Source organism: Podarcis raffonei, chromosome 9 (assembly GCF_027172205.1).
Source record: "Podarcis raffonei isolate rPodRaf1 chromosome 9, rPodRaf1.pri, whole genome shotgun sequence".
NCBI classification, from domain to species: Eukaryota; Metazoa; Chordata; class Lepidosauria; order Squamata; family Lacertidae; genus Podarcis; species Podarcis raffonei.
This window is the reverse complement of record NC_070610.1, coordinates 67,405,872-67,471,324: the sequence shown is the minus strand read 5'-3', so window position 1 is coordinate 67,471,324 and position 65,453 is coordinate 67,405,872. Positions and strand designations below refer to the sequence as shown.

Here is a 65,453-nt window from a genome sequence, read left to right as displayed (position 1 = left end):
CCTGTAGCCTCACTTCTCGCAATGAGGGAACCGCCAGAAGGCCCTCGGCGCTGGATCTCAGTGTCCGGGCTGAACAATGGGGGTGGAGACGCTCCTTCAGGTATACAGGACCGAGGCCGTTTAGGGCTTTAAAGGTCAGCACCAACACTTTGAATCGTGCTCGGAAACGTACTGGGAGCCAATGCAGATCTCTCAGAACCGGTGTTATGTAGTCCCGGCGGCCACTCCCAGTCACCAGCCTAGCTGCCGCATTCTGGATTAATTGCAGTTTCCGGGTCACCTTCAAAGGTAGCCCCACGTAGAGCGCGTTGCAGTAGTCCAAGCGTGAGATAACTAGAGCATGCACCACTCTGGCGAGACAGTTCGCGGGCAGGTAGGGTCTTAGCCTGCGTACCAGGTGGAGCTGGTAGACAGCTGCCCTGGACACAGAGTTAACCTGCGCCTCCATGGACAGCTGTGAGTCCAAAATGACTCCCAGGCTGCGCACCTGGTCCTTCAGGGGCACAGTTACCCCATCAAGACCAGGGAATCCCCCACACCAACCCGCTCCCTGTCCCCCAAAAACAGTACTTCTGTCTTGTCAGGATTCAACCTCAATCTGTTAGCCGCCATCCATCCTCCAACCGCCTCCAGGCACTCACACAGGACCTTCACCGCCTTCACTGGTTCTGATTTAAAGGAGAGGTAGAGCTGGGTGTCATCTGCATACTGATGAACACCCCGTCCAAACCCCCTGATGATCTCTCCCAGCGGCTTCATATAGATATTAAAAAGCATGGGGGAGAGGACAGAACCCTGAGGCACCGCACAAGTGAGAGCCCAGGGGTCTGAACACTCATCCCCCACCACCACTTTCTGGACACGGCCCAGGAGGAAGGAGCGGAACCACTGTATGACAGTGCCCCCAGCTCCCAGCCCCTCTAGACGGTCCAGAAGGATGTTATAGTCGATGGTGTCAAAGGCCGCTGAGAGATCCAGCAGAAGTAGGAAACAGCTCTCACCTTTGTCCCTAGCCCGCCGGAGATCATCAACCAGCGCGACCAAGGCAGTTTCAGTCCCATGGTGAGGCCTGAATCCCGATTGGAAGGGATCCAAATGGTCCGTGCAAGTAGATAAATAGGTACCACTCTGGTGGGAAGGTAAACGGCGTTTCCGTGCGCTGCTCTGGTTCGCCAGAAGCTGTACTCCGGCTCCCTCAGCCAGTAAAGTGAGATGAGTGCCACAACCCCAGAGCCGGTCACGACTGGACCTAATGGTCAGGGGTCCCTTTACCTTTACTTTAAGGAAAAGTGGGACATTCGGGGATCAAATCAGGGATGGCTTCTCTAAATCAGGGACGTCCCTAGAAAATAGGGAACCTTGGAGGGTCTGATAAGCATCGTGCTCAACATGCAAGCCTGGTAGACCTTCATATTTGGGCAGGCACACAATCCACTTTCAATACTGTTTTTCGGAAGAAGGGGGAAAGAGGTGGAGGGGGGAAAGGTGAGTGGGGGTGGGGTCGGGTGGCGATGTTTCTATTTTACTTAGTATATGTAGGGTTTGGTGTCAGCGTTGCTTGTGCAGGTTCTTTGCTGTTCACTTGTGTTCCTTTGGTGGTGAGAGAGGTTGGGGTTGGCCTAGGGTGTGGTTGTTTGTTTGTGGTTGGCTGTGTTACTGGGAAACTGGAAGGTGGGTAAGAGACCTACCAAATCTAGCAATTCACTGACAAATGTATCTATGTACAGTGGTACCTCTGGATGCGAACAGGATCCGTTCTGGAGCCCCGTTCGCATCCTGAAGTGAATGCAACCCGCGTCTGCGCTTCTGTGTGGGTCACGATTCACCGCTTCCGCGCATGTGCGTGACGGCATTTTGAGCGTCTGCGCATGCGCGAGCGGCGAAACCCAGAAGTAACGCGCTCCGTTACTTCTGAGTCGCCGTGGAGCGCAACTCAAAAAGGCTTAACCTGAAGCGACTTCAACCCAAGGTATGACTGTACTGGCTCAATGGGAAAACTTTAGAAATTCATATAAAATCACTCCAGTGACGGATTTACACCATTCCAACGTTGTTCTACTCAGAAGGAAAATGGCTAGCAGGGGATGAGCTTGGGACATGGGCAGGGGCACCCATAATCCCTGAAGCGGAGACCACATACTCAGCGGCCCCACTGCCTGGGTGATAAAATATAAATACTTACCATTGTTTCACCTAAAGATTGGAAGGTGGAGGTCATGTGAGACAAGCCTGGTGCTCAGGTTTCTGCCAGAAGACCCCTCCCAATTTATGACAAATGTATGATGTCATGGGTAATTTGGAAAATTTATAAAAATGGGAAGCCATCCTTTGTTCGGGGCTTCTCTCTGCTTCTTCTATGTGGCAGTTTGAAGTCTTTTTGCAACAAGAAAGATCAGGCCAACTGGCCGCTGTTTTGCTTCAATCTCCTGGCTGAAGTCTCTTGTTTGTGACCCCCGACCTCAACCTATGGGAGCCAAGGTTACGCATTTGTGGGGTGCTCCAATTACTCCCTTAAACACCATCACACCTGCCCTGTGAAACACCCTCCCATCAGACATCAAGGAGATAAGTAACTATATAACCTTGGGAAGACATCTGAAGGCAGCCCTGTATAGGGAAGTTTTAAATGTTTAATGTTTTATTATGTTTTTGTATATGCTGGAAGCCACCCAGAGTGGCAGGGCAACCCAGATAGATGGGCGGGATACAAATAATAAAATTATCATTGCAGTGGATGCTCGGGTTGCAGTTCGCAACCCGCAGCGTTCGCAACCTGCGTCTGCACACACATGGGTTGCGATTCGGCACTTCTGCGCATGCATGACCGCCGAAACCCGGAAGTAACCTGTTCCGGTACTTCCGGGTTTCGGCGGTCTGTAACCCAAAGAAACGCAACCTGAAGTGTCTGTAACCCAAGGTATGACTGTATTATTTGCTGCTCTGTAGCTGCTCTGTAGTACAGTGGTACCTCGGGTTAAGAACTTAATTTGTTCTGGAAGTCCGTTCTTAACCTGAAACTGTTCTTAACCTGAGGTACCACTTTAGCTAATGGGGCCTCCCGCTGCCACCGTGCGATTTCTGTTCTCATCCTGAAGCAAAGTTCTTAACCTGAGGTACTATTTCTGGGTTAGCGAGTCTGTAACCTGAAGCGTCTGTAACCTGAGGTACCACTGTATGTGATAGCACTGGGGCAGCACTGCAGAAGTCGAATAAAAGCACCCCTAATTCACTATTGTTGTGTCAAGGGTTGCAGAATGCACCCAGAATAAAGTCGCCAGTCTGGAAGGACCACAAGTCTCTAATGCTCCTGGGCCACCTTTTCCTGTTGATGAGGAAAGTTTTATCTGTTGAATTTGCGCATGCCCTGAGGCACAAGAGCCCTGTGGAAACTCAGTGGCTGGGGTTGATGGGAGATGCAGTGCAAAACATCTGGAGGGCACCAGGTTGGTGAAGACTGTCCTACAAGGAAGCAATGCGCTTGTTCACGGCCGTTTGCTCTTCCTTTCCTTGTGTACCTGCAAACATTGCTTGGTTTCTGTTAACTTTATTTGCTCCCTGCCCCCTTTTTTGTGTTCTGCGAAGGAATAGAAAGGGCTTGTCTGTGTATCTTTCACTGATCGTGGCAACCAGGAAAGGCAGGTTAGCAACTACCCTCTGTGGTAGAAGGAAACTGGCACATATTAAAAATCAAAGAAAATTAGGAGGGGATCATGCAAGGCCGAGTGGTTCATTGCAGCTGGTGAGCACATGGCTGCTTTACTCTCCATGAATAATGGGACATAGAGGCACCATCTGAGGGGAGGGGAGAGGAGGGTCCCCCCCAATTTTCAAGGAGGGAGCCAGCCCCCCTCAATATTCCATGGCAGTGTGCACACATTGTGCAGTACCCGCCTGCACAATTGCGGGTGCAACCAGTGCACCTGGTGGGGGGATATTGATGGCCAGGGATGTGGGTGGCACTGTGGTCTAAACCACTGAGCCTCTTGGGCTTGCCGATCAGAAGGTCAGCGGTTCGAATCCCTGTGAGCTCCCGTTGCTCGGTCCCTGCTCCTGCCAACCTAGCAGTTCGAAAGCACGTCAAAGTGCAGGTAGATAAATAGGTACCACTGCAATGGGAAGGTAAACGGCGTTTCCATGTGCTCTGGTTTCCCTCAGAGTGTTCCATTGCACCAGAAGCGGTTTAGTCCTGCTGGCCACATGACCCGGAAAGCTGTCTGTGGACAAACACCGGCTCCCTCGGCCTGAAAGCGAGATGAACGCCGCAACCCCATAGTCACCTTTGACTGGTCCTTTACCATTTACCTTTTATTGATGGCCACCATCTTGGATGGCTTCAAAATAAAATTAGAAAGTTCATGGAGGACAAGGCCATTCCTGGCTACTATCCACTCTTGGCTATGTTCTACATCCACCATCAGAGGCATTGCATCCCTGAACACCAGTTGCTGTGAATCACAAGTGTGGAGAGTGCTGTTGTGTCCAGCTTGCAGGCTTCCCACATGCATCTGGTTGGCCACTGTGAGAATGAGATGCTGGACTAGAGGGGCCATTGGTCTGGTGCAACATGTCTTCTTATGTTCTTGTTTAACTAGGCAGGAGCCCACAGGAGAACTCTGGTGGTCGCCCAATGCTACTCTCCAGAGTGCCCTTGGAGATAGGAGTGGAAGCACTATGAAATGGTACCTCGTCTCCCAAATCCTAAAGGAGGTTCAGGGGCCTAATGTGACCCATGATACTGAAAGCCGCTGAGAGGTCAAAGAGAACCAACAGGGCTGCACTTCCGCCATGACTCTCCCAACAAAAGTCATGGATCAGAGTTGTTATGTATTGAAGTTCTCACCCTGGCCACCGGGGGGGGGATTGTGTATACTGTGGTACCTCAGGTTAAGAACTTAATTCGTTCTGGAGGCCCGTTCTTAACCTGAAACTGTTCTTAACCTGAAGCACCACTTTAGCTAATGTGGTCTCCCACTGCCACTGCGCCGCCGGAACATGATTTCTGTTATCATCCTGAAGCAAAGTTCTTAACCTGAGGTACTATTTCTGGGTTAGCGGAGTCTGTAACCTGAAGCGTCTGTAACCCAAGGTACCAATGTATAGTTTTCACTCAGGTCCACGTAAGTTAATTTAGGCGGGAAACCCTGGGCTGTTGTAGTTACAGTGTTGACAGTTGGCTGCCTATAAAAGCAGGCCAGCTGAGCTGTTTGCTGTTCAGTTCAGTTCCAGCTTTGTTGTTGTTGTTTAGTCGTTTAGTCGTGTCCGATTCTTCGTGACCCCATGAACCAGAGCACGCCAGGCCCTCCTGTCTTCCACTGCCTCCCGCAGTTTGGTCAGACTCATGTTTGTAGCTTCGAGAACACTGTCCAACCATCTCATCCTCTGTCATCCCCTTCTCCTTGTGCCCTCCATCTTTCCCAACATCAGGGTGTTTTCCAGGGAGTCTTCTCTTCTCATGAGGTGGCCAAAGTATTGGAGCCTCAGCTTCACGATCTGTCCTTCCAGTGAACACTCACGGCTGATTTCCTTAAAATGGATAGGTTTGATCTTCTTGCAGTCCATGGGACTCTCAAGAGTCTCCTCCAGCACCATAATTCAAAAGCATCAATTCTTCGGCGATCAGCCTTCTTTATGGTCAGGCTCTCACTTCCATACATCACTACTGGGAAAACCATAGCTTTAACTATACGGACCTTTGTTGGCAAGGTGATGTCTCTGCTTTTTAAGATGCCGTCTAGGTTTGTCATTGCTTTCAGTTCCAGCTTACTTATAAAGAACTACTTGGAGAAATCTCTGTGTCATCTGCTATGTCCACCCACTACCTAATAAAGAGTGGCCAAAGCAATTTTGGTCCCCAAACCAGGCCTGAAGTCAGGTTCAAATGAGTTCCAATGAACATTAAAGTGTAAAGTTCTCAGGGCAATTAAAAGCATTCACAGCCTAAAGCACACTTCCTTGTAACTGAAAAGCAGACACCTTGTGCCACACCCAAAAGAGATATTTTGTCAAGTAACTGGAGAAAGGCAGCTACCCATGCAATTGTTAGACCATGCAATTAGGCTGAAAGAAAATAAAAGCATAATAAATGATTGTGTCCTTGTTCTGGCTATTCTTACTATGTAGTAACAGAGTAGCCCCATATTTTCCCCAACTCCATTTTTTCATTAATCTCTCAGTTAACAAGAAAAGAAAATGTGTTTAGAATCATCAAATGGGAGATAAAAATCCCAGTGATTCTCATGGGTTGGGTGTAGGAATTTTGTTGCCTTTACTTTTGCAATGTTATTGAGAGTTCTGTCTTTCCTATGAGTAAATCCACTCATGCCCTACATCTTCATTCTAAGAAACATTGTGGATGACATACACAGCACAAGGCTCCTTTTTATTAATTCTTAAACAAATTTCCAGTAACAAAATTACCTAAATATTTATGTGTTCTAAAAAGCTATATGCTTTTCCATAATCTTAGGTTCAAGGCATCATCTTTCAGAGATTAGAATATGGGCCAAGCAATGTTTGACTTGATTATGAAGAGTGATGGCAATAAGCAGAAAGGACTTCTGGACCCTCTCTTGTTGAATGTGTGCAAATCTGAAAGAGAAGGAAGAAAACACCAGTCACTCAGAGCAGAGCTGAGAGAAGACATTCCCACGCGTTTCATGGGCAACTGTTTTGTCTTGTGGCAAACCACTCTGAGCACCCTGCAGCAGAAAAAACCACTATAAAAATATAAACGGCCTCAGTCCAGTATACCTGAAGAAGCGTTTCCATCCCCATCGTTCTGCCCGGACACTGAGGTCCAGCTCCGAAGGCCTTCTGGCAGTTCCCTCACCGCGAGAAGTGAAGTTACAGGAAACCAGGCAGAGGGCCTTCTCGGTAGTGGCACCCGCCCTGTGGAACGCCCTCCTACCAGATGTGAAAGAGAAGAACAACTACCAGACTTTTAGAAGACATCTGAAGGCAGCCCTGTTTAGGGAAGCTTTTAATGTTTAACAATACTTTGTTGGAAGCCGCCCAGGGTGGCTGGGGAAACCCAGCCAGATGGGCAGGGTATAAATAATAAATTATTATTATTATAAACAAGCAACTGTTAGGGCCAAATGATATGCACTACTACTAGTAGTAGCAGCAGCAGCAGCAGCTTTGGGTAATGGTTTTCATTGGGACCATGAAGTGGTGTTAAAGGTTTTAAAAAGCCTCTGCCCTTCTTGTGGTCCCAATCTTGATCAGGCTTTCCTGCAGCTGCTTTTTAAAGTGATTTGCTTGGGGAAAGAGGCTAGGCTATGTAATGGCACTGGTAATGCCGCAGGTGGCGCTGTGGTCTAAACCACTGAGCCTCTTGGGCTTGCCGATCAGAATGTTGGCAGTTCGAATCGCTCAATGGTGGTTAGCTCCCGTTGCTCTGTCCCGGCTTCTGCCAACCTAGCAGTTTGAAACCACACCAGTGGAAGTAGATAAATAGGTACCACTGCAGTGGGAAGGTAAATGGCATTTCCATGCACTTTAGTTTCCCTCACGGTGCCCCGTTGCGCCTTGAAGCAGTTTAGTCATGGTGGCCACATGACCCAGAAAGCTGTCTGCAGACAAACGCTGGCTCCCTCGGCCAGAAAGCGAGATGTGCGCTGCAACCCCATAGTTGCCTTTGACTGGACTTCACCGTCCAGGGGTCCTTTACCTTTACCTTTTTACCTACTAACCATTCAAGGAAATTGCATCAAAATCAACACCATTTACATTCGCCATGCAGCTGTCCATAGGTCATGGGTGGAGGACAAGCTTCTTTGTAAGTGATTTGTATATTGCAAGGAACCTGTGTACACCAGTCTTCCTTCTCAATGGCGTACTTGATGGCAGGGTTGTGGAACCTCAAGTCTAGGCCTCTCTACCTGACACTTGGGACTTACCCTAGGTCATGCCCCTTCTCCAGTCCATTCCCACACCTCAGGCCACAATCCAAGCAGCCCTGCCTCTCTCCCACCTTGACTGTTTTTCCCTGGCTGGACTTTGTCTTTGAAGATTAATAATGAACCTTCCTTGCCTGGACAGAGGATAGAGAGAGGTGTCTTGAAATTAGACTACTGGGCAAAGGTAAGATTCGCATTCGCCACTCTAGCCACTTTTGCCTCTGACCAAGCCTGTTTTGATATTTTGCTTCTGGCCCAGCACACCTCTGGCATGTGAGTGTTGCCCAGAGGGGAAATGACCCCTGCACTCAAAAATGTCCCCCATTCCTCCTGTATAGTTAACATTTATCAGTTAGTTACAGCATGGTGCTGACAACACCAAGGTTGCAGGTTTGATCCCTGTAAGGGACACCTTAATTGTGGGGGAGGACGAGGAGGTCCTCAGGATCTTAGCCCAGAAATGGAAGCAAGAAGAAATCACGACAAAAGAAGAATGGCAGACAAAATCAATGGACTACGCAGAATTAGACAAAATGACTGGAAGGATTCGAAACCAGCGGGACCAGAGATTTACAGAAGATTGGAAGAAATAGATGAACTATTTGAAGAGCAACTGTAATCAACAAATTACGCTAGTAGGACTACAAGAAGTTTTGTAAGGAGAAATCTATGAAATATTGCAAAATAGAGAAAGAAGAGAGATTAGTTGTGAGATTTAAAGGTAATAATGAAAGTAAGAAATGTATGCTAAGTGATTAGATTGGAAAATTTCCAGATGTGATTGATGGAAGTCCAAAAATAATTGTATAGGATATAAAAGGATGTTTAATTATTTGAAAATGGTATGTTAAAAAACTAATAACAAATTTATCTACCAAAAAATAATAATAGGAGGTCCTCAGGATCCCTTCCAACTCTATAATTCTATGATTTAACACTGTAAATGAAACCAACCTTCTTAGAAGATCCCCATGTCTTTTCTTTTGTTGATGTCCCTCTTGAGTTGGCAAAGGGCACAATGAGGGCAGAACCACATAGCACAGAAGTCCCCCAGGAGAGATCCCTGTTGAGTAGAAGAGCATTTTCAGGTGCCATTATTGTTGTGGGAAGAGAAACGATACACACAGCAGAAGAAAACTCGCAAGGGGACTTAGGGTTAACCACCCATTAACAGGGGAGGGTGCAACCAATACAGTGGAGTAATCATATTATAATAATAATTTATTATTTATACCCCACCCAACTGGCTAGGTTTCCCCAACCACTCTGGGCAGCTTCCAACAAAAGATTAAAAATACATTAAAACATAAGTCATTAAAAACTTCCCTAAACCTTGGTTCTCAAACTTAATCCGTTCCAGAAGTCAGTTCAACTCCTGAAACCATTTGAAAACCAAGGCGCAGCTTCCAATTGGCTTCAGGAGCTTCCTGCACTCAAGCAAAAGCTGCGTCGGACATTCGGCTTCCAAAAAATGTTCAAAAACCAGAACACTTACCTGCGGGTTTCTAGCATTCAGGAGCCGATTTGTTCGTCAACTAAGCCATTCAAGAACCAAGGTTCCACTGTACATACATTTGCACGTAACTCATTACTGCAAAAACAACACACCCCTCTTTCTTCACTTTTTAAGTGCCCCCCACTCGCTTTTTTAAAGAACGGATTTTTCCACCATGAAAATGTGGTGGCACCAGTCCTCCTTGCATTCCCCTTCATTGCCCCACGATGCATCTGAGGAAGGCCATGGCCTCATGGCATGATCTCCTTCCAGGTGTTGCTGTGGTGATGGGAAACAGAGCTGCTCCCAAGGAACCCTCTGTCCAACACAAAATAATGAATCTGGAAGGACGTTGTGTCAGGGCATCCTCAGATGCATTTTATGTCACACTGGCTCAGAGGAGAGCAGAATCACTGCTGCCACTTTTTCAGGGTGAAAGGACCTCAGGTCAGAGTGAAGTAAAACACCTGCGCTCTACGTGGGGCTACCTTTGAAGGTGACTTGGAAACTACAACTAATCCAGAATGCAGCAGCTAGACTGGTGACTGGGGGCGGCCGCCGAGACCATATAACACCGGTCTTGAAAGACCTACATTGGCTCCCAGTACGTTTCCGAGCACAATTCAAAGTGTTGGTGCTGACCTTTAAAGCCCTAAACGGCCTCGGTCCAGTATACCTGAAGGAGCGTCTCCACCCCCATCATTCTGCCCGGACGCTAAGGTCCAGCGCCGAGGGCCTTCTGGCGGTTCCCTCATTGCGAGAAGCAAAGCTACAGGGAACCAGGCAGAGGGCCTTCTCGGTAGTGGCGCCTGCCCTGTGGAATGCCCTCCCACCCGATGTCAAAGAGATAAACAACTACCTGACATTCAGAAGACATCTTAAGGCAGCCCTGTTCAGGGAAGTTTTTAATGTGTGATATTTTACTGTATTTTTGGTTTTTATGGAAGCCGCCCAGAGTGGCTGGGGAGGCCCAGCCAGATGGGCGGGGTATAAATAATAAATTATTATTATTATTATTATTATTATTATTATTATTATTATTATTATATGCTTTGCATGCAGAAGATTCAATCCTCAGCATCTCCAGGTAGGACTGGGGAAGATTCCCTACCTGAAACCCTGTGAGGGCCACTGTAGATGACACTGAGCCCAGATGGCCCAATGGTCTAATTCAGGCACCCCCAAACTCAGCCCTCCAGCTGTTTTGGAACTACAGTTCCCATCATCCCTGACCACTGGTCCTGTTAGCTAGGGATGATGGGAGTTGTAGTCCCAAAACAGCTGGAGGGCCGAGTTTGGGAGTGAATGGTCTAATCCAAGCACGTCCAACTTCCATTAGGTTGCGATCCACCATCCAGTATCCAAGCTGAGAGTTCCTCTTCCGTACGTGTGCACAGGATTCAAGTTCACACACTTACCGGGATCCCATATTTTGTCCGGTAGACGGACCTCATTGCCATGCTTGAGCCACAGAGGCAGCATTCATCCATAGCCGAAGCTATCTGGCATCCCAAAATGAGGGGGCAAAACAGCCCACAGAGGCCTGGATAGAGACAGAACAGACATTAAATGCCTCTCTAGGAGATCACTTGGGAGAGTGGAAGCAAGGCGAAGGTTAGCCACAACTAGAGTAATGGATAAGCCTTACGAAGCATCACAGGTTCTAGCAAAAGTTCTTAGAGGGCCTGCCCCTTGTGAACATTTGTCTATATTGCCTTACAGAACTACAGTTCTCAGAGTGCTATAACACATAGCTGTCAACGCTTCCCTTTTTTAAGGGAAATTCCCTTATTCCGAATAGGATTCCTCGCAAGAAAAGGAAAAAGTTGACAGGTATCGTATAACAATCCATCTTTCTTCTCAGGGAATTATGGGAACTGTCCAGGGCCGGATTTACGTTTGATGAGGCCCTAAGCTACTGAAGGTAATGGGGCCCTTTATATGTCCAGCTGTCCTTTGTCAACAACAAATTGTCACTGTTTTTTGTGTTGAATATATGCTATATGGTAATTTAAGTACCTAATAGGTATCTAAAACCATTTGCACATGTTGCCATGCAACCAGTCCATGCAGAATGTAGGCACCCTATATATAGAAATGAGCAAACCAGTGATATTTTAGGGAGCAGGCTAGGAGGCAGGGCCCATTACTTACATCATAGGAGCCTACACAACACAATACACTGTTGCTGTATGTAGGTTTTATTTTACTTATTTTTTATCTTCTATTTTGGAAATGTACATCCAGTTTTTTTCCCTTTAATTTTTTTGGGGGCCCCAAGAGAGTGGGGCCCTAAGCTATAGCTTGTTTAGCTTATACAGTACGTAAATCCGGCACTGGAACTGTCGCTCTCTGAGGGGAACAGGAGACCCCTAACTACTCTCAGCACCCTGAACAAACTACAGTTCCCAGGATTCTCTGCAGGAAGCCGTGGCTGTTTGAAGTGGTATGATCCTGCTTTCAATGTACAGTGCAGATGGGGCCTAAGCGATAGCAAGGGTTTCAAGTTTTCTTGTTATCTGAGACAGATTAGCATGGAGAATTTGAGAGAGTGGCAGAAATAATCAAGCAGAGGATAGGTACTTCTTTCCTTTTCTTTGATGGAGTTCCTGTCTTTTTCAGGGATGCACTCCCACCGGGGAAACTTTCTGTGGGTCACATGACAGCGGTGGGCGGGGGTAAAAGTGGGTGGAGCACTGGATGTAAATTTTAACTATGTATAGTAGGTTATGTTCTCCACACAACTCTCTATCCTCCGTCCAGGGAATCAGAGTTGAGGACACATTTTAGTCAGATAAGGGTGTACCACGAGGGTGTGGAGCAAGGCTAGCAAGGGGTGTGATCTGGGGAGGGTGTGTACCCTGGGGAGAGTCCCAAGGGGCAGACAGAGAGGCTGCATTTGCCCCCTGGGCCTGAGATCCCCCATTCCAGTGTTGATTGGGTAGGTCTGGTCCTCATTTGCCCATCTGACGTGAAGCCCGTCTGCAAAACTGCAGCAACACAGAGATAATTTATTACAGTCGGAGATGGGAATCTCCCCATCCAAATTACTAGAGCAGGATATAGTTCCAGCTAAAAGAACAGTAACCTGTAAACTAGAGGAGATGGACTTGCAGCAGAAAATGGTCTTGGGCAATGGTACCTGCTCACCTCTAAACCTTGGTTTATTACCCCTCTTAAGGCTCCTAAACTATTTGAATTCCTTAACTTCTTTGGCTCATAGATATGCCTTTGTAAAGGCAAGATTCAACACCTTCCCATCGAACGTGCTGAGAAATAGATTCTCCAATGGACAGATATCGCTCTTATGTGATTGTAATTGTGGGGCACCGGAATCGTTGCATCACATAATTTTTGATTGTGCTTTTCACTCATCGGCCAGGAGCAAGTTCCTTGCTCAGTATCTAAAGGGAATTGCCGATGATATGAACGAAGCCAAACTGAGATACCTATTAAATGATGATGACCCCCTAAGATCACTCATGGTTGCCAGATTCTTGATCAGCGTCCTATCCCTAAAGAAGAGAAGCGGACTCCTGTGCAGCTCGGATAATCTCTTTAAACTATGATCTATGTTTTAGGATGTAATTAGGTGATTTCACCATTGATGTCTTCTACTAATTTATGAGTAGAGGGCGATGTTTATGTTACAAATTTATTGTAATGTATGATGTTGGTCTTTTGTTTTTGTTTTGCTTTGGTTCTTGTCTGTTTTTTGTAAGTCTTGGCAGTTTTAAATTTGGAGGTTTAAGTACATTATGTTGGTATGGGAAACTGTCGTGTGATGGGCCAATGGCCGTAATAAAGATCAATACAATATTACAGTCGGAGACCAGCTTATAAAACACACTTGGGGATACAATCCCAGAAGGAAAACAAACATTTAAAACAATGTGCAACAATAAATATAAATTTATAAATGCAATAAGCATATAGACACTTAAAACTTTAAGATAAGCTACCGCAGAGAGATGACCCAGAGTCATCCATGGAGCCGAGTTTGGGGATTTTCTTAACGAACTAGTTTGGGTCAGGGGATGGTCTGCGCCTACAGATCTGTACACAGAATCTGGCAACCATCTGGGTCGTCTTATGATCTTTGCCTGACAGGAAAAGGTCAAATTTTTGCTTTTCCGGGAGGTCAGTGAGCCTCACCAGCAGGGGATCAATGGTCTCACTACGTGCCTCTTCATAAAAGGGACATCTAAAGAACAAGTGCTCTGGGCTTCCTATATCACCCAATGAACAGGCGCAAAGTCTCTGAGCATATGGGACTTTTTTAAAGGATCCTTCCAGGACTGGCAAGGGCAGAGCCGAGCTTCTGGAGAGTGTAAAAGCCCTTCTTGTAACAGCAATGCAGTGTCTTCATTGGAGGAGAACTACAGATGGCTGGAGTTAGTTGATAGCAATCAAAGTACAAAGAACAATAAGAATAGCACAACATCTGTGTGGAGTGCATATTTATTCTGCTATGCCCGACCCAGCCCTTGGTAAACAGCTGGAAATGGCAGGAAAGAGTTGCTGTTCTCATCGTAAGAAGTGGCCTGGAAAGGCATTCTGTCAGGCAAAAAACTCATCATGCTCAATGAGGCATCCCCGCCATAGCCACATCTTTGAGCCCCCACTTACACACTCCGCAGTCACCGCAACAGTCCATTAAGTCCGTCTGCCATTGAGGGCTTTGGTGCTGGGCAAGCACAACCTGAGGCTGGTTCATGATCACGGCCTGAGTGTTCATTGCAACGACGGCTGAGAAAAGAAAGAGAACCAAAAAACCAATTGTTAAATGCAAACATGGAAGTGAGAGCTGGACCCTAAAGAAGGCTGATCGCCGAAGAATTGATGCTTTTGAATTATGGTGCTGGAGGAGACTCTTGAGAGTCCTATGGACTGCAAGAAGATCAAACCTATCCCTTCTGAAGGAAATCAGCCCTGAAGGACAGATCCTGAAGCTGAGACTCCAATACTTTGGCCACCTCATGAGAAGAGAAGACTCCCTGGAAAAGACCCTGATGTTGGGAAAGATTGAGGGCACAAGGAGAAGGGGACGACAGAGGACGAGATGGCTGGACAGTGTTCTCGAAACTACCAACATGAGTTTGACCAAACTGCGGGAGGCAGTGGAAGACAGGAGTGCCTGGCGTGCTCTGGTCCATGGAGTCGGACACGACTAAACAACTAAACAACAACAACAAATGCAAACAACCATCATCCTGAATTTTTAATAATAATAATAATAATAATAATAATAATAATAATTTTATTTGATTTTACAAGTGTAGAGTTATAACAATACAAATCACATATCCATATTTAGAGATTTCTCTGAATCTCAAGACTTCCCGCCCTCCCCTCCATGGGTCCTATTGTCAATCTTTTCGACTACGTATTATTTCATAATCCATATTTTGTATCTCTCCACATTGTTCATAATATTTGCTACATTACAAGTGTTATTAGAATCCCGCTAATGTTTCCATCTGCTTACAATGGTCTCCTAAATAAATTATATTTTCCCCCCATTCTTTATTGGCTGCTCCTGCAGGCCAATCAAGTTGCTGATTCACTTCATCCAGGAGCCTGATTGGCTGCTCCTACAGGCCAATCAGTCCCCTGATTCACTTCATCCAGGAGCCTGATTGGCTGCTCCTGCAGGCCAATCAGTTCACTGATTCACTTCCACCTGGAGCTGGATTGGGTGGCTCCTGCGGACCAATCAGGCTGCTGCATTCTGGATCCTATTGATCTAGGATTCAGCTCAGTACGTAACACTGAGCTATATCAAAGTTCAGCAAGTTTTTCCCCTCATTTTGGTGCCAGGTTAAGCTATGCCATTTTGCTTGGACAATTTAAGATCATGAGTGACTTGTCAGATTTTGGCTGGCACACATGCATCTGAGACTATAGAAATGTGTATATAGGTGCATTGTTAAGAAATGAGCAATTAAAAAAAGTTTGTTTATGTTTCCTGTTTTCTTTTCCCAAGCAGAGATAATGTGTAAGCGGGTGTCAGCTCCCTCAAAAAGGTCAACAACTTTGGGGTCCCCCCCTTAAAAAAGGTCACCAACTCTGGGAAACAGGGAGAGAGGCACTTGAGGGATCTTTGCAACACAGCGCCAGATATGCTTAATAGGGCCCTGAGGGCAGTATACAAAACTAGTTACCATATTTTCCCGTGTATAAGACGCCCCCATGCATAAGATGCCCCCTACTTTTGGGGGCTCCAATTTAAGAAAATGGGGGGAGGATTGTCCTGTTTATAAGAGCCCCCTCCCACGATTTCTAACCTTATTTTACAGGGGGGAAATCTAGTCTTATAGACGGGAAAGTATGGTAGTTAGTTAGTTAATTAACAATAGTGTGAATGGGAGTAAAAAAATCAAGTGCTGAGAATTTATGCAACAGACAGATGTATGAAACAGTCCTTAAGAATGTGTCAGCTGAAACAACAACTAGGGAATGTTAAGAATTACCGTATTTTTTGCTCTATAAGACTCACTTTTTCCCTCCTAAAAAGTAAGGGGAAATGTGTGTGCGTGTCATGGAGCGAATGCAGGCTGCACAGCTATCCCGGAAGCCAGAACAGCAAGCGGGATCGCTGCTTTCACTGCGCAGCGATCCCTCTTGCTGTTCTGGCTTCTGGGATTCAGAATATTTTTTTTCTTGTTTTCCTCCTCCAAAAACTAGGTGTGTCTTATGGCCTGGTGCGTCTTATAGAGCGAAAATTATGGTAGTCTGGCGCACGTGTGGCCCAGCATACATGTGTGATGTCACATGGCAGGAGGAGGGGCCCTGGCCCTTTCCATTAACATTTGGGGGGCTTTGCCTCCCCCCCGGGCCCCCAAAGGCACCCCCTGGTCTGGTGAATCAGGTATTAATGCAGGACAGACAAAATCCTCACACATTCTTAGGATAACGTGATCAAAAGGACCGACGGTTCAAAGAGGAGGGGGAACAAATAAAAGATTGAGATTTGAGAAGGATAAGGAGAAACGACAGGTGGGAAAAGAAATCAGGAAAATAAACGGTTGCAGAGGCAATGCAGCTATGGAGCACAGACTGAACTCTCTCCAAGGTTTTGAATGAAAGAAAGAGGTAGGCAAAATGAATGAAGCAATAATCACTCCCAGAGAAGAGGCTGGGCGAAGGAGATTTCAAAAGAAGGGAAATAATGGCCTGCTTTCAGCCTGAAGGCGGGGGTGAGGGTGGGGGACCCAGAAGCTAAACTGAAAATGTGCAGAACCATAGAAAGGAAAATGGCAATGAAGAAACAAGATGAAATAAGCACGCTTCAGCAGAAAGCAGGACTCCTGTATCTTTCATAGCTGTGCCCCAAATGGAAATTTTCGCAGGTGGAACTGGTCATACAGAGGGGGAAACGGTTTCCCCTTGCCCAAAAATTCCCACTAGGAAACTGGACCAGGCAGAGGGCCTTCTTGGTAGTGGCACCCGCCCTGTGGAACGCCCTCCCACCAGATGTCAAAGAGAAAAACAACTACCAGACTTTTAGAAGACATCTGAAGGCAGCCCTGTTTAGGGAAGCTTTTAATGTTTAATAGATTATTGCATTTTAATATTCTGTTGGAAGCCACCCAGAGTGGCTGGGGAAACTCAGCCAGATGGGCGGGGTATAAATAATAAATTATTATTATTATCGAAAGGTCGAAGGATGACTGATTTGTATTTCATTCAGCCAGCCTCACAGCAGCCTAGCGAGTCTTGGAAAACAGTGATCTATGCAGAATAATGTCAACATTTAAGAACAGCAGCGTCTCCCTTTCTTACAACCATGGAGAAAAGTTTAAGAAGGGGGGAAAGCCTGCAAAAAAGTCTGTTGCTTTCTCAGTGTTATTGCATTATTGCCATCTGAAAGGGCCATCTTGAACTGAGAATTATAAAATCATAGAACTGTAGAGTTGGAAGGGACCACTGTGGTCATCTAGTCCAACCCCCTGCGATGCAAGAATCTTTTGCCCAAAGTGGGGCTCGAACGCACAACTCTGAGATGAAGAGTCTCCTGCTCTACTGACTGTGCTACCCCACCTAGGTTTATTCAACGCAATATAAGCAGGACAACATCCCCCCCTCGCAACAAAATATTTGTTGTAAACAAAGTTACAGGATTTCAGCAGAAACTACCGGGCCTGCATATATTGGAAACTAAGCAGCCCAAGACCTTTGCTGAAGCAAACAGCATTGAAAAGGAGATCATGTATTATAAGGCTGCTATATTTCTACAAGTTGGTGAGCTTTTTTTAGGCAATCGACCTCAGAGTAGTTGAGTTTTTGGGGGAAATTGCCTCCCCGCTCAGGATGTATGGCAACCCTAATGTATTATGACTCGGAATACCATTTTGAGCTCAAATCATCATGCTTGCTCGATAGAAAGGACATTTCAAGTAACTCCCCATGTACATGGGAATACTTCTGCCTCAATAAATATTATGCCAGCCCCCCCTGCAAAGTATATACACAAAGTTGCAAACGTGGTGGCAGTAATAATAATACAACAAAACAACAACACCACAAACTGACTTATAAGTATAAAACCAAATTTACCTGGAGATACTGTAAACATGGAGGCTTTGTCTTGCACATGGCACGTTAGTATGTTTGCTGTTTGAAGGGTTACAAGTCTATTTCTGTTCTAGCGATTATTCTAGTAAATTTGGTTTACCCCCTGCAGACATATTCTGTCAGATGTCAATCACAATGAAGCCCCACTAAAATGTGAGGGACAGACTAGGTGGGACTTCAGCCCTATGGGATTGGCAAGCCAGTCTTATCCACACCATTGCCTACGGTACTTTGTCGGCTCTCCTTTCCACAATTCTGAGGTGTCTCACAACCCCTTCCAAATTTACCAAACTCCCCACTTCTGCAACTTGAATATATTACGAAAACCAGGAAAAGGTATAATTCAAATTTGCTTATCTTGTAAAACAAATTGGAGTGCTTTGAGATGGGAGTTTAATACCATAAACGAGTTGTTGAGATATTGTAGAGCTGAAGTTGGCACCAAGCTGGATTTTTAAAAAAACAAGAACAACATTGGGTTTCCCCTGAAAATGGTTAAGTTCTAGTTATATGCAGGGGAAACACAGGCTGGCATTTTGGTGATGACAGACACCCATTCCATAATAAACACCCATCTGGAAGCACACTTGGGACAGCCAATTTGGGACTTTCTGTTAATAAAATTAGCTCGTATACAGTATGTAGATGTCTAAACAGAAATGATTAGAAGCTCTGTTTTTGCCTTCCAAAATTGTATGTTTGTCTTCCAGTAATTTTATTTTTCTCCATTACTTTTATTTTTCCTTCCCTGGAGACAAGAACATTTCCAAGTCAACCCTTAAGAACTTCTAAACAATTGGACAAAATAACCTTGTAGCATTCAATGAGAGATAATGTTGCCCCATGCCACCTACCTGGTGCTTAGAAGGAGACAGGGAACCCTCTTCGCTGAAGTCAAGTGTAACTGCAGAGTTACTCCGCTGTGGCAGGCAACCTTCCAGCTTTCCAAGATCGTCACTGGCTGTTTCCCTACAAGGAAGTCGTGGTCAAAATCATCCAAGCTGATAACTGCTCCTTCTGGACTTAGTCAGTAAGCAGTTTTGCAAGAACATAAAATAGGTCTTTGGGTAATAAAGGAATGGCAAGATTGTACATACAATCGAAAGGTTATTCAAAAGTTTTTTTAAAGCACTAATTAGATTTATGTCTTTTGTATAAACAGGAAGTAGGTGTGTATTGTGTGGAGAAGATCTCATTCAGAAAGTCCTGGTTCTTTGAGATTTTATTTTTAACTAGGGTTCCACCCTGGTCACAGTAGACTGCAATTCTGCGCGTACTAACTTGGGAGTAAATTCCACTGAACACTGAAACTCTGAGCAAGGTGTTTAGGATTGCTCCGCAAAACGTTTTATTTCCCAACAGAACACACAAGACTGAATAATGATAATAAAATGAAGTTTGCCTAATTCCTCCCCTTGTTTTGTACAAGTGTTCCCGACTTTGTGATAGGCAGAAATTCAACAGAAGTTTTCCTGGCGTGGCGTGAAGAGAAATATTCTCCCCTGCACCTTCTTTGTGATTCCTTTGGTGGCAGTGAAAAAGCTTTTTATTTCCCCAGAACTTTTATGCTGTATTATATTCAGAACTTTTTTTCTAGAAAAAGAGGTGCCCTTTTGATCTTTTTTTTAGGGGGAACACCCAGCCAAAGCTATTGTGCAGTCCTGAGTGCCTTGCCATAATGCCACGCAGGTGTCAGAACTCGCCAAAAAGGTGAATTCATGCCCCCCAAAAGCCCTATTATATTGTTTTTCTCATTCTTATAGCGTTCTTATATGTTTTAATTGCTATTTTAAGTGATGCAGATAGCTTTGTTAAAGCATATCAACACTGTTAACAAATAAGTAGAAAAACAAATTACTGGTTTCATGTGCTCAGTGACTACAGCTGACTTTTTTGCTACAAGAGCTACAGGCGATATATCATATCCAGGATGTGAAATGCATCCTTGACTTTATTTATTCTATAAGAAAGTAAAACATGAATTCCTGGACCAGCCCAGGCAGGACAGGTGGGCAGCCGTGCAGAATTGCTTGGATACTCAATAACGTTACTTTATCCCTGATTTATTTGCTTTCTCTCCCTCCCTCTCTTTACTTTTGTGTTTATGGTATGAGTGCACAGCTGCATGGGAACTGTGTGATCCAGACAGTCAGTCAGGTTGTGTTAGAAATAAGAATATGAGTTGGAAGGAAATGAACGCAAGTACTTAAAAGCTGTTGTGGGGAACAGTTCTCTGCCAATGGGCACTGTCTTTTAACTCGCTTTCTCAAATATGGGTGCTCTGAGTTTCTCATTTTTTTTCAGTTCTCCACCTTTCCACATCAGTCTATGATTTATTTATTTTAAAGTCCTCATGTAAATTCATCTGCATTTCAGAGCAAATTTATCCTAATGCAGGAGTCAGCAAACTTTTTCAGCAGGGGGCCGGTCCACTGTCCCTCAGACCTTGTGGGGGGCCGGACTATATTTTGAAGAAGAAAAAAATGAACGAATTCCTATGCCTCACAAATAACCCAGAGATGCATTTTAAATAAAAGGACACATTCTACTCATGTAAAAACACTCTGATTCCCGGACCGCCCATGGGCCGGATTTAGAAGGCGATTGGGCTGGATCCAGCCCCTGAGCCTTAGTTTGCCTACCCATGTCCTAATGGATACATTCTGCAAAGCAATTGTCCCTGATACTGTATGATGCATTTCTGTATGTTATTTTTCACTAACATAAGCATTTTATGCACACTTTATCCCAGTTTGTGCATTTTAAAATACACCGCTTGGCTGCAGAACTGCATTGCAAAATTGGGAGGGCTGTGGATTTCAAAAAGCGGGTGTGATTCAGTTCTTGCATTGTTTCAGAAAGAGCCTATTAGGTATCAGGTTCACCATTAAATTGCAATTTCACACATACCCCCAAATTCAACCAACACCCTAAACACACTCAGTAACCCCACCAGGCACCGAGGGAATCACTTCTGAATAAGTAATTGTATTCTTTGTCAAAGCAACTACAGGGTGGAAAGACAATGGGAGGTTAACTCATTTCAACCATGTCCCTCTTCCGGATCGACTCCACCCTCTAACCCCAGCAGTGCCACAGGACAAAACATACAACCAATTATGAATGGCTTCTGGAGAGGTTGCTTTTCCATGCTTTTTCCAAACTACAAAAGTGGGGGGAGGGAGTTTGCACCTGGGTGACTTTAATTCACTTTAATTGTGCAATCCTAAAGTTCCAGCTTGAATCCTGCCTGTTATAGTCTGGAAGTAAAGGTAAAGGGACCCCTGACCATTAGGTCCAGTTGTGGCCGACTCTGGGGTTGCGGTGCTCATCTCGCTTTATTGGCCGAGGGAGCCAGCGTATAGCTTCCGGGTCATGTGGCCAGCATGACTAAGCTGCTTCTGGCGAACCAGAGCAGCACACGGAAACACCATTTACCTTCCTTCCTTCCTATTTATCTACTTGCACTTTGACGTGCTTTCGAACTGCTAGGTTGGCAGGAGCAGGGACCAAGCAACGGGAGCTCACCCCATCGCGGGGATTCGAACTGCCAACCTTCTGATCGGCAAGTCCTAGGCTCTGTGGTTTAACCCACAGCGCCAACCAGTCTGGAAGTACCTCCCAGGAATTTTCAATGAAACTCTTAAGTCCAAAAGAGACAGCTCCTGCAAATAGAGACTTCTGAACTCCACACTTGTCAATCTGCATGAACTTGTTGGAAAGGAGAAATTGCAGGTGGGACAATTTACCCTTTCACCCATCTACACTCTCCTCCTCAGTGCACAACATCACTTCTTGGGCAATTTTTCTCCCCTTTCCTGTGCTGGAGAAAGAAAACATGCAGGAAATGGCAGGAAGGCAAAGGATACAACACAAAACACATGCACACACCTGCTCATTCACTCTTTAACAATTGTCTGGGAGGATTCCACAAGGCTGCAGCCAAGACATTTGCACTGGCCCCGGAAATCTTTCCCTGCATTTTAAAAGCCCTCATTTACAGGGAAGCGAGGGGCAGAGTACAAAGTTTCTTGGTACAGTGAGAAGGTTGTGTAAGGGAAACAGACTCCAACAATTGCTCCAGGAAGTTCCTTGCAATACTCTTTGAAGAAGCGGGAGGGGGCCTTTTAGGGTTCCGCACAAAGCTGGCTCCTCCATCTCCATATCCTCTTATCCTGCACCAGCTCCTTAGGGCTGGGTTGTCTCTTGCCCCTCAATATTGAGGGGGCAGAGGAGGCTGAGCACCCAGCCAGTTAGAGCACAGCATCAATGGCAGGCACCTTCTGAGCGCGAGAGAGAAGCAGCTGTGTCCATTGGCGCTGCACAACACTGGGCTAAGCACTCGGCCCCCTCACAATGATATGTGTGTATCACATATGTGACATCCCAGATGCATGACGCACGTGTGACCTTGTGTGTGTGATGCTGGGCCCTCCCAATCTTGGGACCAGGGACGCGGGTGGCGCTGTGGTCTAAACCACCAAGGCTCTTGGGCGTGCCAATCAGAAGGTCGGCAGTTCGAATCCCCGCAATGGGGTGAGCTCTGGTTGCTTTGTCCCGGCTTCTGCCAACCTAGCAGTTTGAAAGCACACCAGTGCAAGTAGATAAATAGGTACCACTGCGGCGGGATGGGAAATGCTGTTTCTGTGCGCTCTGGTTTCCGTCATGGTGTCCCGTTGCGCCAGAAGCGGTTTAGTCATGCTGGCCACATGACCCAGAAAGATGTCTGCGGACAAACACCAGCTCCTTCGGCCTGAAAGCGAGATGAGCGCTGCAACCGCATAGTCACCTTTGACTGGACTTAACCGTCCAGGGGTCCTTTACCTTTTTTACTTAATCTTGGGCCCAAGCCGGCACCTCTGCTTTCACCCCTGGCATTGGTGTTAAAATGTATACTTGTGTGTGAGGAAGGACTTTAGATCAGCCCATACACAAGTCAGGCAAACACATACAAGCATCACATACCCTCCAACATTTCTCTGACGAAAATAGGGACCGCCTATTCTATTACAGTGGTACCTTGGGTTAAGAACTTAATTCATTCCGGAGGTACGTTCTTAACCTGAAACTGTTCTTAACCTGAGGTACCACTTTACCTAATGGGGCCTCCTGCTGCTGCCACGCCGCTGGAGCACAATTTCTGTTCTCATCCTGAAGCAAAGTTCTTAACCTGAGGTACTACTTCTGGGTTAGCGGAGTCTGTAACCTGAAGCGTATGTAACCCAAGGTACCACTGTGTTATGATTATACCCCACCCATCTGATTGGCTTCCAACATATATAAAAAACATTACACATTATATGTATAAAAACTTCCCTATACAGGGGGCTGCCTCTTTCAGATGTCTTCTAAAGATTGTATAGTTACTTATCTCCCTGGTTTGGGTGGTCGCATAACTCCATGACCGGTGAAAATAGGGATGTCCTAAGGAAAAGCGGGACATTCGGGAATGAAATCAGAAACTGGGACGGCTTCTGTAAATCCAGGACCGTCCCTGGAAAATAGGGACACTCGGAAGGTATGGGATCATGCATGTATGTGTCTAAGCCACAGCATGGAGGGGAAGAAATCGTCTAAAGGAAAACGCAGTAGAAAGTCACGAAGGCAAAGCCTCAGCCCCAATAGCTCTCCGTCCTGTGGAGCTAAAGTGAGAGGATGGGTTTGCTTCACCTAGTACCCCCGGGTCGTCATTCCAGGAAATATTGCACAGCTTCTCATTATGACAGGTGAGGGTGACGGTTAAGTTGAGAAAATGTACAGGATAGAGGAAATCAAGGTCGAGGCAGCAGTTAAATTGCGAAAAGGCACAGACTGTGAGGCAAATGAAGCATTCTTGTTACATGTATTACCAGTCACCTTTAGTGACTGTCAACGGAATAGGATGTAGAACATTCCCACCTGCATTCAAGATGAAGGTGAAGTGGAAGAGGTTCTGGCTTTTAAAAGGAGCTTGGGGCTGTGTACACACAATACCCTTAAAGCACATTCGAAGCACATTTCCCACTCCAAAGAATTCCAGGCCCTGTAGTTTGCCCCTCAGAGAGTTACAATTCCCAGCAGCCCTTAGCAAATGGCAGTGCCCAGAATTTTTCAGGTAGGTTGGGGAGGGGGGGGAATGTGCTTCAAACGTGCTTTAAAGGTATAGTGAGACCAGTTTGGGCAGTTTAACTATTCTACCTTCATTGTTTGTATGCATATGGTCCTATCACTGACTGGTTGGACGCAGAGGAATTATCGAAGGAACCATTTGGGTAACACCCAAGGGAAGAAGGCTTAGAGGGTAGATAACATAGAAAATTGTATCATATCAGGGGAAACTGCTTGCACAAATGTCAGAGGAAGCTGCACATTCAGCTGTGTAGGTTACGGGAAATTTGCACTAAAATGCTGACTAGTTATCAGGAGGACTCAGCTTTGTGCAACAAAACTTGCAAACCAAAACAGAAATGCTGAAAACTGAACTTAGGACGGGGAAAATAAGAAACTGAGAATTGACAGGCCCTTCTATCACTGTACAGTGCAGGGGCCAGCAAACTTTTTCAGCAGGAGGCCGGTCCACTGTCCCTCAGACCTTGTGGGGGGCCGGACTGAAATATACTCGGAGTCCTGTAGTGATTTCATGCTCTTTATTGCAGCTTGTAAAACAGTGATTGAATTGCCCCCCGAAAATCAGGCTTTTATATACATTATTTACACAATGAGTCCGGTCTGATTGGCTGATTCTGCTTCCCTCCTGGAGCCTGATTGGTCTTCTCCTGCAAGCCAATCAGTTGTTGTATTCTAGGATCCTACTTGCTTATTGTTGTAGGTTCCAAGGTTAGTATACTTTTACCTCGGGATGCAAGCGGGATCCATTCCGGAGCCCCGTTTGCATCCCGAACGGAACGCAAGATGCAACAGTGCGTCTGCACGTGCGTGGGTCGTGTTTCGCCGCTTCTGCGCATGCACGTGACATCATTTTGAGTGTCTGTGCATGCGTGAGCAGCGAAACCCGGAAGTAATGCGCTCCGTTACTTCTGGGTTGCCGCGGAGCGCAACTCGAATGCTCTCAACCCGAAGTGCATTCAACTCAAGGTATGACTGTACATAACACGGACTATATTGGGGGGGGGATGAATGAATTCCTATGTCCCACAAATAACCCAGAGATGCATTTTAGATAAAAGCACACATTCTACTCATGTAAAAACATGCTGATTCCCGGACCGTCCGCAGGCCGGATTTAGAAGGCAATTGGGCCGGATCCTGCCCCTGGGCCTTAGTTTGCCTACCCATGGTACAGTGCTTTAAAGAAAGGTGAAATGTGACCCCAGCACACTGCCTGGCTTTAAAGCTGCATTCGGCGCCAGCTACAGCTCTTGGGCTGTCTTCAAGGGTCGCCCCATGTAAAGCATGCTGCAGTAGTCCAAGCAAGAGGTTATGTGAGGCCAAGCTATTCCAGTCCAAGGACAGCTGCAACTGGTGCAGCAGCTGAAGCTGAGCATAGGTACTGCTTTCCATCAAGACCACCTGGACCTCCAGTGATAGCTTGGAATCAAGGGATACCTCCAAGCTATGAAATTGGTCTGTCAAGGGAAGGGTTAGCCCAGCCAAAGCAGGACACCTACTCAACTGTAATAACAGTAATCAGCAAGAAAAACTGACCATGAGACAAATGCACTCAGCATCTGCAGTCTTCATTTGGAGCACGCTCCTTCTCTTGGACGGACTTGTGACTTCTCGTTTCAGTTTTTAAAAATACAATAGGAAAACAGCCTGTTCCTCCTGCAGTATCGAGATTGCAGGGTTGGTTCCTACCTCAAAGAATAGCACAAAGAAGAACAAACAACTGTGTCTTCTCAGAAACCCATCATAGGGTGGAAAGTGAAGCCAGGGTGCAAAAAGCAAGCAAACAAGTACCACCAGATTTTTCACACATCCTTAAAAAGATAGTATTGAGCTATGTGTAGTTTGGGGGGTCCGTCAGCTGACTGGTCAATCACCAGGTAAAGGTATAACTAGAACTGTGTGGAATGGAAAAGAACCATTTCTCTGGGTCCCCCCAGAATGGATTTTGTTTTGCTTTGCTTTGGCCACATGTCATTGATGCAAAATAATAGGGCATTATTTAGACTGGGGACGCGGGTGGCGCTGTGAGTTAAACCACAGAGCCTAGGACTTGCTGATCAGAAGGTCAGCGGTTCAAATCCCTGCCACGGGGTGAGCTCCCGTTACTTGGTCCCTGCTCCTGCCAACCTAGCAGTTCGAAAGCACGTCAAAGTGCAAGTAGATAAATAGGTACCGCTCCAGTGGGAAGGTAAACGGCGTTTCCGTGTGCTGCTCTGGTTTGTCAGAAGCGGCTTAGTCATGCTGGCCACATGACCCGGAAGCTGTACGCCGGCTCCATCGGCCAATAAAGCGAGATGAGCGCCGCAACCCCAGAGTCGGCCACGACTGGACCTAATAGTCAGGGGTCCCTTTACCTTTACCTTTATTTAGACTGGACTGTCCACACCTCATTCTGCTTTGTAAGTTGTTCTGCAACGCTTTCCCAATGGTGTTGCATGATTGCTGTCTGGAGGGAAACTATAACTGGGGCGCAGGGACAAACCAGAACTTGCCAGTTGCTTATTACAACTTGTTACAACAACAGCTTGAGTGCTAAGGACAGGAACCATCGCCCCATGGGGAGAGAAACCCTAGCAGTTGTGCAGCCCCAAAGCAACACCCACTGTTTTCCATCGGGGAGGAGGTTGTGGCAAGACCAGTCCATTCCTCCCTCCCTGTGGTGGTTAGTCTGGTTTTGAAAAACCCCGAGAGGCAAAGAGCAGCAGTTGAAGAAATTACGAGAGTATGACTTCACCGTCATTCACCTAGGGTGGGTAAAGCATAATAATGCTTGGACCCCTCAAGATATTGTAGGGTTGAGAAAAAGCAACTAAAGCGATCAGGAGATGCAGCAATTGCCCCATGAAGGAAGATTGCAGAGTTTGGGACTTTTTCGTTTGGAGAAAAGGCACGTGAGCAGAGTCACGATAGAAATTTATAAGATTATGCATAGAGAAAGAGGATGAAGTTTTCCTTCCTCTCTCAAAATGTTTACAAGTACTTCCGCCCCCCCAAAAAACCCAGAGTCCTTTCTGTTGGGAATAATTAGACTGAAATTCCCAGGTGTCAAGAAAGGTCATTCATGTATGCTACTATTGCAGCCCGTGTTTTGTTAGCCCCAAAATGGAAAATGAGCGAGGTCCCAACTAAGGAAAAATGGCAACTTAAGCTGGCGGGATATGTGCAGCTTGCAGACCTAACATACAGAATAAGAGAGCAAGAAGAACATACGTTTAGAGAAGATCGGGAAATGTCTATTGAATATGTGGAAGGAAATTGTGCATGCTTGAAAATGTTGGCAGCATTAAGATGAATTCAACAGTGTAAATATGTTTTGATGGATGAAATAATGGAATAGTGAATGGTATAGTTCATGTAAAATATGCAGGGATGTAAGATATTGCCAACAAAGGTCCATATAGTTAAAGCCATGGTTTTCCCAGTAGTGATGTATGGAAGTAAGAACTGGACCATAAAGAAGGCTGATAGCCGAAGAATTGATGCTTTTGATTTATGGTCCTGGAGGAGACTCTTGAGAGCCCCATGGACAGCAAGAAGATCAAACGCATCCATTCTTAAGGAAATCAGCCCTGACTGCTCACTGGAAGGACAGATCATGAAGCTGAGGCTCCAGTACTTTGGCCACCTCATGAGAAGAGAAGACTCCCTGGAAAAGACCCTGATGTTGGGAAAGATGGAGGGCACAAGGAGAAGGGGGCGACAGAGGATGAGATGGTGGGACAGTGTTCTCGAAGCTACAAACATGAGTCTGACCAAACTGCGGGAGGCAGTGGAAGACAGGAGTGCCTGGCATGCTCTGGTCCATGGGGTCACGAAGAGTCGGACACGACTAAACGACTAAACAACAACAACAAAGATATGCAAAATGAACCATGCAAAGAGAAGAAGGGATGTCATTGATATTTTAAGGATGTTTAAATGAGTATTTTAAATTGTAAAACAGAAAATTTAATAAAAATTATATGTATATATATATATATATATATATATATATATATATATATATATAAAAATTCATGGCGATATTCATGGAGAAGAGGGCTACTGATGGCTACAGTGGTACCTCGGGTAACAGACGCTTCAGGTTACAGACTCTGCTAACCCAGAAATAGTACCTCGGGTTAAGAACTTTGCTTCAGGATAAGAACAGAAATCGTGCTCCGGCGGCGCGACGGCAGCGGGAGGCCCCATTAGTTAAAGTAGTGCTTCAGGTTAAGAACAGTTTCAGGGTAAGAACAGACCTCCAGAACAAATTAAGTTCTTAACCTGAAGTACCACTGTACTAGCCATGATGTCTATGCTGTGGAGGCAGTAATGCTTCTATATACCAGCTGCTGGAAACAACAAGAGGAAAGAGTGTTCTTGTGCTCAGATCCTGCTGTGGCATCTGCTTGGCCTTTGTGAGAACAGGATGCTGGACTAGATAGGCCAATGGCCTGATCCAGTAGGTTCTTCTTGTTCTTATCGCCTTGAGTCGCTGGGAAACAAATTCACAAACCCTAGGCAATTGGGGAAACTCTCCTCTCTCAGCATCACTATGAAAGCTCTCTCGTTTCAGAGAGAGAGAGAGAGAGAGAGAGAGAGAGAGAGAGAGAGAGAGGAGGTGTGAAGTTGAAGCATGATTTGCAGCAGATGACTAAAACCACCCAGGAATGCTCTCAAGCCTGGAGTCAACTAGTTGTGTAAGAAAAGCTTAAAAAGGGAAGTGATGGTGGCAGCGTCCTGTCACAAGCTTGAAACTGCTGGACTTTCAGGCCTTGCAAAAGTTCACGGGGGGGGGGGAGTGCCTCTGTGGTTAAGCGGAGGCGAAATGTTGACACCAGGTGCAGAACCATGTGGTTCTTGCATAGCAGAGAATGTCCCCTGGAGGCTAAAGGAGTTCCCAATGCAACACTATAGTGTTGAAACACCAGTGAAGTCTGTTCCTGTGATCGGGGATCTAGCATGAAACAAAGGCAGGCAACCAATACATCTTGGTCACTATGGATTCATCTAGTGGCCAGAGATTACAAAAAAACAGGGGGTGGGATAAGGCTATCAGTTGCTACTGTCTATGGTGTTCTGCCTCCTCCTCTGTGGCTCTGAATACCAGGTCCTTGAAATTGCAAGTCGAGAGAGGTCTGTTGTGTTCAGTTCCTGATTGTGGGTTTCTATCCCATGTACCCTGTTATATTCATTTTTATGTACACTTTGGTCGGAAAATGGCACTGCAATATTCAGGAAAGTGTTGATGTCAAGGGATGGCCATGTTTTGGTTTTCAGGTTGTTTGGGAAATATGAATTAAATCAACCCAGTTTTAAACGTGAACCGGATTGCAATCTCCCCCATCCGTTATGGTAGCTCAGTAGCAAAGCATCAGGTTTGCATGCAAAAAGCCCAGGATTCAGTCCCAAGTATCTCCAGGTAGTCCAGCTGGACCATAAAGAAGGCTGATCACCGAAGAATTGATGCTTTTGAATTCTGGTGCTGGAGGAGACTCTTGAGAGCCCCATGGACTGCAAGAAGATCAAACCTATCCATTGTTAAGGAAATCAGCCCTGAGTGCTCACTGGAAGGACAGATCCTGAAGCTGAGGCTCCAATACTTTGGCCACCTCATGAGAAGAGAAGACTCCCTGGAAAAGACCCTGATGTTGGGAAAGATGGAGGGCACAAGGAGAAGGGGACAGAGGACAAGATGGTTGGACAGTGTTCTTGAAGCTACCAACATGAGTTTGACCAAACTGCGGGAGGCAGTGGAAGACAGGAGTGCCTGGCGTGCTCTGGTCCATGGGGTCACGAAGAGTCGGACGACTAAACGACTAAACAACAACAACATCTCCAGGTGGGTCTGGAAAGGCTGCTTGTTTGAAAATAACCCTCACTTCCTCAGCTGGAGATGGAAGTTTGGTTTACAAGACCAGTTTCCTTGAGGATAAAGTTTTGAAGACTTCTGTTTGTTTGAAAATAACCCTCACTTCCTCAGCTGGAGATGGAAGTTTGGTTTACAAGACCAGTTTCCTTGAGGATAAAGTTTTGAAGACTTCTGATGCTATTGCAGTGTTGGTTTCTTCCCAGCAAGGACAGTGAAGCTGCGCCTCTGGACTCCAGTTCCCATTGGCCAACAGTCACAGATGATGAGAGTTGTAGTCTAACAACATTTGGAGAGCCACAGGTTATCCATTCTTGCTGGACAGCTCAGTTGGTTAGAGCTTGGCGCTGATAACACCAATGTCACAGGTTTGATCCCCATAAGGGACAGCTGTCTATTCCTGCATTACAGGAGTTTGGACTAGATGATCCTAATACAGATACAGTGGTACCTTGGTTCTCAAACGCCTTGGTACTCAAACAACTTGGAACCCAAACATTGCAAACCCAGAAGTAAGTGTTCTGGTTTGTGAACTTTTCCCAGAAGTCAAATGTGCTCCGTTTTGAGTGTTACGCTTCAGTTTTGAGTGTTATGCTGAGGTCTGTTTGTTTTTGCTATTTAATTTGCATTTTTGTTTTTACGGCTCTTTTTGTTTGTGTTTTTGTGACTGTGTGGAACGCAGTTCAGCTACTGATTGATGGATTGATTGTGTGACTGCAGTACATTGTTTATTGCTTTCATTTTACAGATCAATGGTCTCGTTAGATAGTAAAAAAATCATGGTAAATTGCTGTTTTAGGGGTTGTTTTTAAGTCTGAAATGGATGAATCCATTTTGCATTACTTTCTATGGGAAACCGTGCCTTGGTTTTGGAACGCTTTGGTTTTGGAACAGACTTCTGGAATGGATTAAGTTTGAGAACCAAGGTGCCACTGTATTGAATGGTGTGTGTGTATGTGTGTGTGTGTGTGTGTGTGTGTTTACCAGCGTCAGGTGTAGAAGAGGGAAGTTTCACCAGTGACATCATAAGGAGAGTTTATGTTGTATTTGAAATATTTGTTTATTTAAAAGCATAAACACTGAACATGGGGGAGCAGGAAAACTCTGAGACAGATAGTGGTAGTCTATTAAACAGCATCAGTTCAACCCCAGAAATAAACTCATGTCCTCGGATCCTGCCAAGGCTCCTTTCACAGCCAGCTGAAAAGATGCAAAGCTCTCGACTCTTTCACTGGCTAGTAGGTACATTCATGTTTTCTCTCACTCTCTGTAGCTGCTACCCAGCTGAATTGCATTTATTCAACTACCAGCCATCAAAAGCCGTTAATGTTAATTTATAAAGGCATTTGTCCACAAATAATAAACAAAAAACCGAGAGAAAAGTATACATATATACTAAAATTATTACAATTATTACAGATATGAAATTATGTCTAGTAACGTGCATCACCTAGATTGGTGACCATAAGTAAAAGGTATTTTTAAATCAACAACAATGATAATTTATAGGAAGTGGGGGAGGGATAATATACCGTATTTTTTGCTCTATAAGACTCACTTTTTCCCTCCTAAAAAGAAAGGGGAAATGTGTGTGCGTCTTATGGAGCGAATGCCGGCTGCGCAGCTATCCTAGAAGCCAGAACAGCAAGAGGGATTGCTGCTTTCACTGCACAGCAATCCCTCTTGCTGGTCTGGCTTCTGAGATTCAGAATATTTTTTTTCTTGTTTTCCTCCTCCAAAAACTAGGTGCGTCTTGTGGTCTGGTGCGTCTTATAGAGCGAAAAATATGGTATGTACTTCATGAATGCTGGCCTGGCTTCTTTTATGGAAAATTGAGTGGCTTACAAGCTTACAAGTGTGCTTACTTGGGTGCGTAGCAAATGGAATGCAGTCAGTATCTGGTTGTCTCCGATGGATCTGGGAGCTGGCATTTTGCGACTTCTCTTCTCTTAAACAAATTATGCCTTTATTTAAAGTAATTCAGCAATCAGCCCCAAATTCTGGCAATTGGCCCAGAAATCTTCAAACCTCCCCACCCCCTAAAAACGAATAATAACTGTCTCGGCTGGATTTTTTCTGTTTAGATGACTACCAAGTTTTGAACACTGTACTGCAGCAGAGCGGAAATCTCAAACCAGGTTTTGAAATACATCAAGTTCAGGGACACACGAATATGCAGGTTAGTGAATGCAGGAACACCTAAAATAGGGCAAAAGGGATAAGAGTTATTTATAATGCTCCCAGGTAGGTAACCAGTCAAATGGCGCAACATTAAGCACTTAAGCAATTGGACTGAAGCAAGGCTGAGGGACTGGAAGCAGCAACATAGGCCGACACTACCATTCTATGATTCTATGATGCTATCCCAGATCAAGGGAAGTAACAGTCGTCTTCTATTCTGCCTTAGTCAGACTATACTTGGAATACTGTGTCCAGTTCTGGGCACCACAATTGAAGAAGAAGAAGAAGAAGAAGAAGAAGAAGAAGAAGAAGAAGAAGAAGAAGAGGAGGAGGAGGAGGAGGAGTAGTAGTAGTAGTAGTAGTAGTTTGGATTTGATATCCCACCTTTCACTCCCCTTCAGGAGTCTCAAAGCGGCTAACAATCTCCTTTCCCTTCCTCCCCCACAACAAACACTCTGTGAGGTGAGTGGGGCTGAGAGACTTCAAAGAAGTGTGACTGGCCCAAGGTCACCCAGCAGCTGCATGTGGAGGAGCGGGGAAGCGAACCCGGTTCCCCAGATTACTATTGGCAAGAAGGCTATTGGCAAGCTGGAACATGTGCAGAGGAGCAGCAAGAATATTATTGGTACAAAAATGGAAGCAAGAAGAATTACCGACGAAAGAAGAATGGCAAATGAAATTAATGGACTATGCAGAATTAGATAAATTAACAGGAAGGATTCGAAACCTGCGGGATCAGAGATTCTTAGAGGACTGGAGTAAATATTTGAAAAGCAATTGTGATAAACAGATTGCGCTAGCAGGACTGCAAGAAGTTCTATAAGGAGGATTTTGTGAAATATTGCAAGGAAGACTTTGAAAAGAATTATTAGTTAAGGCCAATTAAAAGTAATAGAGAAATTAAGAAATGCAGAACAAGTGATAAAGAATGGAAAAGCTTCAGAGGTTGTTGACGGAAGTCTAAAATATTGTATAAGATAAGAAGTTATATTAAATGATTGTTGGAACGTATATGTTAAAAAACTATACATATAAACATGTGCAGAGGAGGGCAACCAAGATGATCAAGGGTCTGGAAACAAAACCTTAGGATAAACGATTTAAGGAGCTGGGTATGTTTAGCCTGGAAAAAAGGAGACTGAGAGGAGATGTGATAGCCACCTTCAAATATCTCAAGGGCTGTCACATGGAGGATGAAGCAAGCTTGTTTTCTCCTGGTCTGGACGGTAAGACATGACCATGCTTCCCTATGGCTGCCCTATGTGATGGCCTGGGATTCGGACTTGGAGGCTGAACCTGAGGAATCCTAGCCTGCACAGGATTCCCCGCCTCCAGAACCAGCTGAGCCAGGGCTGGGGCTTGAGCCTGAAGGGTCCTCACCTGTGCTGGATCCTCAGGTGCAGGCACCAGCTAGTCTGCTCTGGCCCCTGAGGTGATGGAGGACCCATTGCCTGCAGGTGCTCCACTCTCAGCCCCGTCAGGGGAAGAGGAGGTTGCCTCTGGGTCCGGCAACCCTCCAGCCTCTCCTGAGCTGCAGAGGCTCAGGGCAGAGAGGTGGAGGGAACTAAGTTCCCGCAGGAGGAGTGCTCGCCTCCAGGCCAGGAGAGGCGAGTCACCTGTGGACCGGGGCCGCCCTATGCCTCAGGGCAGATAAAAGCCAGCTAGCCCCAGTCCCAGGTTGCGGGAGCAACGTTGTTGGTAGCCTGTTCCTGCCGGCAACCCTGTCCTGCTCTTCTGCCAGAGTTCCTGATCCTACCCGACTCCCTGCCTTGGACCCAGCTACAGCTTTAACTGACTGCCTCCCTACTGCACCCTCGACCTCGGACTGGACTCGGACCTTGCCTCTCATTAACCCTCGGGACCAGCACACCCTAGGACCTACGTGCTCCTCCTCTGTGGAGGAGCTGTCCATTGCACACTTGCACATACAGAGGCAGGAAGCTGTGGCATGCAAGGTTCTGCCAGGTAGCTATCAGGCCAGTCCTTGACTGAAAGCTACCTCTCATCTTCAGGGCCACACCTGACCACCCTGTTGCCTGTAGCTTAGTGGGAGGGCACCTGGTTCAATCCCTGGAGTCTCCAGGTAGGGCTAGGGATGCTGTCCAACTGGAACCCCAGAGAGCCGCTATCGGTTCTCAGGTAGATAGACCAAAGGTCTGACTTTGTCTAAGGTAGCTTCTGGTGTTTGGGGACCACAACTCCCATGTGGAGGGCCCCGGGCTTGATGTTCCTCACCACCGTCTGCTCATAAGCGTCCCACTGAGTTCAGTGGGGAGACTTATTCCCAGGTGAACAGGTACAGGGTTACAGCCCAAGGCAGTAATATGCCTTAACTGTTTGACACCTCAGCGCCCTTGACCTTAATGTATTGCGTGCTTGATAATATCTAGTAAATGTTTATTGAAAAAAGCAGAAGCGTTTGAAAAGTTCGCTGAGGAGAGGGGTGCGGCCTCACAAGCAGGGTGAAAATCCGCCGCCAGAAAGCTATAAAACTGATGGGAGTGGAACCTGCGTCAGTCTCATGAACCTGCTGAAAGGGAAAAGGTGGCTAAATGGAGTCCTGTCTCCCAGGCCTTCACCTGCTCCCCATGTCCCCTCCGCTCGCTGGCCTTGCTCCAAGCTCTCTTTAATGTTTTGGCCCACCTGCGATGCGCCCTTGAACCCTGATACTGATCTTGCTTGCAAGCATGGAGGATAAGAGAAGGGTGTGTGAGTTCTGGGTAGAAACTAGCCTGCTGGGCAAAGATCAAATGTGCATTAAGGTTACATAACGATAACGGGAATAAGCATAAATTGCACATGGGGTTTGAGAAGCGTGGGCTAACGATGGTGTCAGAGTCATTTTACATAATCTCGCATTCAATACTGTTTGCTCCAGCAAAGGTTTCGGGCTGCTGGTAATTTCTGCTGAAATCCTGTACAACAAATATTTGGGAGGGGCGGGTTGTCCCATTTTTATTGTGCTGAATAAAGCTAATTGGGATAGATAGTTCAGTCAGTAGAGCATGAGACTCTTCCAAGCTCCACATTGGGCCAAAGATTCCTGCATTGCAGGGGGTTGGACTAGATGACCATCGTGGTCCCTTCCAACTCTACAATTCTATGATTCTACAACCAGGCCAGTATCTGGCAATGGGTCACAAGCCGATGTCATGAGTTACATAGCAGGGGACTTTTGTTTTGCAGAATTTCAAGGTGTCAGGGACCGTGCTGAGGAGGGCCGCACTGAGAAGGAATGGTGGGAGCTTCCCCCTCCCCCTGATCCGGATCCTGAATCTTCCCAGGAGCAGGAGGACAGTATAGATTTGGAACAGTGGTTTGCAGAGGGGCATAGTTCGGAAGGCAGAAGCTGGGAAATACTGGATGGGGAACAGCTAGCAGAAGAAACACTGGAAGAGAGAGAGAGAGAGTTAACAGATTCACAGTCTCTGGATAGTATCCACCCACTTCCCCAAAGTCCTGGAGAGCTCAGAAAGTGTCAGAACAGAAAGCACAGAGGTTCCAAACTCAGATTACAAGATTTAGGAGTGATGTAAATTAATAGGGACAGAGTAGGGAGTGAGCTTAATTGGGAGCCCCGCCATTCTGGTTAGATGCTTTCTTTTGTCCTTCACTGTGCTTATTAAAGAAATGAACTCATAAGAATTCTCTTTTGTTTGATCTGCTCATTTATGGAGGAGGAAGCCAATTCCCCAAAGCCTGACACAAGGCAGATATTTTGGGATACTGGGATTGATCCCTCCTTACCTCTTCCCTGCTCCGCCAGTCATATTCTAAGGACAACAGAGAATGCACTGAAGAACAATGTATTTTTACCACGCCTTCCATCCCACACCCCTGCTCCTAGGCTGTAAACCGGGAATCACAAACCTTTCTAGAATATCCCCAGCTGCTTCCTCCTGTTGATATCTCTCTTGAGCTGACAAAGATTGCAGGGAGCACAGAAAGTGGTGGTGAGGCAGTCGCAACAGATGGATCCCTGCAGAGAGTAAAAAAAAAAGCAAAATTTCATAGCAGAAGACTGAATTGTATTTTGATTAGGGATGGATGGAACATTCTGTTTCCAGTCTCTGCTGGTTTTCTTTATTTTATTTATTTAAGATGTTATCTGCATAACACTTAATTGGGGAGTGTTTGTTGAGCAACCTAGAAACGCGAAACGCAAATATGATCCAGTAATTTAAAAGGTTAGGTCCAGTTGCGAACGACTCTAGGGTTGCAGCGCTCATCACGCTTTATTGGCCAAGGGAGCTGGTGTACAGCTTCCGAGTCATGTGGCCAGCATGGCTAAGCCGCTTCTGGCGAAACCAGAGCAGCACACGGAAACGCCGTTTACTTTCCTGCCAGAGCGGTACCTATTTATCTACTTGCACTTTGACGTGCTTTCGAAATGCTAGGTTGGCAGGAGCAGGGACTGAGCAACAGGAGCTCACCCCATCGCAGGGATTCGAACCGCCGACTTTCTGATCGGCAAGCCCTAGGCTCTGTGGTTTAGACCACAGCGCCACCTGTGTCCCTATCCAGTAATTTACCGGTATTCTAAACTGAGTCCGGTAGCGAGTCCTCATGGCGACGCTCGGTCCACAGCAACAGCATTCTTCCATGTCCTTGGCAACTTTGCATCCTAGGCAGAAGAAGCAGAATGTTCCACACAGACCTAGAGAGAGGGGGGAATCAAACACAAAGGTTAGCATTTTCTCATCCTCAAGAATTCACGCAGCCAATGGAATTTCACTGCTTGGTTTCAGAAGCATTTAGAGGCATGGTGTCTTGAGATGAAGAAACACTTTCAAAGAGAAGACCACTTCTCAGTGTTAGAGCATCTATCTTGCATACAAAAGGCCTAAAGTCCAATCTTCAGTATCTCCAGCGCGAGACTGGGAGTGCCCAGTGTCTGAAACCCTGGAAAGTCACTGCCAATCCTTGAAGACAAAAATGACTCAGGATAGGCAGTTCCCTAACTCCCAAATTACTCTCCGTCTCCAATTGCTCTTGGGTCAACAATTCCTTGCGTCTTGGATTTCTTTCTGCAGTTACTACATGCAATTGGAAATTATCAGTCATCACGATGGGTTGGCCAAACTTGTTTGTGAGTTTGCAAAGACCCGCCGAAGGGTGTGTGCAATGCAACTCATAAGCACATACAGAGCCAAGGGCCAAGGGCAGCAGAGGCTTGGATAAAAGGTAAAGACACATACATTCTGTTTTGTAAAAGTTCACTAAGCAAAAATTCATTTATCCAAACATGAGGAATTCGTACCCAAGCCTTGTTATACACACCACAGATTCAGATATCCAAACAGAAAAGCCTTTTCACTTACTCATTTGCATTTTGCTGGTTGGCTGAGGAATGGAGGGAGGGGGAACAATCGGATAAATCAGAGCATTTTCCCCTCTGTTTTCCTGGATTTTTTGGGGGGGGGGATCTTTGGGAGTAAAAATTCTATGGTCGGGACACATTAGAAATTTTCCAATAGGAATCACTGGAAATTATTGGCTTGTTATGTGAACGCTTGCCCCTGTGAATGATTTCCATGGAACACAAGCAACACCTATATTTTTATTATGCAGAATAATAATTAATCTCTCTGGGAGGGAAGGTCAGACCATATAGACCACACCAGGGTCACCCTGTACAGCGCTTCGTTTCTCCCCATATAAATGAGTGGCTGCCCTTCTCTCCTACAGGGACAAAAAAAGGGGACCACTTGGGGCCATTAATGGGGCGTGGTGCCATCTGATCTTATAATATGCTAGGGAGGAAATCTGTCAGCTGGACCTGGGCATCTTAAGACCTGCACTGCCAGAGCAGCCTTCAGTCACTATTGGTTTTTCTGCAACACCATATTAATGGCCAGAGAAGCAGTGGCGTAGCAAGGTCAGGTGGTACCCGGTCCAGAAAATTTCTTGTCACCCCCCCACACACATACACACTGAAATTTTTGCCTGCAAAAATGGTTTGACTTTATTTCACATTTTGGGAGCCAGAGTTGTTGAGCTATTCTAGCAGGGATCGCGTGACTTGCGATGAGGAGTCTGCTTGCCGCCCTACAGGGGAGCCATTTTGGCAGTGGTAAGCCAAAGCACGCCAAGGCGTCTCTCACAGATGTTGAGAGCCACACAGCATTTTGTCACCCCCCTCGGAGGTGACACCTGGGGCAGACCACACCCACCACACCCACCTTGCTCCACACCTGCAGAGAAGGGGACTGCAGCTCCTCACCTCAGGTGGACCAAGTTATCTGAGAAGCCAATGGGGGAACTGGCTGGCCTTGTACAAGTCTTGCTCCAGGGTTGGTTTCTCAGTCCACACAACTTGTCAGAAGAAGTAGTTATTCTAGAGACTGCTGTGCCTCTCCTCCCCTTCCTGAGACCTCCCTTTAAGCTGCCATGTGTCCCCACTTTACAGAATACAGTACTCTATTTGAAGGACTGCCAACCCAAATCCAATTTAAGGGCAAAGAACCCCGAGAAGAGATATCCGGGGCCTGGAAGGTGCCCAATAATTGACAGCACCCCAAGTTGAGAGCACCTGGACTGCAAACGGAGCAGATACGGTCTCTGCCCAGTATACCTGAAGGAGCGTCTCCACCCCCATCGTCCAGCCCGGACACTGAGGTCCAGCTCCAAGGGCCTTCTGGCAGTTCCCTTACTGCGAGAAGCAAGGTTACATGGAACTAGGCAGAGGGCCTTCTCAGTAGTGGCGCCTGCCCTGTGGAACGCCCGCCAATCAGATGTCAAGGAAATCAACAACTCTCTGACTTTTAGAAGACATCTGAAGGCAGCCCGATATAGGGAAGCTTTTAATGTTTGTTGTTTCATTGTGTTTTTGTATATTCTGTTGGGAGCCGCCCAGAGTGGCTGTGGAAAACCAGCCAGATGGGTGGGGTATTAATAATAATAATAATAATAATAATAATAATAATAATAATAATACACAAGTGGCAGATGCTACACTTCTTCCCCTGCATGGAAAGCCCACCTTGCTATTTGAGAATGGTCACAGTAGTGTGTGATGGAACACTGAGAGATTGGCTTTTATATAGAGAGGTTGGCTGTTGTTTTATAGTACAGATAAACCGTGGCTGATGTTCAAAGTCCCACAACGCCATAAAACCCCAAATCTTTGAACTTCACTCACAGACACGACAGTCACTGCCGCAGTCACAGAGGTCCGTCTGCCACTCAAAACTCCGCGTGGATGTGTGGCATTGTGGCTGGGTGGTGACAACAGGACGATAAGTCATTTCCATTTTCACAAAGTCTGGTTAGATGTTGCTGTCTAGTGGAAGGGAAAAAATACATTGGTTTTGAGACTTTTAAAAGTGCAACTAGTCTCCGCATCATGCCCTTCAGCAAAACCTGCTGAGTAAATCATGAGATTAAGAGAAAGGAACGTTTTCTAGATTAGTAAGTAGTTTAGGAGCAGAAAGCAGACATTAAGGGTGATTTCACAGTACAGTGAGGGAGGGAAGCGTCTGGCTTTCCAGTTGCTGTTGAACTCCCATCAGATGTCAAAGAAATAAATAAACAACTACCGGACGTTTAGAAGACATCCCTGTTTAGGGAAGTTTTTACTGACTGATGTTTTAATGTATTTTTAATCTTTTGTTGGAAACCGCCCAGAGTGTCTGGGGAAACCCAGCCAGATAGGTGGAGTATAAATAATAAATTATTATTATTAAAATTATGATTAACTAGAACTCCAGTTTGCTTAAAAATTAGGACCAAATGAAATCCTGATCCACTCTGATGATGATGAGATGGTCTTAACTTGGTATAAGGCAGTTTCCTATGTTCCTAAATCGGGAAGAATGCTCAGTAAACAGGTTGTCTGGATTGAAAGCAGCCTCAGTGCATAATATGAAAAAAAATTCATGACAAGAATTATTAATATTATTAATAATATTTAGTAAAAATATTTTGTATTTTTAGTACTAAAATAATATTTAGTAAAAAAACTAAAAAGCAAATTGCCAATATTGTCATTAGGGCTGGGCGATGTATTGATACATCGTCCAAAATCGGTTTGAAGTCCACATCATGGTAACAGTTTTGTAATATTCAACATGGTGACATATCGCGAAATATCACAATGTGTGTGTGTCATATGTAAAAAAATAAAATTGTGATGCGGGAAAAACCGTGACGCCAACTCGTCTCTTTTCTCACGATTCCTCCTGCCCCTGTTGGTCTGTACAGTGGTACCTCGGGTTACAGACGCTTCAGGTTACATACGCTTCAGGTTACAGACTCCGTTAACCCAGAAATAGTACCTCGGGTTAAGAACTTTGCTTCAGGATGAGAACAGAAATCGTGTGGCGGCAGTGGGGGCCCCATTAGCTAAAGTGGTGCTTCAAGTTAAGAACAGTTTCAGGTTAAGAATGGACCTCCAGAACGAATTAAGTTCTTAACCCGAGGTACCACTGTACTATAAAATAGCAGTTGCAACATTATGTTAAAGGTAAGTGAAAATGTATCTGTTTTAGACCTCTAAGCAGGAGCAGTTCCCAGGAAATTACGCAGTTCGCCTCTACATACTGTAGTTGCATCCTTATTCTCAGACATTGTGATATATTGGTCAGAGCCATAGCTAGGTGATCTCGCGCCCCTGGCAGAACCACCCAGATTGCGCCCCCTAGCCATGGACAAATTAGCTTTTCTTTCTGCCTCTCCTCCAACTCAACCTCCTCCCCCCCCCCGTACCCATTCAATTCCTCACACACTTCACCTTGCAATGAATTCTGATTGGAGGACATCAAGATGGGGAAGGTTGACCTAGATGATGCTATATAGGTGTCTCCCCACTTACGCGCGGGTTACGTTCCGGGACCCTGCCTGCGTGTGAAATCCCATAAAGTGGGAAGCACCCCACTTTAATAGGGAGAAGGGCATGGGAAGAGGAGCTCCACCCACTGCTACTGATTATTTTTATCTGCAGTTGAAGATCTAGAAAGAGCACAAGGTGTGCTCTAGGGTACACTTGTAGTTCATGGACTCTTGCCTCGCACAGAGCGTGATGGCGAAGTCAAGTAAGTCTGGCCTATTTTCTGACATGAGCGGATCGTGTGCCCGGGGTGGAATGTGCTTCTGCATCTTCCTTTGCAACATGCAAAGATTGCACAACACCAGACAGAGCAGAACGGGAAGTATTCCCCAAAGGCAGAAAGTCTGGAAATCACCGAGGAATCAAGGCTGTGATTGCATACACACTGAACCTTTAAGGCACATTCAAACCGTCAAAGAGTTCTGGGCACCACAGTTTACCTCCTAAAGGTAAAGGTAAAGGTCCAGTCATGGCTGACTCTGGGGTTGCGGCGCTCATCTTGCTTTATTGGCCGAGGGAGCCAGCGTACAGCTTCTGGGTCATGTGGCCAGCATGACTAAGCCACTTCTGGTGAACCAGAGCAGCGCACGGAAACACTGTTTACCTTCCCACTGGAGTGGTACCTATTTATCTACTTGCACTTTGACGTGCTTTCGAACTGCTAGGTTGGCAGAATCAGGGACCAAGCAACAGGAGCTCACCCCATCGTGGGGATTCGAACCGCCAACCTTCTGATCGGCAAGTCCTAGGCTCTGTGGTTTAACCCACAGCGCCACCCGCGTCCCTCCTCCTTTTTACCTCCTGCAGAACCGCAATTCCCAGCAACCCTTAACAAACCACAGTGCCTAGTATTCTTTGAGGGGGGTAATGTGTGCCGTGAAGATTTAGTGTGTACTCAGCCTGAGAGGCAGTGGGCATGTCCACTCCAGGTAAGCATACCTTAAGCCTAGGCCCACAGGGTTGTCTCCAGCTATCTGTTACTCATCAGCGAGACCCAGTGCCGGATTTATGTATAAGCTAAACAAGCTATAGCTTAGAGCCCCACTCTCTTGGGGGCACCCAAAAAACTTAAAAGGAAAAAAAACCCTGGATGTACATTTCCAACTATAAGATAAAAAACAAATAAAATAAAACCTACATACAGCAACTGTGTTTTGTTTTGTTTAGGCTCCCATGGTGTAAGTAATGGGCCCCACCTGCTCCCTAAAATATCACTGGTTTGCTCATTTATATATATATAGGGTGCCTACATTCTGCTATTTATAATTATTAGTTGTTTGCATCGTATATTTACACCTATTATTATTTCATGTTATAGCAAGTTTCTAGATACCAGATTATGGGTCTTTATAAATTGTGTTTCTAAAGGAACTTTTGTTATTGCCAAATGCCAATGTGTTCACATTATTATGTTTGTTATAAATAAAAAATCATCTTAAGTTAGAGTTTAATAATTATTTCACTATTAATGTAAGGTAAAGATAAAGGACCCCTGACCATTAGGTCCAGTTGTGGCTGACTCTGGGGTTTTGGCGCTCATCTCGCTTTATTGGCCGAGGGAGCCGGCGTACAGCTTCCGGGTCATGTGGCCAGCATGACTAAGCCGCTTCTGATGAACTAGAGCAGCACACGGAAACGCCATTTACCTTCCCGCTGGAGCGGTACCTATTTATCTACTTGCACTTTGACGTGCTTTCAAACTGCTAGGTTGGCAGGAGCAGGGACCGAGCAACAGGAGCTCATCCCGTCCCAGAGATTTGAACCGCTGACTATTAATGTACTTCTTCTTAATTGTATTTCACTATTAATATACTTCTTCTTAATTGTCTTTCAGTTCAACAATTATTTTGATAAAATACATATTTTGTTACATGCAAAGGGCTTTAGATACCTATTAGTCATGTCCATTTATTTCTATGGGTAGGACAAACATTGGGTGCAACCCTAAAAGCTGATGGGTAGATCATGGGTCATGTTCAGGGCCAGCCGAAGCCATTTCACTCCTTAAGGCAAGGCAGGGTCCCTTGCCGGTGCAGCCTGTGGTGCTGCCAGCATTTACTGACTTCAGGGACTGCGGAGACACCAGGCACATTTTGAAAGGCTTTGCTCAGCCTGGCAGCTGCTAGCAATGGCACCTTGAAACACATTCATTTTGGCAGCCTGGTCATCCTTGGGATAGCAGCAGGGCGAGGGGATACACAATCTGCTGCCCTTCCTAGTCTGTCTCCTGAGACAGATAGCTTCATTTTGGCTCATGATAGGCTTAGTCCTAATCATGTTTCAAGTGGGAATGGTTACTTCCTTTTCCCCTGAGCTATTTCTTCTGAAACAGCCAGTTTTCAGTTCCTTCTACCCAGCATGGTTGGCACTCGCCAGGGCCATGTGAAATGGAAACCCCTGCTGCTGAAATGTCACAGAAACCACAAATCTGATTTGATAACCAAATCGTTCAGTGACCCGAAACCTTTCCGATCTGCAGATTTTGTGTGAGAATCAAGTGTCCCCGGCCATGCAAAGCGGGGCAGCTAACCGTTTCCAAACGTTTGGGTTGGTAGTGGTGCTGCCAAACCGAAAGTGAAGTTGAACATAAATTGCATTTTGATTTGTAGTCTCAGCAGATTGCTTTTGATGAAGCTGACTGCAAGAAATCCAGCCAAGTTCTCTGTCTTCTCAAATCCACACCATCCGTTTAAAGCCGTTTTATACCAATCTAAGAGCCATTCAAATAATGATAAATTAAGAGACAAATGCTGCCGTTTAGTGCAACCCCAAAGTCTTCTGCCTTCCTCAAGCTACCTCTTGCTGCCTAATGGTAGGACCAGGTCTGGCGATCTCTCTAATGGATATTGCCTGGACATTTGAAGTACTTCAACCCACAATCATGAAGGCTAAATGTCTACTTTTGTTTCCACAGCTTCAGTGATAGTTACTCACCCGCTTCCCCAACAAAGAGATTTCTGTATCCTCCCCTCCAAAGGATCCACCCTATTTTCCCGATTGTAAAAATTTAAAACTAACTTTAATACTGATTTTTTATATTGTTGCAATCTGCCCCGGGACCTTATGGCGAAGGGTGGGTAAGAAATCCGTTATATGATAAAAACGATAAGAATTAAAATGGTCATTCTTATTTTCCAACTGGCTGATAATAAAAACTAGAAGCCTTGTATCTAGCATTGTTCAGTTATTCTAAGAAACAGTGCAGTTTTGAAAGTGCCAGTCCGCCATCTTGGTTTAAAATGGAATCCAACTGCAATCGAACACAGATGAAAACCTGCTCCCTGATCTCAGAACCATCATCCAAGATTTGGTTATGATATCTTAAGAGGTGTCCAAATGCAGAGCAGACAAAAAAAAACTTTTCAAAATGTATAATAGGTATATACCAACTGTCCAGTGCCTTGTGGACAGCTGCCTCCTGGCACCATCAGATCTGAAACAAATAATATTTTAAGCCACCACCCAAGTAGCCGATGGAAATCAATTTCATGGGATACAGTTATCATCAATAGCATATAGGGTACAATACAGTCAATGAAGAAAAATTTTAAGTCCCACTAATTTGAACAGAAGAGAGTTAAGCAGACACTTGACTCCTGCTAAAATTGTTGGGAATTGAAGATTGTAGCCCGTGTTTTTCTTCTTGTTTCAAAGGACTAGTCAAATCCATGTCAAAACAATCAGCATGCAAGGCCTAGCACAGCCTACATTTTAGATGCCAGGAAACTCATGATGATTCACAGATAATGCAATGCAGAGTTCATTAGAGCTTTGATTTATTGTTCCAGTTTCCTTTGAAAGCTCCTGACGTGGCTCTCTTTGGAACATGAGGCGCATGCTTTGAAGGCAGGGCTTAATATGTGCCTGGGTTCAATCCAAGCACCTGTTGTCCATGCCAAGACACAACTCCAAAGCATGGAGAGTTGTTTAAGCAGTACATTTAAATTGGGTGGAACTGTAGCACAAGAAGAAGGTAGGCTTCCACAGATTAAATGAGAAGCTAAACACATTATGTCAAATTGTGGCATAATTCAGCATTAAGGACTCAGGCCACAAAGGTGAGAGAAAACAAATATAAAAAGCTCTGAGGTGTTCTGGAGACTTCTTTAGCAATGGTATGTTTGTGTATATTCTCTCTCTCTCTCTCTCTCTCTCTCTCTCTCTCTCTCTGTGTGTGTGTGTGTGTGTGCATTTAAGACCCATTCATTAATGGGCCACTTGGCCGGAATTTTACGCACACTTAATTGAAACACCATGGGCCTTATTTCTGAATAAACTTTTTCTTATTTGTAAACCGCCCTGGAATATTTTGATAGAAGGTGGTACACAGTGAAAGCTGGTCCATTTACGCACTCAGGTCTACTCTTGGGCTCTCCCAACCTCCCTAACTTCAACTGTACCAGTCCCAATAGCCACCAGTAAGAAAGATAGATACAGTGAGACCTTGGTTTGAAACCATTTTGGATTACAACCACATCAAACCCTGAAGTGTGCATCCCTTTTTTTGGATTACAACCCATTTTTTTTATTACAACCATTTTTTGGGGGGAGGCCCCATTGGTGAAAGCGCGCCTGTTTTGGTTTACAACCAGACCTCCGGAACGGATTACCAAGGTAACACTGTAGATAGATAGATAGATAGATAGATAGATAGATAGATAGATAGATAGTAGATAGGCAGGCAAAGGACTCACTTCCTAGTCATGACAAACAGCTTGTGCCCATTATTTTCCCCTCACACCATTTCTTTGTTGATATGAAAATTAAGCATTGGATTCAATTCCAGACTTTAGGAAAATCAGTTGGGAGCTTTCAAAAATCCCAAATTAATCAGGGGAAAAAGAAACTGTACACATACCCCTTTGCTGAATTATCCTGGATGGAGTGCTTTCTTTCCTTAGATGAAATTTAACCAACACGTTTATTCTGCGTAGGGTATTCACACCACAGCAAGGGAACACTGACACTCTCTGAGATTGTCGCTCGCTATTTATATTCAGGAAAATTAATTGTGGGTTACAATATTTGATCTGAACCTGATAGGGTGTAAAGACAGTCACTCGTTCTGCATGACAAATTAGTAAATTAAGACGCCGGGGTTGCTGCTCTTGCACAAGTTGAGCATTGCAAAGGCTTGGTCTTTCCATAGTCACTACTGGATTACACACCGCTGGACTTAATGTGCTTCTATATATAGAGATGTAAAACCGGCATGCCTGCTATTGCGAGAAATCCACTTTTAAATGAGCTAATATGATTAATTGAAAATTAAAACGAGTTAGAATGACTAATTTGTTTTAATATATTTTCCCCAGCTGGGTTAAGGAGGCACATAGGAAAAGAATCTCATGCCAATTTTGGTAAAACAGAGCTTGGGGAACTTGTGGCTCTCCCCAAGTTGCTGAACTACAACTCCCATCAGCAGCAGCCAACATGGCCAGTGGGTAGAGATGGTGGGAATTGTAGTTCATCAACATCTGGAGGGTCAAGTGTTTTCCATACCTGCCCCCCAAAATATGAAAAGTGTGTGTGTGTGTGTGTGTGAGAGAGAGAGAGAGAGAGAGAGAGAGAGGGACCAAATGCAGGGGTGTGTTCCTGCGAGAAGCGTGGTTACAGGGAAGCAGGCATAGGGCCTTCTTGGTAGTGGGGCCCTCCCTATGGAACACCCTCTCTTCTGATGTCAAGGAAATAAACAACATTCTGACTTTTAGAAGACATCTGAAGGCAGCCCTGTTTAGGGACATTTTTAAGAACTGATGTTTCAGTATGTTGTGTTATATGCTGTGAGCTGCCCCGAAGTGGCTGGGGAAACCCAGCCAGGTGGGCGGGTAATAATAATAATAATAATAATAATAATAATAATAATAATAATTTGGAAAGCTAGGCAAGGTCTGGTATGGTATCAAATTGGATAGGGGATTGCATGTTGAGATTCCTGCGTTGCAGAGGGTTGGACTACTTGACTCCTGGGGTCCTTTCCAACTCTTTGGTTCCAGCTAAATTGTGTCAGTGGATTGAATGTGGTGATAGCGGTGATATTCAGCATTCAGGCTGTGTTGGGGTATATGGGGTATTAGAGGACGGGTAGTTCGTTCTCTGCCTTGTGGCTATACTCGTCCATGAGAAAGGCTTTGGGAGTAAACCCCAAGGAAAAAATCTGTACCCGCTGCCTTGCAGGACATCTTTTGAAGAAGAAAAGGCGAGGGGGTAAACTCTACACAAATCTGGAGTGGAGTCCCTAAGACGGTTGGTTGGATGGTAGGTCCATATATATACAGTCATACCTCATGTTATGTCCGCTTCATGTTACGTTATTTCAGGTTACGTCCTGCGGCGACCCCGAAGTACCGGAAAGGGTTACTTCCGGGTTTCGCTGCTCGCGGATACGCAGAAGCGCAAAATGACGTCATGCACATGCGCAGAAGCGGTGAATCGCAACCTGCTCATGTGCAGACGCGCCGCTGCAGGTTGCGTACTTTTCATGTTGCGAACGGCCCTCTGGAACGGATCCCATTTGCAACCAGAGGTACCACTGTATTGCCCCATTCTGACCTTCCCCCCCCCCAACAGTGACACAGACCATTCATAATGCAAGAATGGTGAGCAGGGCAGTGAGGTGGGGTAAGTGAAGACAAGCTACAACAACTACAGTGGTACCTTGGTTTAAGAACAGCTTAGTTTATGAACAACTTGGCTTAAAAAGGCTGCAAACCCGGAAGTAGGTGTTTTGGTTTGTGAACTTTGCCTTGGAAGCAGAACATGTTTCGCTTCCTGCTGTGTTCCATTTGTGAATTGAGTCCCCAGCTGCTATGGGAAAGCATGCCTTGGTTTAAGAATGCTTTGGTTTAAGAACAGACTTCCGGAACGGATTAAGTTCGTAAACCAAGGTACCACTGTAACTGTAACGTTGTTCACTGCTCCTGCTCAGGCTGCGCAGAAAAAGCATTTTGGTTCCTGACATCCATTCTGATCGTGCAGATAAAATATAACAGATAGAATTCTAGAGGGTGTGGCATTAGTGTGTGAAAACAGTCAAGATCCAAGGATCCTCAGGCATGCACCTCCAGAGGGTGGATATGTCAGCTGCCATCCTTGCACCCAAGAATCTTTACTTGGTTGCAAGTGGCCAATAGCTTAAAAACATTCCTGTATTGTTTAAAGACTCCTTTCTGCTGCAGAGAAAACAAGACCCATTTCAAAATATTTATGAAAACATCTTATATGTGTGTGTGTGGGGGGGAGAATTAGGGTTAAGGTTCCCTTCTGGCAACAGGAAAAAGGAACCTTTGGTTCCAGCTCATTCTTCCTATGAAGAGTGCTTTGTTTAAAAGCTGACGTCATGACGCTATATTCACTATTGCTTGGGTGTGGGGTGAATGGCGTGAGCCCAATGGGTAAAGTATTGAGAAAGGCAGTGAAACTGGATTACTTGACAGTATCGCCCACTTACAACACGTGCCTGAGGAGGTGCCATGTTGGGCTGGGCCAGCAAACCTTGGGTCACATGAAAGAAATGCAAATGGGCAAAACCCCCAGACATCAATCAAACTGACAAGGGAGACCTTTTGAGTATTTCAGAGCTGTAACGATTTAGTTGACACAAGAGGTGAAATATCACAAGAGTATTGCATGGTTTTTTTGAGAGAGCTCTCCTAGCCGCATCGCAACAGGAAGCCGTTCAAAGCTTGGCGAAATGAATGCCGCGGAAGTGAGCTCGCTGTTGCTCTTTGAAAGGTGTACCTGCCACACCTTACCAACAAATTATTTCTAAGAACAGTTGTGCAATGCTTTCCTGTTCCACAGCATAGCTTCCTCAGTGGAGGGATGGATAACTCGGGCTAGTAGTCTAATTTATTATTATTTTTAAAGCGCTTATGAATGAAAAACCCTGTGAACACACTCTCCTGAGATCTTTCACTGTCTTGACACGTTGGCGCTTGAACCTTACTGCAAACAATTACCTTGTGGGCTTAAGAACAAAGGTACTAAGTCACTTGTTGACTGCATAAGTAGCTCAGGGCTAATTCATCCTCATCTGTTAATTGGGCCTAAACAAGGCTCTCTTTGATGTGATGCCAAATTAAGGGTGCCTGGTTCAAAGCAGCTCAAGTTGTTTTCCGGATGCCCTGCAGGAAACTACTAGAAAATAAGCAGTATCACTAGAGGTAGACAAAATAATGAGCTAATTGGCAAATTAAGCTTGTCACAATTTTGAATTGTGGGTTTTCAATCTAGCCACTTAAATCGGAGCTTTCACCTCTGAAGGCTTGTTTAGCATGAGTGATATTGTGAAGGACCTAGAACAATGACACTTTTAGGGCTTCCCCTGGCTATGTAGTGGCTGATGTCAGAACCATCCTGCTTTAGAGGCTCACATCAGTTTGCACCGCTGGCTGACAGGCACCTCTGCTTGCCACCCTAAAGGCACAGCTTGATGTTGTCAAGGACATCCTATTTAATGAGACAAGTTTTGAACAGCCGTTCTTATCAAACACTGAAGGCTGCAGCTTCCCCCCTGCCCCTCTGGAATGGCTGGCCTCTGTCAGAAAGAAGATCATAGATCAGTGCGCAGTATATCTGCAACCAGCCTTTTCAAGAGAAAGAGCAGCAACCAGCCAGGTATATAAAAGTGTAGTATGCTCAAAACATTTTAGATGAGAACACCACGGAACTGAACATCACCTTGACAAAAGTCACTTTATAGTTTGGTTTTGGATATCTAAAAATAGAACTATTTTACACAAATAAAGAATTTCATGAATCACACTGTTTCATGAGTCAAGTCACCGTTCTTATTTACAGTAGGCCTATACTCATAAGAGTTCTCACACTCATTACAATTTTACAATGTTGAAGTTCAGTTGTAAACTTCTGCAAGTGTTTCCTCCTAAAGTTTCGACAGGAAGCAATCAAATATAGCTGATTTATTGCCACAGCTGTATACTGGCAGTGAGAAGTTTACACATAATAAAGATACACATTTTTTAAAAAAATGTCTCATCAATAAAGTATTTTAAATACAGCATTAGCTGAAATCATGTAGATTTTTTTTTTAGTTGTGTTCATTTCCTTTCTGTAAAACAACTTTATTTTCTTCTGTACTATCTAACCTTTTCATTGTTGCTTCTGTATTTTTCCTTTTCTGTAAGTTTCCAAGAACAATCCCTATGAAAAGTATGAGTCCTACTGTGCGGTTAGAAGAGAACTTTTTCCAGCAATCTTCAGGCTTGTGAATATCCAAAGTGTATATCTGGAGAAGGAAGGGGGATATCAATATTAGTGTACTGTAATTCACACTTATAATTCGACAAATCAATACCCTTTACTCAGTTCCCTCTTCTTCTTACGATAACTTTTTTGCTTCCAAGTTTTTTCCTGGACTGCCATAAATTCACCTGCTTTATAAAAATGCTATTCATGACTTTCTCCTCCCCAAGTTTTGCTGTGCTTTATCAACTTCTCTCTTCTAGATATCCCATGTTTTATTGTGTTTTTATATTTTGCTGGAAGCTGCCCAGGGCGGCTGGGGCAACCCAGTCAGATGGGCAGCATATAAATAATACCGTATTGGTACAAATTTAAGCCGCACTCAAATATAAACCGCTCTTTTAAAATTGGAGGGGGAGGGGGGAAAAGACAATACCCGAATATAAGCTGCTCCCTTAAAACTGGAGGGGGGGATTTCGAAAGGCACCCACCCAATGAAGCACAATCACACAACGAGAAACACACAAACAAGGCTTGCCCAGGGAGGGTTGGGGACGGGAATCAAAAGGGGGTCAACAAGCACCCATCCCAAACAAGAACTCTCTCACCACTGAAGCCCATGTGGTCATCCGATGCTGAATACAGTAACTGCTTTGCCAGCGGCCTCCCCCCTTTCCCTCCGATGGCTTGGGGGAGGCGGGTGGGTGGTGCGCCAATGCCCCGTGCTGCTTCCTGGGGGTGGGAGCTGTCCCACTTTTCCTCACTTCCCCCTTCTTTCTGGCCGTTCGGGAGCCGAGGTCAGGACAGGCGCCGTTGTCCCGCACCCCCGACGGCCCTTGTGGGCAGCTGTTTCAGCAGCAAGATCTTAAGGTCGCGAATATAAGTCGTACTTTAACTTTTCAGAGTCGGAATTTGGAAAAAAAGTGTGGCTTATATTTGGGCCAATACGGTATTATCGCCATCATCATCATCATCATCATCATCATCATCACCATCCCCTCCCTGTTAAAAACGTCATTGTATACCTAGAAAGGCAAGAAATATCTTTAGTGGATACAAGACAGAGCGGGTGCTTCAGCAGGTTAAGAACTGAAGCCAAGCTGCTAAAGCATCCATCTATTTCAAGCTTCCACATAAAGAGCAACACAACATGGGATCTAACCTGCTGAGCCAAGTGGATGCCTGCCACAGTCACAGCAACATAGTATGGAAAAGTCTGATCACAATGCATTCCTGCTGCAGTAAGTCCCAAAAGCATCATGGTGCTGAAAGCACTGAGCCATGGCTTTGTGTTTTCATTGAACCGGAGTGCTGTAGATTTCACGCCTATGGCGAGATCATCTCTTTTATCCTATAAGGGAAGGAGTTGTTAATGAAAAGACCAGTCACGTGGCATTTCATAGACTTAGATAGGGAAGGATGGTGATTTTACGTGGAAGTGGTCTTTGTAAGAAGAGCCTGTGAGCACGTTGATCCTGGTTAGAGACCTAACCCAGCAATAAGAAGGCCAAAGAGCTGGAGAGAAGATGTGGTGATCAGGTGGGATTGCTATGAGGAATTATGAAAATATGGAGCAAGCCACTGTGTCCACAATGAAAGCATTGCATTGACTGGGCTTTAGCCATTTGACATGATTTCTGATCAATCCAAGCCTCTGCATCTCTGCCCCATTTCTCTTGCTTGGCAAGTCACGTACACAGGCGGGTTGCTTCACCAGGAATCCTGGGCCATAAAGAGAATAGGCAACTTTGATGTAGTTTGTTAATCTTAGGGCCAGGAAACAAAGTTTCCTTGCCATCCTTCCTTTCCTGTTTACTGCCTGTTTATGACCTCCAGGGTTTGCTAAATGCATTCCTCCTCGATTCCTGTTTTATTTACCCTCAAATATGTATGCATGCTCAAAGTAGTCTTTTGTAGTTAAAAGGATTTCTCTGATCTAACTTTTCCCCACGTGGTGGGTTTTTTTGAAATGCTCAGAGAAATCTGATTGATTCTTACAAGCGCTGTGTTAGAAGTTTTTTTGTTAATAAAAGGGACCTGGGTCAGGGTATGACAGATTATTATTCGCACTTCCTCCCAGAGTCTTGCTGGCCAAGCCTCGTGTGTATTTTATTAATCAGGGTCCAATCCTTCCTTTGCCTTTGGAATGCAACAGAAGACACCAACCAAAGCACAACCCCTTGGCACAAATGGGAAGGTGCTTATCAGTTACTGAATCAGGTTCAAGGTTTTGAGGTTGATAATAAGAACTTTGGTCAAAGGTACTTAACAGACCGCCTCCCCTCGTACAGACCAAGTTTCATGGCTGTCACTTGCTGATTGCATGGAAATGGACTTTATCAGTGGTAGCATCCATCCTTTGGAATATCTTCCCCTGGATGGTTCATGTGGTAGAGAAAGTAGTCAGCTCTGAATGCCTCTTAAAGGTATATATGACTACGCAAAGTTTCCTAGAGTTTTATTCCTAATTCCCGAAACATTTTTCTTTGTGTGCACTGCTCAGTTTCTCTATGGCACAAAGTTTTACTCTGTTTTCATTTAGCTTTTAAACAGTTTTATTTAATTCTTGCTGTGTTTTTATAACAATTTCTATTGATTTCCCTCGATTTGATGGAGAGAGAGATTTTAACCCACACATTTTGAACCAAATGAGAGTAAAATATTTCCTGAAAGAAAGAGTGCAGAGGAAAAGGATATATGAGAAATTAGAACATGAGCCACTACCAAGTAGTTAAGAGCATGAGCTACAAATTAAGGTGTTCCCCATTCAAAGCTCAGAACTACTTGCTGAGCAGCCTTATGCAAGTAGCCCTCTCTCAACCTTAGCCTCTCATATGTAATATGGAAATAATAATAATACAAGACTAACTTCTTTTATCAAGATTGCTGAAGATAAATGCACCTGAAGCCTTGGTGTTATTATTTTGGGATATTCTGATCATTTTTGGATATTCTGATTAATCATTCCCAAACTGTGGAATCAGCAGCTGGCTAGCCATTATGAAAACCAAATTAAGAATGGAAATTCACAAGCAAATATTCCAAACATCCATGGACACTGAAATTGTTCATTCTGTTCATTTACAACCTACTTTTGTACCCCAACAGGGTTGATAAGGGCAGGTCACAATAACCGCCATAAAAACATCAACAATGAGAACAAAGAAACTATAAACAAATAAGGAGTCATTCAAGCAAGCATGCACAGTTTAAAACCTGCTTTGGTATCCATCACCCCATAATAGTGCAATCCATCGAAACCACTCAGCACCAGTCCCTAATTTCCAAATCCTCCTTATTAAGAAATAGGAAGGCTATATACCTGATGAGCATAAATAGTGTCGTACATTAATGTCCAGCAAACTCCTGAGAAATACAGGGGCAAGCAAACTGACCAGTCACAAGAGCCTTGGACAGCTGACCACCCAAGTAAGGCTCCCCAGTTGAAGGTCAGGCCTGAAAGAGATATGACAAAAACTAAAACAAAGAGTCTCAAACGCAGCAATAGTCTCTATCTATTTTTCAGAAATATCTTGCTCGTTCATTTGCAGTGAGATTCAACATTCTTGTGAGGCACCCTGATGGGACTTCGTTTTCAGAATGATTCAACACTCGGCCAAGCAGTTTTATTTTACTTACAAAAGTATTTCTACACTGCCAATTCATACAATGCAACATGGTGATGCACAGCAATGTATACAATAAAATATAAAATGCAATAAAAGCAGTACAAAAGCCACCATGAAAATGACTGGCTGATCGAAAAGAAATCACAATCCCAGAATAGTAGCCGTGTTAGTCTGGAGCAAGAAAAAAGTAACAAGTTCTGTAGGCGACTTAAGAGAAACTGGCTGACTGCAGATGGAGTTGTTGGAAATGATGATGGCTTTTGCCAAAATAAGCCAGCTAGCCCCAGCCTTTACTGTCATCAGAGTTTTCAACCCAAAGAGAGTCAATTGGCCACAAAGTGTGCGCACAAATACTAACGCAAGGGAGAAAACCAGGCACCGCCCCCCTGACCGTGTAAGATATTCATTGCCATCAACACTGAGAGAATGGGTGGGAACACGAACTTGCCAGAAAAGTGGCACATTCTTGTGGGTTCTTCAGCCCACCCAGGCTAGTACCATAGCCTCTGATCCCCTCCTTACAAAGAGTAGACAAAGAGATAAACAAAACCAATCTGTTTCGCTTGAAATCTGTTTATCTTTGTTTTATTGTGGAGGAATAAGAGCGCAGGGTTTTCCATGTTTCCAGCACAAGATTATATTTTCGTACAGAATACACTGACTTGGCAGGAAGAAAGGGACTTCAGTTCAAAAACAGATTAAACAACTGAGACTCTGTGAAAGAATAGTACTATTTCTTTTATTGTATTCTACGGAAGTGAGTCAGGCAGTACCCAAGAAAAAAAAGTATCACTTAAAGTCTGCCCGTCCCATTGGTCAACACTGTTTTTATTCATGGCAGAAAGCTAATCTCATTCCATCTGTTCTATTCACTGTTAGTGGCCACACAAAAAGGAGGGCAGGGTGGTTATGCAGCACTGGAAATTTTGGCAATGACACCTGGCTCATTATACAAGCCATAACGATGGAAAAAATGTACTTGCCAAACACTCCCTCTTCCAGAGAGACAGAAGTCCTGCCTTCGCTTGCATCTGATCAACCTGCTGGCATAATGTTTATTAAAAGACATATGCAGGGAATATAAATGAAATGGGGGGAGGGAACTGTGATAGAAGAGTGAATAGAAAAATGAAATCCTATACATGTCTACTCAGAAGTAAGTATGACAGGCTTCAATGGGCTTTACTCCCAGAACTTAAGTACTGCAGCCTTAAGTTCAGCATCTTACCCAAAGACATTAGCTGGGTTTTTCGTTTTTGGAAAAATTAAAAGACATTAGCTGGGCAAGAAGACTCGGGCTCAAAGCATACATTGAATTTATTGAACGCTGCATAACCTGAGAATACCTCATAACAAAAGGTAGGCGCCACAGTATTTCTTCCAGTTGTTATTTATATATCATTAAGATTTATAGACTGCCACTCAAGCATATTATCAGGTTTAGAATAAAATATTTTAAACTACATAAACATAAGGTAAAACACATCAGCTCTAGGGCTACAGGCCTATCCTCACTTACCTGGGAGAAAGTCCCATTGAATTAAATTGGTCTTACTTCTAAGCAGACAGTGTTAGGATTGTGCTGGTAGTCATACACAGAGTAGACCTACTGATATCAATGAACTTAAGTCAGTCAACTTAAGACTTCAGGGGGTTCACTGCAAGTATGACTTGGTTAGAGCCAACTAAAATGCCAGTATAAAACAGATTAAAATAAAATAAAATAAAATAAAAAGCTTCAGAAAAGAAAAAAGGTATTTGCCTGGCTCCAGAAAAACATTGGACTGGGCACCAGGAAAGCTTTTGGGGTAGAGCATTCTAAGGCCAGGGCATCAATACTGCAAAAGCTCCTCCCTGATAGCCCCCTGATAAATCAGACAGAAGGAAAACCCCAGAGAAGGGATTCTGAGGAGGATCTCAAATGCCAAGATTCAAATAACTCCTCTTGTAGTTCTGGGAGCCAAGACATCCGTCAAACGTCTGTTTCTTAAACAGTATTTCGCCAACCCGCAATACTGTGTGGCAAACTGCCTTTGAATGACCAGAATTTCAAAACAGGTTTCCAGTGTAGCATAGTGACCTGCTGTTCAAATTAAAAAGAATTCAGAAATCCAACTGGATGCGCCTTACAAGTTTGGCATGCCTCACTAGTTCCTTTGTTTCCAGCCCTTTAAATCAAATGCCAGTAAAGAAATTAAGAAGGGAAATAATTAAAATTATATTGATTCACACTGCAGCTTCCCATCTTTCCAGTGTTCATTTGAAACATCTGAACTCATTAGGTATTACTATCAAATTACCATATTGTTTTCAAATGCTAGGTCAGGTGGAGACTAATAACACAATACTCAGAAGTGAGCCCTTTTTAATTAAATAGGGCTTACTCATAGATAAGTGGGGCTAATATTTCAGCCTTAGTTGTGCTTAGAGTAGATCCACTGGAAGCAATGGGAGAAGTCAGACTATTGTTGTTGTTGTTTAGTCGTTTAGTCGTGTCCGACTCTTCGTGACCCCATGGACCAGAGCACGCCAGGCACCTCTGTCCTCCACTACCTCCCGCAGTTTGGTCAGACTCATGTTTGTGGCTTCGAGAACACTATCCAACCATCTCATCCTCTGTCGCCCCCTTCTCCTTGTGCCCTCCATCTTTCCCAGCATCAGTGTCTTCTCCAGGGAGTCTTCTCTTCTCATGAGGTGGCCAAAGTACTGGAGCCTCAGCTTCACGATCTGTCCTTCCAGTGAGCACTCAGGGCTGATTTCATTAAGAATGGATGCGTTTGATCTTCTTGCAGTCCATGGGACTCTCAAGAGTCTTCTCCAGCACCATAATTCAAAAGAAGTCAGACTAACTCAACTCCAATTACTTTCAGTAGGTCTATCTACTCAAAGCACAACTGGTTTCCACCCATTCATTTGAACTAGCCAAACTAAACATGCAAATATTAGCTTCCCTCCTTACAAAAGACTCTCTCCATGAGTGGCTACCCAGACTTTTAAGATCTTACTTTGAGGTCCTTTCTGGAATGCTCCTATCAGGTAAACTGTGGTGGGAGGGAGCTGTTTTTGTAGTGGCTCCTCAGCTGTGGAATACTGCCCCCAGACCAGCTCACTTGGCACCTACTTTGATATCATTTTAGTGCAGAGACTTTTAGTGCAGAGACTTCAGCATTATATTTTTATCCCCACCAGGTTATGTTATACCGCTTTTATTGTAAAGCTGTTTTATTTGATATATGTATTTTAATCATTTTGACATTCTGATTTTGTAAGCCACACTGAGAATGTTGTTAAAGGGCCAAATATCAATACTTACATTATTATGAATAAAAAAAAATTCCTTCCAATAGCACCTTAGAGACCAACTAAGTTTGTTATTGGTATGAGCTTTCGTGTGCATGCACACTTCTTCAGATACCTGCATGCACACGAAAGCTCATACCAATAACAAACTTAGTTGGTCTCTAAGGGGCTACTGGAAGGAATTTTGTTTGTTTGTTTCGACTACGGCAGACCAACACGGCTACCTACCTGTAACTATTATTATGAATGAAACTGTGTCTTCACAATTGTTATAAATCAGTAAGAGCTAATAAGCAAACAAAAACAAAGCTTGTTATTTGGCTAACATTTAAGTATTGCCCACGGCAAAGTTTGTTTAAATCAGGTAATTCAGACTTTGAACACTTCAGAACTGGACAGAGAGCAGGGAAAAGTTATACAAGAGGCTGGTGCTCATTAACTCTCATGTTGCGATGAAGGAAAATGAAGAATGCTTGCTCAGAACAAATCTAGTCAATTCTGGCAAAGAATACGATACACTGAACAGTCTGACCACAATCCAGTGTAGAGTTAAGCCAGTACAAAACCCATCTGAAATAAAAAGCAACTTGTGAGCTCACCCAAGAACAGCTGTGGCCAGTATGTTATTCTCTTCATAAGTGGATAAGTCACCACAAGAGATAAAGAAGCAGCTCCCAGAGCAATACTGCAAAGGAATAATAATAATAATAATAATAATAATAATAATAATAATAATAATAAATTTTATTTATATCCGCCCTCCCCAGCCGAAGCCAGGCTCAGGGCGGCTAACAACAATAAATTAGTACAACATTCTAAAATCATTTCATTATAAAAGTAATTCAAATCAAATTGATGGCAACCATTGGGCCAACCACTGAAAGTGGAAAGAGCATTAAGAAGTTGCATTTGTATTCTACCCCAACCTACTTCTATCATTGCAACAATTCACATTTGAAATACACTGAAGTCAGGATTAATTAAGGCCATAGCAATTCCTTCTCAATTAATGGTTCTGAACAGAACATTTTCATTACTTACTCCTAGCCTCGTAACAACAGACCTCGTGAACCACACCTCTCCATTAAAAAAACTACTTTATCAATTATTATGTAATGTTTTCCATGTTTATGCCTCCATAAGAATGGCTCCAGAAAGCACATCCATGAAAGCAAGCTTTGTAAGAAATGGCCGAAGCAATCAACAGCTCCTGTCTAACTTACCTGTAATAATTTAAACATAATAGGATGCATAAAGCCAAGCTCAGCTGTCCTCCCAGAAAAACAAGGGACTGAAAATTTGAAATCTCTCCAGCTGCCAGTGGTCGGCTTGCTGTTCTTGTAACCTAAGCACAGAAGATTGTTTCAATGATTGAATTACATAATCATGTAGACATACCATTCCCAAGCCAGAAAATTTAGGTTTTAGTCACGCACCATATTTAGTCCTCGCCTTTGGTGCATGGCACCCTCCTATTCACCAGAGGGCGTGTATATGCCACGAAGGCCAGTGGGACTAAGTACCAGTGAACACAATGCGGTTCTAGGTGAAGAAGCATCACAGAGCCATCATGGTGTGCTGTGCATGTTCACACTGAACCTCATTCTACCTGGAGCAGCCCATCAAGCTGGCTGACACATTGCTGGTGATATGCATTGACAGCAGAGCAGAGGCTGAGAGAGATCCTGGAGGTGGAGGCAATTTGTAGGTTTCCCATCACATGGATGACATTAAGGGACGGTGCTTTCCAGTCACAGCAACTCAGACCAGCCCCTTAATTTTAGATGCACATTGCTAACATATTTCAGTACAAAGAGAAGTGCAGCTTAGGTATTTAGAGCCTAGGAAGCCCGCATACAGTCTTCAATGAGCATATCTTGGGGGTGGGACTTGCTTTACAAAAAGGCAATTGACTTACTTAGCAAACATTATGAGCCTGCCTGCTCTTTTCAAGTCCTCTCTACCTTTTTGTCATAGTCTTGATCCCACATGTCATTGATGGTGCAGCCTGCTCCACGCATCAGGACTGCGCCAGCGCCAAAGAGTAACAGCATGTCCCAGGCCGGCAGACAGCCTGGTTCTGCTGCAAGGGCTATACTCCAAGTGCAGGGTAGGTACAGCAGCCACGTCCCTAAAAATATAAATTAGGGAAGGAATTAGTGATGGATAAATATACTGTACATATACTGTATGTTCCTTTTGATTGGTACTGACTCATCTGGGTGAATACAAAGCTTCTGAAAACAATAACTAGGACAAATAAAATATGCAAAAGAATATAAACATAAATTGCAATACTGAAAAACCTGTGAGGAAATTTTAATCTCACAGGACACGCTGTAACTTACCTTAAGGTGGCCAAATGAGGACAGAGGAATTTTAAGGGGAGATTGCTCCACAAAACCGATGAATTGCAATACATCAACAGGTTCAGTGCTGACACTTATAGAATTAACACCACATGTGTTAATTAGCTTACTGTGCTAAGATGCCTGTGTTAGCAGCATGTTTGTTGTATACACCCACAGCTAAAAATCTAACTACCACATCGGTACTTTTCTACATTTCATTTTCCTGACCTCATTGTTTACTATGTATGTACCTGCTACTTAGAACACTTTACGCATCTGATGAAGTGGGCTATGGTACGTGAAAGCTTATGACAAAATACTGTAAATGTCTTAGTCTTTAAGGTGTCACAAGGCTTTTGGGTTGGTTTTACTGCAAAAAGCTAGCACAGCTCCACTGCTGGAAATTGTAATCAAGTTGCAATCAATGCCTGGCAACCCCTGTAGATTATATTACTTAGAAGTGTTCCATGCAATTGACTCAGTTCAGAGCATAAAGGTAAAGGGACCCCTGACCAGTAGGTCCAGTTGTGACCGACTCTGGGGTTGCGGTGCTCATCTCGCTTTATTGGCCAAGGGAGCCGGCGGATAGCTTCCGGGTCATGTGGCCAGCATGACTAATCCACTTCTGGCGAACCAGAGCAGCACATGGAAACGCCGTTTACCTTCCCGCCGGAGCGGTACCTATTTATCTACTTGCATTCTGACGTGCTTTCGAACTGCTAGGTGGGCAGGAGCAGGGACCGAGCAACGGGAGCTCACCCCGTCGTGGGGATTCAAATCGCCAACCTTGTGATCGGCAAGTCCTAGGCTCTGTGGTTTAACCCACAGCACCACCCGCATCCCTGTTCAGAGCATAAGGAACACCTTAAATACACATCTCTTATCATGACAAACCATCCTCATTCGTCTTAGCGGAGGAGCAGCTTCTTCCATGCATTGCTTTGGTGGGCATATGCAGAACTGCCACTTTTGTTGAAGTAAATGTGGAAGCTTTTGAAGGCAGGATAGCTCTGCATTTGCATTGAAGGAAATTTCAACAACTTATGGAATTGCAGGATTGAAGAGATTACTTCTGCATTCTGTTTCTTTGTTCTGAAGATTAGATTCCCACATTTTTATAACATAATTTAGAGGTTTCACACCAAATCCAGACCCCTTGAGCATTGTCATCTAGCTAGGGATGAACAAATCTATCTGCCATCAATGGCCCTTTAAAATTGTTGTTGTTGTTTACTTATAATTAAATTCCTATGTAATTATGGAAGCATCATTCCTGACCACACATGATCACTGTGGAAATGCAAGAGGAAGTAAGGGGCACAGAACTGGGAAGTAAGGTATAAAGAGCCTTATTATCTGCAAGGGCTGAGAGCAGATCTCTTGCACCTTTCTTCTTGGTTTGTTGTGTTACAAATTGACAACAGTTTAATTTTCCCACAAAAAAAGGAGTTATCTCTAAGGCTGTCAGCTAAATAGGAAAAAAAAAAACCCAGACTGCTCTTGTGCAAGCTTCTACAGTGTCTTGATGTGCACAAATAAAACTTTAAAATCTCTCAACATGCAGATAGACATTAGCTGCTGCTAACATATATACATCAATCTACTGTCAAAGGCACAGGCGCAGCTTTTTCAAGCAGACAATCCTAGATATACCTTCAAATCAGCTTTATGTATGGGGCATGTAAACATGTAACTAAAGAGAATCACAAACAGGGACATGTTAAATATGGATGGGCAATCAAGCAGAGTAGTATTTGCCAAAAAAAAGACACACACATTTAAGTTCTTACACTTCTCTCAGGGCTGTAATTAAAGCAACAAGGGGAGAATTGAAAGGTTCAATCCAAAAACTGCTGCACTAGTCACAGTTCACTTAAACACAATGTTAAGAGAGGAGTGAGTTTGTATCGGCTCTCTCCATGTCCCATTTACCACTTCATTTGGTAGGGTAAAAGAACATGTGCAGTTTGTAGGCATACAAACATACAGGGCAGTCAGCAGGCACAATCCGACTCCCTCTTGCATGTTCAGATTAACATATAAATGGCCCTATCAACAGAGAGGTAGAAAGCTGCCTTTTACCAAGTAAGGCCATTGGTGAATTGAGAGGTAGCTCCCCAGTGTTTCAGACACAAGCCTTTCACAGCTTTATTTGGAGACACCAAGGACTGAACCTGGAACCTCAGGCATGCAAAACGTGGTGCTCTATCCCTGAGCTACTACTGTACAGCCCTTGCCCGTTGCTGATTCCTAAATTTCCCTAACGCTAATCACATAGCCACTCTGCTTACAAGAGAGGCAAGCGATCAAGATTCATTCACAAAGAAGACTAGAGCTCAACCTTGCAGTTTAATTTGCAATATAACAGTTGTGATAATTCACCCAAAGCCGTTTACTCAGAGAGGAAGTTAGAAAGGGGACTGTGGCAAGAAGAACCTCCTTTGCAAAGCGACAGGATCCACACGCCTTGCAAAGATGCACAGCCCAGGGCAATCCTGCGCGTGTTTGCTCGGGCCATAAAGAAGGCTGATCACCGAAGAATTGATGCTTTTGAATTATGGCGCTGGAGGAGACTCTTGAGAGTCCCATGGACTGCAAGATGATCAAACCGATCCATTCTTAAAGAAATCAGCCCTGAGTGCTCACTGGAAGGACAGATCGTGAAGCTGAGACTCCAGTACTTTGGCCACCTCATGAGAAGAGAAGACTCCCTGGGAAAGACCCTGATGTTGGGAAAGATGGAGGGCACAAGGAGAAGGGGACGACAGAGGACGAGATGGTGGACAGTGTTCCGAAGCTACCAGCATGAGTTTGACCAAACTGCAGGAGGCGGTGGAAGAAAGGAGTGCCTGGTTCATGGGGTCACGAAGAGTCGGACACGACTAAACGTCGTGCCTTCATCCGGATAGCAACAGGCCCCCCCTCCTAGACACGTTTGCACTTGACAGCAAGTGAACCCAGGCAAGTTCAACAGGGTCAAGATCGGCCAATCAAAAGCGCCCCGCGACTTCCCGCCCTCTTCAAAACAAAAACAAAAGAAGGGCGGAGACTAAGAGGCTGCCCGATGATTGACAAGCAGACTCACCAATAGGCTTGTCCAGCCTCATGAGGCGCAGGTAGGGCTGAGCCGGCCCGGGCGCCGCTCGCACCAAGCCCGCCGCCGATAAAGTCCCGAGGGGCCGCGTCTTCTGCCCGAGCGGCCTGGGAGGCTCATGGCTCCAAGTACAGCTAGCTAAGACGCGGAATGGGGAGAAGGGCCGCCTGAGGCAAAGCGGCCCGGCTAGGCGAGAGAGTAACCGCGCAGCCGACATAGCGACTCCGCCTCCGCCTGACTCCGCGGTGACGTCCCGTTTCCATAGAGATAGAGCGTCGGCACGCTCGGCGGCTTTCCGTTTTAGCTCACGTTGTGCGTCACTTCTTGTTGCGGTTGGCTGTCGTAGAGTTAAGAAATTGTAGAATAGCCCATCCAGGTGTCTGGTATGGGAAATTCCGGGTTCAGAATCGGGGTGTTATTACTCCTCTTGCAATCGAACTAGTGCACGTGTGACTAGGCAGCCACGTGTCTCCCCATCTACACACACGAGTCAGCACCAAAGACAGGAGTTCCTGGTGTGTGTGGGGGGGGGGTTCTCCTGCTTCGTGAGAAGAAAAAAATGTAGTTTGGAAATTGTTAAATTGAAACTTTAGTGGAGCAGAAAGTTTAAGCGTTTAACTGAGGGCAGGATTCGTGTTGGGAGCGGTTGGGAAGGGTACAATTCCAGCTAAATGCCCTTTGGTACAAACCGTGTTTCGTATGGGGTTTTTTTATGGCTGAAGCTCCAACCAGCCTCAGGCCCCACCTCTGACCTGAAAATATTAATAGTGGACTGTCTACCTTCCAGGGGCAAATATGATTGTTTTCAAATTGTATTTTATTGAATGTGATTATCTGAACAAGACACTATTATTAATATTGCTGTTAAGATGTCCATTTGATCCTCGGTCAGAAACTCCTGCTGGTGCAGAATGTGACCACCAAGATTCGGATGGTCGGGGACAACTTAGGTCCAGGTACTTTAAAGGTAAAGGGACCCCTGACTATTAGGTTCAGTCATGGCCGACTCTGGGGTTGCGGCGCTCATCTCGCTTTATTGGCCGAGGGAGCGGGCGTACAGCTTCCGGGTCATGTGGCCAGCATGACTAAGCCACTTCTGGCGAACCAGAGCAGTGCATGGAAATGCCATTTACCTTCACGCCGGATTTATCTACTTGCACTTTGACATGGTTTCAAACTGCTAGGTTGGCAGAAGCAGGGACCGAGCAACGGGAGCTCACCCCGTCGCGGGGATTTGAACCGCCGACCTTCTGATCGGCAAGTCCTAGGCTCTGTGGTTTAACCCACAGCGCCACCCGCGTACCTTAGGGAGCGCCTAAACCCTTATATCCCAGCTCGATCACAGAGATCACTGGCAGGAGTGTTGTTGTTTGGCCCTTGGGTTGGCGAGGCTCATTTGACATCAACCTTAGGGTCATTGGCCCAGTGCTGTGGAATGGTATGCTCTTCAAATAAGACATTCAGGAGCTGTCTTCTGGTTCAACCTTTAAATGCTTGTGGATCAGAAGGTTGGCGGTTCAAATCCCTGGGATCTCCCATTGCTATGTCCCAGCTCCTGCCAACCTAGCAGTTTGAAAGCACACCAGTGCAAGTAGATAAATAGGTACCGCTGCAGCGGGAAGCTAAATGGCATTTCCGTGCACTCTGGCTTCCGTCATGGTGTCCCGTTGCACCAGAAGCGGTTTAGTCATGCTGTCCACCTGACCCAGAAAGTTGTCTGTGGGCAAACGCCAGCTCTCTCGGCCTGAAAGCGAATGAGCGCCGCACCCCATAGTCGCCTTTGACTGGACTGAACTATCCAGGGGTGCTTTACCTTTACCTACCATGCAGAAACCCTGAAGAAGCTAGGTTACTAGCTTTTGACACTGTTGCACATGGGGGTCAAAAACATTGGTTGTTTTTATTTTTAAAAAAGTTGGGACAATGTCACCACCTGCTGGCTCTTATCTTAGCTGCAATCCCCACAGTAACTTCTTTTTGGGAGGTATGCCGTCTGCTGTAAAAGGGAAAGTGATAGAATCATGTCTTTGTGTTCGACTTGTGCTATGGGGGGGTATTAGAGTGTTCATGGGGTGGGAGTTCCTTTATGAAAGTGTTCAGGATCAAGCTATATGGTTTTTAAATGTGGCACCTACATTCCTGTAGGAAACTCCTGAGCTTATTCAACAGCCCCTTTAGCACTAAGGAGGCTATGTGACAACTAAAAAGCCAAACATTCACAACAGCAAACGCTTAATATAAATTAGTTTATTTCAAAAACGTGCAGGTACCAAAACACATGAACACACATCAAAGCGAAGTACAGTAAAGTTGCCTAGAATTGCATTTTGGCAAGCTGCATGCCAAAATCTAGGAACATTATCCTGAGTTTTACCATTGCGCCATCAAGTTCACTGAAGCCAACGTGTGGCCTCCAGATGTCAGTGGACTTCAGCTCCCATCAGTCCCAGCCAGTGTGACCAAGGATTAGGGATGATGGAACCTGGAGACCAGCAACAGGTTTCCCCACATCTCTCCAGAGCTTCAGACAGCAGTTTCCAGAAGCCCCATCTGGGGATGCCAGAGAATGAAGTGGGGGCTGTTTGTATGCAAAGCATGGGTTCATAATCCTGAGCTACAACCCTTTTGCCTTTGTTGCCTAATAGCAATCTCAATTCTCTTGATTGCAATTGCTTGTCAGGGATGGAACCAGATCCCATGATTCTTGCCTGTTGGCCATGCTGGCTAGGGCCAATGGGAACTGCAGTCTGTAGTATCTGGAGGGCACCGTGTTGACTATCCCTGGCTTATATGCAGTCAGAATGACCCTACCCCCACACAAAAGGGAGTTACCTGCAGATGTGGAGGAATGTCAACATTTGCAGAAGTACAAAAATGATTTTTCAGTCCCTCCAAAATGCCCAGGGACAACTGAGCATGCTCAAAGGGCATG

General features: G+C 45.0%; 3 protein-coding genes across 3 annotated transcripts; all 3 read right to left on the bottom strand.

The window, feature by feature from the left end:
• Positions 1-6,353: 6,353 nt before the first annotated feature.
• On the bottom strand, positions 6,354-19,023 carry LOC128421442 (placenta-specific gene 8 protein-like). Its single transcript, XM_053404285.1, has 5 exons — positions 18,828-19,023; positions 14,026-14,145; positions 10,815-10,939; positions 8,856-8,964; positions 6,354-6,588 (listed from the first exon to the last, which is right to left on the bottom strand). Exons 2-4 carry the CDS (start codon positions 14,132-14,134, stop codon positions 8,860-8,862), a joined length of 339 nt encoding a protein of 112 aa, XP_053260260.1. The 5' UTR covers positions 14,135-14,145; positions 18,828-19,023; the 3' UTR covers positions 6,354-6,588; positions 8,856-8,859.
• A 12,705-nt stretch (positions 19,024-31,728) lies between these two features.
• LOC128420915 (placenta-specific gene 8 protein-like) lies at positions 31,729-39,632 on the bottom strand. The gene is made up of 4 exons (XM_053402961.1): positions 39,255-39,632; positions 36,646-36,770; positions 35,984-36,092; positions 31,729-32,131 (listed from the first exon to the last, which is right to left on the bottom strand). The coding sequence occupies exons 1-3, from the start codon at positions 39,364-39,366 to the stop codon at positions 35,988-35,990; spliced, it is 342 nt and encodes a 113-aa protein (XP_053258936.1). The 5' UTR covers positions 39,367-39,632; the 3' UTR covers positions 31,729-32,131; positions 35,984-35,987.
• A 9,986-nt stretch (positions 39,633-49,618) lies between these two features.
• Positions 49,619-62,780, bottom strand: COQ2 (coenzyme Q2, polyprenyltransferase). The gene is made up of 7 exons (XM_053404208.1): positions 62,513-62,780; positions 59,041-59,207; positions 58,300-58,421; positions 57,676-57,761; positions 53,470-53,603; positions 51,310-51,498; positions 49,619-50,190 (listed from the first exon to the last, which is right to left on the bottom strand). The coding sequence occupies exons 1-7, from the start codon at positions 62,736-62,738 to the stop codon at positions 49,993-49,995; spliced, it is 1,122 nt and encodes a 373-aa protein (XP_053260183.1). The 5' UTR covers positions 62,739-62,780; the 3' UTR covers positions 49,619-49,992.
• Positions 62,781-65,453: the final 2,673 nt, after the last annotated feature.

Coding starts and splice junctions, on each gene's coding strand:
- LOC128421442 (XM_053404285.1), bottom strand. CDS start 14,134: ATGAACACTCAGGCCGTGATCATGAACCAGCCTCAGGTTGTGCTTGCC. Junction 10,940..14,025: donor TTGCGGTGACTGCGGAGTGT/GTAAGTGGGGGC, acceptor GTCTCTATCCAG/GCCTCTGTGGGCTGTTTTGC. Junction 8,965..10,814: donor GGACAAAATATGGGATCCCG/GTAAGTGTGTGA, acceptor TCTACTCAACAG/GGATCTCTCCTGGGGGACTT.
- LOC128420915 (XM_053402961.1), bottom strand. CDS start 39,366: ATGGAAATGACTTATCGTCCTGTTGTCACCACCCAGCCACAATGCCAC. Junction 36,771..39,254: donor CGGCAGTGACTGTCGTGTCT/GTGAGTGAAGTT, acceptor CCCTCTCTCTAG/GTCTGTGTGGAACATTCTGC. Junction 36,093..36,645: donor GGACTCAGTTTAGAATACCG/GTAAATTACTGG, acceptor TACTCTCTGCAG/GGATCCATCTGTTGCGACTG.
- COQ2 (XM_053404208.1), bottom strand. CDS start 62,738: ATGTCGGCTGCGCGGTTACTCTCTCGCCTAGCCGGGCCGCTTTGCCTC. Junction 59,208..62,512: donor GAGGCTGGACAAGCCTATTG/GTGAGTCTGCTT, acceptor TTATATTTTTAG/GGACGTGGCTGCTGTACCTA. Junction 58,422..59,040: donor ATCAAGACTATGACAAAAAG/GTAGAGAGGACT, acceptor TTCTGTGCTTAG/GTTACAAGAACAGCAAGCCG.